Below are 60,948 nucleotides of genomic sequence, written 5' to 3'. Positions count from 1 at the left end.
CACTGCGAGGAGGTCCACCCGCCAGGCCACACCTCGTTGCATACGTGGACGGGGAGGGGGATGGCAGAGGCCCCAGCCCCAGGAGGGAGGGGAGCACTGGTCAGGGTCAGGATGCGCCTTCTCGCGTGCAGTCCAGCCAGCACAGCTTTCCCAAGCCAAGGGGCCCTGGGAGTGTATTCTGTCCGGTTCTGCTGAATGACTGAGGCCCAAAGAGGCTGGGCCACTTTCCTAAGGTCACACAGTTGAGGCTGGGAGTGGCCATGTCTCTGCTGCACCCCACCCCCACCCCAAGCTGAAGATTCTTGGCTTTTGCTTGGTGCCCCTGAGCTCCAGCCAGGGCATGAAGGGCTCTCCAGAGAGGGTGCAGAGGAGCAGGGTACAGGGAGGGGAAGGGAAGAGAAGGGGAGGCAGGCCCTTAGGGAGAGTGTGGGCAGGGGGCCCATACCTGCTCAGAGACTGCTCACCCCATGATTGCCCAGAGGGGCATGTCAGACTCAGAGGGGCCACGCAGCCACTGAGCAGCCACTGAGGGGGAAAAGAACAGGCCTCTTGACTCCTGATCTGGTTCGTTGAGTGGAAGAATGTTTTTTGGGCCTCCAGGGGACAGAGGTGGAGGAGAGTGCAGGTGGGAGTGGGTGCCCCATTTTCCTGAGCCCCCCCCCCCTTAAGAACTGGGTGGGAGCAAAGCAAAACCCCAGACTGACTGCATCCTGCCTGCCCGCCTCCATTCCAGGGGCCATACCCCAGACCACCAGGTGGAGGCCCCATGCCCTTCTCAAAACCAAAAGTGTTTCTGGTCTGTGGAAAACGAGGAAAACGATTTTAAGAGATGCTGGTGCTTCCAGATTTCAAGTGGGAAGACACTTCCTGGAACGGCCACTCTGGACACTGGCACCATTGGGAGGGAGAGAGGATGGCCCTTCTCGCCAGCCTCTCTCCTGTCTCCCTCTGTGCTTGTCCCTCCTTCCCCCGAGTCACACACTGGGAGTAGTGCGTCAGCTTACAGGTCGTGTCTTCCACGGCTTCCCATCTTCACTGCATGCCAGGTGAGTGGAGCCCAATTTTTGTCCCCAAATGACTCTCTCCACAAGGAGGAACCTGGGCTCAGAGGGGTGTATGCAAATGGGTCGGCTAATGCAGGTGCCGCAAAAGCAGCAGGAGGGGCTGCGGGCCCAAAGCCAGACACTGATGTCCAGTGGGTCCAGAACTGTCGTCTCAAATCTCAGAAGTTTCGGACCAGAGACGCCAAGATGAAACAATCGCTGACTTCACATCAAAGGGCTGGCACTTCCTGGATTCCAGATCCCCAGCTCAGAACCATCTAAGTGGGGACACTCGGAATCAGAGAATCTTGGAACCAGCAAGCCCCAAGCACCAGGATTCTGAAGGAGTTGGGCTCCTACCCCAAGCAGCATCCTTCCTGGCGATCAGCTCTCCAGCGGAAGTGACACCCAGGCTCACCCTGAATGCTCCCCCATCGGGAAACTAACCCTCTGGGCACGTGTGGATGCATCACTGGGATGCCTCACATCTCAAGTCAACAGCCTCACTTGGGCATCCAGCTCCCGCTTGCTCACCTCCTGTGACAGGAAGCTCACTCCTCCGTGGCAGCTCATTCCAGCTCCATAAGTGCTCCGTACCCTGAGCTAGGCTTTCCCCACACCAGACACCCTCCTGAGGAAGCTCAGTAGGAACTTGGGGCCACCTCCAGACCCTGCTTCTGAGCAGCCTGTCTGTTAGGCTGGGCACCTCTGGGCATCTTGGAGACCCAACGTGGAGAAAGACCTAGATGCCACTTCAGTTGAGGCAGGGACCTCACTGCCTGGCACCCCAGTTCCACAGAACTGGAGAACAGAGACAAGGTCCTGTCCATGGCTCAAAGCCTGCCAGATGGACAGGTAGGCGCGTGGGTGGCCACTTCTCCAGCCCAGCTATAGGGCTGGGAGCCAGGATCTGCCCAGTGGCCCCTTGGTGGATTACACCGACTTCAGAGCATCCGCGGGCTGCTGGGGCCTGGTGCCCGTGGGGTCCGGCTGCTCTGTGCCAGTGGGTTGCGGCTGATGACCAGCTCCAGCATGTTGCCCGCCTCAGCCAGGAGCGGCACCACCAGGCAGCAGTCGAAGTCCCGCGTGCGAATGTGGTTGACCTGCATGGTGCACAGCCAAGGGCACGGACTGGCATCAGCCCAGCCTGGGCTGAAGGGATAGGAATCGTGGGATTCTCTACATGTGGGCCCTGTCCCAGCCTAAACACACGGTAAATCTAGAACACTCACACAGAGGAAGTCATTCTTCATTGAACTCTTTCAACCCTTCTGGTGGGTTTAATCAAAGAGAAAGTCCTAGGGAGGTGCCAGGGACCCTTCACCCCCCGCACCCCCACACCTGCTTCTCTCCCCTTTGATCATGAAAGCACACACCCCGCCTCCTGCCTACAATTCTGTGACCTTCTGTTTAATTTGTAGTTTACATTGGCCCTCTATTTCAATCAAATATTGCCGGGTTTTTGCTCCTAATTGAGTAGAAAAGTTTCCTTTTAAAAGAAATTTAACTTGAAAAAAACACTTCATCAATTTAGAGAACACATATATTCATTAAATTCAGCACAAATGTGGTAGAAATCACGCCAAAGAAACGAAAGTCGCTGGGGCATGGGAAAGGCAGCCCAGGTGGCTGGGCCCAGATGGCCATAACTTCCCATCTGCTCCCCTACATTTCCCAGCCTCCCTTGCAGTTGGCGAGGTCACATGACTAATTCTGGCCAATAGACCATGAAGGGGAGTGACAACTGAAGGCAGAAAGAAACCTATAGGCAATTTTCCAGCCTGGTTTCCTTGTCTGTGGAGTCAGAGGCCGTGATAAGAGGGTGGAGCCTCCATCAGCCCCGGTGGAGGAAGGCTCATGCCAGCCACAGTGTACACATAGTAAAGAATAAATAAGTGTTCATGTGTGTTGAGCCGCTGAGATTCAGGGTTGTTTGTTACTGCAATATAACTGAGCCTAACCTGACTAATACTACTGGTATTGTCATTCCCTTGATGAAGAAGCGGGCGCTCAGAGGGGAGGTGACATGCCTAAGGCCACTCAGCCAGGGTAGAAGTGGGGGGCTCCTTCACCCCTGAGGTACCCCTGCTGCAGTATTACCTGGAGGACCCTGTCGAAGGGCTGGAGGCCCCCACGCTGGGCCGGCCCATCAGGGCGCACAGTGTGGACATAGACACCCTTCTCCAAGAGACCATCTGAGACGCTGAAACCAAAGTCATTCCTCATGGGGTCTTTGTGCAGGGTCACCTGGGGGCAGGAGGAGGGGGAGGTCCCTGGAGTGCTAAGCTTCGTCCCCAGCTTCCCACCCTGCCGGAATCCCGTGGTTTGTGGGCATTCAATTTCTCTGGGACCCAGCCGCCCCCTACCTTGCCCAGCTGCATCCCAGGCTTTACCGCCTATGCCCTTGTAGCTCCCCTCCCTCTGCACCTCAGGGAACCCTCCCCCAGCCCACAGCACTCAATCTCCTCAGAGGCCCTTAGGGAGGGAGTCCCTTTTCGGTCCTCTTGCCTCCACCAGGAGAAGGTCTCAGTGGGGTGCCTGTGAGTTTTTACCCACCCCACCCCCACCCTTAACACTTGCTCATCTCCTGATTTACCAAAGAGCTGGCTCCAGGCCCAGAGGTTTCTGAGGGCTGTTGAGTGAGATTTTTCCTTTGTGTGTGTGTGTTTTTTCTACATAGTAATCTATAGATGGCAAAAAAGCTAGCTTTTTTTTGGTATATATGTATATAAGCAATACATATATACACATACATATACACATATAATATATAGAGAAGCCTTTATATTTTATACATAACACAAACACACACACAATAACTTAACTTGGGAAAAGTGAGTCTACTTAAAGAAAAATCAATAGCCCAGTGTGTATCATAGGGGTGTGTGTGTGTGTGTGTGAGAGAGAGAGAGAGAGAGAGAGTAATAGGAGTTTTGAGAAACCAATACGAAATCCCCATTTTGTGATGGAGGAATGAAGCCCAGAGAGGGGAGGGCCCATCTGGAGCCCACATTGAGTCCTCATGGCATCAGGACACGTGCCCAGGCCGCGTGCACCCCCCGTCACCTGCGCCCACCCCCAGCACCCACCTTGTGCATCTCCAAGGGTGTCGGCAGCAGTAGCTCCTGCACCTCTTCAGGGGAAGAACGTACCTCCCGGCCCCTCTGCCAGGGCCGGTGGCCAGGCCTGCCCTCAAGGGCCATGGTCTGCACGGTGCCCGTCATGATGGATGCCTGTGAGGACACAACCCTTCACTCAGACATTCACTCTGTCAGCATCTTTGGACACTTGCTATGTGCCAGCCTCCAAGGTCACGGTGGTGAGGAGCACAGATGCAGCCCTGCCCTCCTGGGACTCGGGTTTGATCAGTCACACTAGCAATCAGAATCATCATCATTGGCGCTGAATTAGCTCCAACTCTGTGCTGGGCTCAGTTCTAAGCACTTTATACATAGAACTCATTTTATTCTGTATGATATTACGAGACCAGCAAATACTGTTCTTTTTCTCCACTTTACAGATGAGAAAACTGAGGCTTAGAGAGATTAAGATTTGAACTCAGAGTCTGGCTCCAAAGTCGAGGGTCTTAACTTCTCTGTTACCTTGTTCATTGCAAAAACAAATAAGATAAAATTACATGTGACAGTAAGTCACAGAGGCCAGGTACATGGAAGGTGAGGGCCTAGGACAATAAATCCAGCCCAGTGTGAGGGTCAGTGAAGCTTCCTGGGCTGAGATCTGAAAGATGAACAAGAAGGGGTGGAGAGGGGAGGAAGAGAGTCCCTGCAGGCAGATGCAGGGAGGTGAGCACTTGATCCTGCACGCCTTATGGACTACAGTGAGAAATGTTAACTTTATCCCAAAAGCAATGGGGACACTCAAGGATTTATGCAGGGGGTCAGGGGACAGGAGCAGATTTGTGGATTTAGTATCATCTTCCAGCTGCTGGGTAGAGACTGGATGACAGAGGTGGGCATGGAAGCCAAGAGAAAGACCTGCTAGGGATGATGTAGTTGTTCAAGCAAAAGATGACAGGGTCTGGACAGGAAGGCCATAGTGGAGGAGGGCAGAAGGAGCAGAAGTGGGGCATGTGTCCCGTGAGGCGCAGACATGGTCGGGGTGGGGCGAGCAGAGTCTCACATGCTGTGCTCTAAGCTGAGAGCAGCAAGTTCGTGGCCCTGAGAAAAAGTATTCATATTCAGACCAGGAAATCCATAGATGGGTGCAGGGGGCCGCTTTTGGGGTTGATGGGCTGGGAGGATGTACTTCTTACACGAGATATTATACAACCTTCTGGGCACAGAGGTGTCTCCCAGCCTAGAAACTTTCCTCCTGCCCATCATAGCATCTGAGCTTCCACTATCTATGCAAGGTTCTCTCTGACATTGGGGCTGGGAGTTTTGCTCTCAGAGGTCCCCTAAGGGAAGGCAGATTATGACAATTATCTTAGGGCCCAAGGGCAGGGTTGGGGTGGGGACGAAGAGAGGAGAATGGGAGAGGATATTGAACAAAAAGGCACTTTTCTCAACTTTCATAACTGGTCCTCAACTGCCTGGAGAGCCAGGGTCCAAAAAGGAAAGACCAGAGATTCAGAATCTTGGGACAACAGAATCAATACAAATAAAATCAGGGTATATCATAGGCTCTTGGACCCCTAGAATCGTAGAATTCTAGGACTTCCAATTAAGATGCAGACTGAGCCCTGGCCAGTGTGGCTCAGTTGGTTGGAGCGTTGTTCCATGCACCAAAAGGTCGCAGGTTCGATTGTCGGTCAGGGCACATGCCCAGGTTGCGGACTCGATCCCTGTCAGGGTTCATGCCAACTGATCCATGTTTCTCTCTCACATTGATGTTTTTCGCTCTCTTTCTGAAATCAATAAAAACATATTTTTAAAAAGATGCAGACTAAGCTGATACAGAAAGCTCACATCTCCTTCCAAATCTTGCGGTAAATTTAAAAACATTTTAAATAAACACTTTCATAGTAAGAAAGAAAAATTTAGAGACAGGCATGAGCAAGAGTAGAACCACTTGACCTATGGAAACAGGTATGCACGTTAGGAGCTGAGGTACCCATTCAGGGAAAAGCAGAGAGCTGGTGGAGAGCCATCCCCTGTTGAATGGGGACTAGAGATGTCTGCCTGCCAGCACAGGGGTTCAGAGGGGAACCCCCAGGACCGGAGTGGGCTGGGGAAACCATTGGTGAGAAACCAGGAACCTTCACGTGACCACTGTATAAGCATGGGGCCAGAATCTGCCTTCTAGAAAAAGTGTAATGGAAACACTGAGCTGAGAAGTTACTGTGAAAAACTGGTCTGGAACTGATGAAGTTCAAATGGCCCAGCAAAGACCTATGAGGCTCTGCCTCAGAGATGCTCCAACAACACAGAGCATGTGTGGGTGCCTCCAGGAGTAACCACTGCTGAAAGTAAGCACAACGATGAAATACCAAGTCCTCCTGCTCACAACACAACAGACAAATGGATTTGCACCCAAGGAACTAGGGGGGAAAAAGACATCTAAAGAAACTTTAAAATAAGTCTGCTTAAAATGTGCAGAAAAATAAAAAAATGAGATATTAAGAAAAAAAGACTGTGAAGAGTTGGGAAATAATGAGAAATAAAAGAAGTAGAAGATGTAGAAATTGAAATACAGTATTTAGGAAATGGGTTAAATAGACTAAACACAGTGGAGGAGAATATTAGTGAATTGGAAGACAGTATAGGGAAAATGTGAAAGAACAGCATGAATGTAAATGATTGCTCTCAGAGTAGGAAGGAGCTTCAGAAGTGACCCAGTCAGATCTCCCCTAAGTTCTCCTGGGTAGCCTGTTCCATCATGGGCAATGCTGACCTCATGCAAAGCTGCATTCGCCTCTCAACTCCTCTGACTCCTCATCTCCTGTGTTGTAAATGATGTTGACATCCACATGCTTCCACAGGGCATGCCCACAACCATGTCCACATGTGGCACACACACACACACACACACACATAAACACCAAAACGGCCCCTATGCATCCAAATGTGCACACTCAGACGCATGTGATCTGAAAAGACACTCAGCATTTGTGCATGCATGAGTGTGCTCATAGGCATGCATATATACATGGTCCCAGTGCACACATGGTGATCAGCCAGGCATGCTCACATGGGCACACACCCTGATGTGCCAACCACGATGCTCTCAGTCACACTTGCACACATGTCCATGCACAGTCTGCACATGTGTGAAGACACCTTTACAAAGAGGGTGCTGGGTGAGTGCACACATACACATTAAATGTGAGCACAACCCCATCAACATGCTTGCCTCCCATGGGCACACATACCAGTGTGCCCAGATGCAGGTGCCCCCATACAGGCCTGCAGGGCAGGTGGCCCTACCTCCAGTTCCCTCAGCAGCTCTGACTGACCACACGACTCCAGGTCTTCAAGAGCTTCCCCAAACACACGCCAGAAGCCCTCCTTGTGGGCAGGGCCGGGGGCCGGGCTGTAACGTAGGAACCAGAGAGTGTCAACTCCTGGTGGGCGGGTGGGCAGGCTGGGGCCTGAGGAGTCTTCTAAATGGCCATCAGCGTTGGGCTCGAGGGGCCACAGAGTGGGCAGGCGGGCGGGCGGGCATCCTCGTGGCAGTGCTGGGGCCCCGGGGCAGTGGGAGGTAACACGGAATGGAGGGAAGACGCAGTTAGGGGTGACCAAGACTGCCGGTCTTAGAACAGGGCAGATGAGGCGGGGTGGAGAGCAGTGACACAGGACGCCTGGGAAGAGAGACAGACGGAAGGACAGACAGACAAAGAGGAGATCCATGGTGTAGCCCCAGAGGACGGCTTCTGGCCCCTCCCAGACACATGGCATCATAGGACAGTGACAGGGACAGAGCTGGAGCAGCAAGGACACATGGATGGAGAGGAGAGTATTTGAGCTGGGGGAGGGGTTGAGACCACCCCACAACTCCCATCACAGGTTGTATCAAGTCTCATTAGAAAGGTAACAAGTCATATTTTCATATTTCAGAGTTCGCAAAGCCATGTACAAAGTCCTGGCTGTTTGTTGATAAACTGTGCTATGGTTTGCAAAGCGCTTTCTCTCTCCCAATGGCACATGGCTTTCCTCCAGGGAGCCTCAGGGACAGTGATGCAAAATAGTTGCCTCCTTCCCTTCCCATTTTAAAGAGGGGAAGACGGAGGCTGAGGGACATTGTTTCCATTTAAGTCAATTGTACAAACACTTGGGCTGTGGAGGTGAATAAGGTGTGGCCCCTGTTCTCAGGGAGCTGAGGATTCAGTCACAAAGTGTGTATGAGCACCCATTGAGTGCCAGGCACTGAAGAGATGTAGAAGAGCCAAGTAATTAACCAGGCAGACACCAGGTGGCTAGTGCCACCGGGAGGCTCACCCGAGCAGCTGTGAGTACCAGCAGGAGGAACGGCATCTGCCTGAGAAAGTCAAGCATTCCAGAGGCAGGGGAATTTGAGTTGGGTTTTGAAGGATGAGTAGGTGTTGGCTAGGAGAGGAGAGGGAAAGGTATTTTGGGCAGAAGGAACTGCCCAACCAAAAGCACAGACGTGGGAAGGGGTGGCGAGGGCAAGATGAGGAACAGCATTTCTCCACAGGCCCCGCTCTCTGCATGAGCCTCCTCCTTCAGGGGGAGAGGCTGAGACCTTCGAAGCCAACATTACACAACCCACCATATCCACAGTCGAGGGCTGGTGCCTATGACCCAAAGGGCCCTTGCAAGAAGCCTTGAAGCAATCTTCTGGGCTAAGTCAGGAGGGTCTGGGTTCGAGTTCTGCATCTGATGCTGCTCTTCTGAGAACAGGAGACTACCAGACTTGGGAAGGGCAAACCAGGTTGCTTCCCACCGCCCCACCTTTGCCCCTGCTGTGCCCTCCACCCGGCACGTTTTCCCACCGTCTCAGTCCGGCTGAGACAGTCTGCTCGATGTTTCCTCTCCTCTCCCAGGAGGTGCTCCTTCTTGGGGGCCAGACAAGACTCTTCCATGGCCTCTACCACCATGGCACAGGGACCACTACCCTCGCCCATCCTAGTCGAGAGACCATGACTGTCTCCTTCCTCATGGTATTCCTACCACAGACCTAGTTGGTTGCTCCCAATCCTCCTCCTCTTCCTCCTCCTCAGGGAAGCTCTTGTCAGTGGGGGTTGGGGTATAGCTCGTCCTCCGGGGCTCGGTGGGTGGGGGGCTGCTTCTCAGCCGGCTGGGCTGCCACTCCAGGGGGTTCACACCCCGGGCTGTCATCTGTGGAGTGTAGGAACCTGGCAGGTGGAGACAGGGGATGTCTGCATCCTCTCTGTGCTCTTAGCTTGCCCTCCTTCCTGATCCATTTCTGGCTGTGCTGGGTGACCCTGAATAGGTCGTTGCCCTCTCTGGGCCAGCATGACTACCCAGAGTGCCGTAAGGGGCCCCGCCACCCAGGTCCTTACCCCAGAAACCCCTGGATATCCTGATCATCTGGCAGAAGAGTTCATGACTGGGGCTCCAGGCCCCTGTCCCAGCTCCACTGGACTTGGTTTGGCTGCTCCCCTGCCTGAGAGGCAGGTTCAATATTTTGACCATCCTTTTCTCCCTGCTTTTGAGAGATATGAAGGTCCTGCCTGGGGCTGGGCTGAGAAATGCTGACCAAGTGCTCAAGATGGGAAAGCTGAGACCCGGAGAGTAAGGACCAGGGCTGAGAGACCCCAGAGGTCACCTGGAGGTCTCACGTCACTAGTTCCCTGCACTGGGCCTTGGGGAGTCCTGTGGCTCTGGCTCACAGTCATCAGAAGGCCAGCCACCAGACTCAAAGGCCCTCTGCCCCTCTAAGGCTACCCATGGGTCTCAACATGCATGGACAGGGGAATTTGGGTCCTAGGAGGGCACCCTGGAGGTTCCCACCCCTGGAGAATGGGGTGGGAGGGGTTCTCTGCCTTTTCATCTTCAATTGGATGCAATGAGCACCGGCCGAGCACCTGCCGCGTGCTGGGCACAGGCTGGCATGAGACAGGTGCGGAAGTGAGACGAGTGTGGCCTCTGACCTCATAGCGGGCGCCATGCACACCAACCAACAGATGTGTGGAGGCCTGTGGTCCAGGCTCTGAGGGGCCAGAGACCCGAGAAAGGCTGATGGGGTCCAATCAGATCTGCCTTCAGGGCAAGTGTCCCTGGAGGATGGCGCTAGGAGAGAACCAGGCAGAGGGCAAAGCCCTGCAAAGGCCTGGCAGTTGGGGAAACCCAGAGAGAGCATGTTGCCTGTCTAAGAGCTCTGAGGTGCTACCTGGGCCCCCAAAGCCACTCTCTGTGGCCGAGCTGTCCCAGGACTCCATGGCGCTGTCCACACTGGGCACGGCGGGCAAGAACCGGGCTGTCAGCTGTCCTCCTTTGAGCGCCTCTGCTGGGTCCTCATCCGCGTCGCTGGGCTCACTGAAGCTGCCTGACTTGTGGGGTGGGAGTGGGCCTAGGAGGAAAATGGGGTATCACTGCCAATGGCCTCTGACCTTGGAGATACAGAGATGCTCAGCGAGCCTCAGTTTCCCCCATTTGAGTCTGCTATAGGAATTCACAGGAGCTGAGCCCCCGAGCCTGCTTCTGGGTAGTCTGACATGAGGGAGATGCCACACTAATAGAAAAACCCATTTCACAGACGGGAACACTAAGGCTCGTGGAAGCTGAACAACATATCCAAGGTCACGTGGTAAACCAGAGTGGAGCCCAGATTAGAAGGAAGACCACTGCGCATGGTGACCTCCCTGCCAAGACACGAGGGGCAAATTCAGGGGGGGCTGAGGAATGCACAAGTCATGACCACAAGGCCAGGCAAGACAGCCTTAAGAGGCAGAAAGTGATGAAGAACAGGGTTCAGACCCACACTCTGCCCCACACCAGCTGTGTGACCATGGGCCCATCACTCTCCTCTCTGAGTCTTGTCCCTTCAGCTGTCTCAGGTATCCTCCCACCTCCGGAGGGGTTAGCGAGGGTTCTGTGAGATGGGTCACAGAGCCTGGCACAGAGGCACAGACAGACCTCCCTTCCTAAATGGGCTGAATGGCCCCAGGGTGTAAGGTGAGGCTCACGGTCTAGCTGCTTCTTGATCTTCAGTGTGACGGTCTCGCCAGCCACCTGCAGGAGGTGGATGGCCTCACTCAGTGGCCGGCCCTTGAGGCTAACGCTGTTGATGGCCAAGATACGGTCCCCAACGTGGATAGCGCCAGTCCTGGAGGGAAGGCACAGGGCAGAGGATGGGACTTAGACACTCGGGGTTTCAGAGCGGGGCTCTGGCCTCGGGAAACCAGGAACGCCAAGGCACAAGCCGGGCTGACCTCAGTTAAACCTAGCTGCAAAAAATAAGCAAGTGTGAATCTGAGTTGCATTTATAGAAGTATAAAGTCTAGAGTCTGGGAGGGGTCATCCTGCCTAACTCTAAAGTTAGGTTCAGGAACCAGTGTCAAGCATGAGTTTCCAGCATGGTTTGAATCCCACAAACTAGCCGCCAAATTCTAGGCACGTGGTCTTGGGCTAGTTTGTTAACTTCCTCCAGTTCCTTCACTATAAAATAGGGGTGAAAATACTTATTTCAGCAAATTATTATTGAAGGATGAATGAATAGAATGGGTTCATGTTTCCATCCAGCAAAAATGCATGGGTAGCTGTTCCCTCTCCCTGGGCCTCAGTTTCCCCACCTAAAGAATGAGCATAATCTAGGGCCCAGCAGTTTTCTACCTAGATACTATTAGAATGACCTGAGGAACTTTTTTAAAAACGCAGGTTCCTGGCCCCACCCCTGAACAATGAAATCTATGGCTCTGGGGCTCGGGAAGGTGATTCTGAGGAGCAGCCAGGACTGAGGGTGGGGAAGGAAGTTGCAGCATCTGCTGAGAATGCACTTGCCCCAGGTGGGGGAGAAAGAGGCAGAGGATTGGGGTAGGGGAGTCTTGAACCCCAAATCTAGATGTTGCCCTCCAGGTGGGAGCTCACAGAGGGTCCAGCCCCGAGTGCCCTTATCTCCAGCTCTGCCCGGCAAGCTCCCCTGGGGCCTGGGGGAGTGAGTGAGTCAGGGAGGGAGTCAGCGGGAGGGAGACACCGGCCACATGTGGCTACTTGGTCCCTGAAATGTGCTGGCCGGAACCGAGATGTGCTGGAAGTGTAAAATACACACCAGATTCTGAAGATGTGGTATGAAAAAAAGAATATAAAATATTTTGTTAATAATTTTTATGTTGATACATGTTGGAATATTTAAGATGCATTTTATTTGTCTTACTTTTCTAATGTGGCTACTAGAAAGTTTATAAATAAATTGGTGGCATTATATTATACTATGTTGCAGGTGGACTACCAAGCAAGATGAGAACAGGGAGGAATTGTGTGTTGTGTCACCGGGTGCCCAGAATAGGCTGGCACACAGTAGGTACCCAGCAAATGTGGGAGTGAAGACATTGGAGGTCAGAAAGGTCCACACTGGCCTCTGCCATCTGCTGGATGTCCAGCAGGGGGCGCTCAAGGGCCAGGGATGCCAACAGGGAGCTGTCCTGCGGAGCCTCAGCCCCAGGATCCCTCCCATCCTTCTGCAGCACCCTCCTGCACTGTGTCCCTCCCGCACTGTGTCCTCCTCCCGGGACCTATCCTGCCGCTCCAGCCTGGTCAAGCTCCCCCTTCACAGCCAGCTCCTTTCAGTGCTGGGAGCTCACTGCACAGCTGAGGGGAGAATGCTCCTTCTCACCCACACTGGGGTGGCCTCTCTACAAATCCTGCGAGACCCCTTCTACTTCTGGGCCCCAGAACTACCTGCTCCCTCAACCAACTGAAGAACTTGGGACACCCTCCTCTTCTCACAGCTCCCCCAGCTGCCACCGTTTTGGGGACACTTTCCAGAGGAGAGGACAGCAGGGGACAGGCCCCCAAGGTGCCAGGAAAAGTCCCAGGTTGTGCCGGGATCCAGGTGCTGGGAGCCAGGAACCGGACATGGCCCCTGGACTGTGAAGGCACACAGGTGCTCCAAATGGGCTCAGGGTGCTGATTTTCCAGGAAGGGTGGCCTCCCCAGGCAGTGAGGGGGAAGAGGGGTTCGCATACATTTATCCAGCCTGATCTGGAGCTGGGAGGTCTCAGGGCTCCAACCCGCCTCTGCGGAAATGAGGCTCAGAGAGGAAAGGGACAGGCCCAGCGTCCCCCAGAGCACAGATGTTGGAACAAAGGTCAGAATCCAGTTTGGCTAATCCCAAAGCACAGCTTCTGCTCCAGGAGGGTCCCTGGCCCACCGTGTGTGTCCCTACAGAGCCCTGGCTCACCTCTCAGCCAGACCACGCTTGGTGAGGCCTGAGATGACAATGGGATCAAAAGGCTCCTCCGTGCCCGAGATGGTGATGCCCAGGGGGCCCCCGTAGCGTTTCAGCTCCACTGTATAGCTGATGGCACCTGTCGTCTCCTGCTCATCTGCAAGGGGGACACCCATCAGGGGTGGGGTCCGGGAGGTCAGGGTCCAGGAGCTGGGCACTTACTCACTCATACTCATCCATTCACTAATTTACACATCCACTCATACTGTGACTTCAGATGGCTCCATCCGAGGACCCTGAGGCGACCTTCTGCCTCCAAAATGTTTTCTTCCACCCAAGTACCATTTAGAAAAAGAAAGAAAAGAACCATGGAGCGAACATTTTAAAATGAAGATTTCACACACCACACAAAATAACAACAATGATGGTGATAATACTAATCATGATAAAAAGAAACCATATTTCCAACTTTTCTTTTAAAAAATAAATCCGCCCACAAGGGAACCTCTTTCCCAGGGTAGGAGTTCCCTCTGAATAAAGGACGTGCCCTTCAGCGGCCCAAGTCCTCACCCCTCCCTTTTGCCTCCCAACTTGTATCATTTTTCTTACCTTCTTTCAATTCACTCACTTATGTCATCTGTCTGCCTCAGATGTGTCCGAGTTTGCAGCATTTGCTTATTCACTCACATACCCACCCACGTAGTGCTGCGTTCGTTCATGCCCCACCCACTCATCTGCTCACAGCTGCTCCCTGCCAGTCTCCTCTGCTAGGCTTTCTGCAGGGCATGGGGGATCCAGGCGGTGACTCAGACTCCCCACGGACCTCATAAGAGTCCCAGATCCCAGGGACAGGGAGAAGTCTGTGGTGCTGCCCCTCCCTGCATCTGTCCATTCAAAGGAATCTCCACCAGCCAGCCCTCAGGTGGCACCGACCATGATCCCTCCGGGGCCAGAGGGAACACCGAATTGCAAGCTGGGAACCTGCTGGTCCAGGGGACCTCGACCAGCAGGGCAGGGTGGGGCCGTACCAGAGTTGTCCTCGTCCTTTCGGATCTTCAGCTTCACCAGGTCCTCACACTGCCGCAGGATCTGCACGGCATCCTCCATGGCACAGTTGTCAAGGCGGATATTGTCGATGGCCAGCAGCTTGTCGCCTGGCTCGAGGGTACCAGTCCTGCATAATAAGCAGGGGTGGCGGACAGGATGGAGCCTGGCACATGCCAGTGCCCTACCCACCCCCACTGCCTACTCACCGGACCCGGGCCCAGCGCACCCCTACCTGTGTGCCACACTGCCTTTCTTGATGTCAGAGATGGTCAGGGGTTCCCCTCGCTTCCTGCTGGCCGCTGGAGGAAGAGAGGCCGTGACGCTGACCTTTGATGGTTTCAGCCTCGGGCAGGGGGTACCCAAGACTGGAGCATGGACTTGGAGCCACAAGCCCTGCTCCCACTGCTGCCTGGTTGGGTGGCTATGAGCAAATTAGTTCACCGCTCTGTGCTTCAGTTTCCCCTCTGCAAAACCGGGATGATGCCACAGACCTCATAGGGGTGTCGTGAGATTAAACTAGATAATGCAGGCTCCTGGCACATAGTAGAAGCTCAATCCACATCAGCCATTTTTTTCTCTTGCCCATCTCTCAGCAATCTGAGCTCCCTGAGGGTCTATCTGGCTGATGTCTGTGTCCCCAGCACCTGGCACAGGGCTGGGACCCAGAACTAGGTGATTCTTCCACAGCGGGGTTCTTTCTTCCCTCGGGCTGCAGGGAGTGTTGGCTGCTGACAGCTCACAGCAGGATCCCACTCTGAGAACCACCTTTGGCAGAGGGAGCAGCCTCACCCAAGGCAATAGCCTCCTGGTGCAGACTATATCCAATCACTGGTCCACGAGGTGATGCAAAGGCCTGGCTCCCAGCCTCAGCTCAGGACAATCTCCAAGGCCTCCCAGCTGAGAGCTCTCCAACGGGCTCGGCCGAGCCTCTGTGGCTACTGCATTGCAGCTCAACTTCTCCCTGTGCCCAGTCCTGTGTCCCTCACTGCTCACACGGGCTGACCCTAAGAGGCCTCCTTAGTAAACCCCCTGCACGGTAACTCCTCGTCTAAGCTGTTTCCTGGGGGATGTGACCTAAGGCAATGTGTGTTGCATGAGTGGCTAAGTTTTCTTGAAAAAAATCCATTTGTGCTAATGGGTTTTCCCATTAGTGACCAGGTGGTAGGATTGCCTCCTAGCTCGAATGGCATCTTTGCAGATGAGACAAAGGTGCCCCTTCCAACAAGTCTGTTGAGAAAATGTAAGAAAATTCTAAGTCTACCTTGAATGGGCTCCCTGGTGTCACTACAACCTGTGCAACTGCACCCAGCGGCCCTGCCCAGAGGTTCCTGGGCTGGAAGCGCCTTGTCCCTCTGGACAGTTGCCCCCCATCAAGCCCTGGGGAGAGCTGAGGTTTATTCCACATGGGGACTGCAGTGCGGGTCATCTGTTCCCAGGCAGTCCTTGGGGAGTGGTGCCCACATCCCTGGCCTGACCTGTAGTCCATCCACCAGTGTGTGTGCTGCCCTGGCCAGAGTGGGCACCTGCCAGGAGGCCACCTCAGCAGAGCAGTGATGCTGTGGCCATGTGGGTGGGGCCTCCACTCCCCTCATCCCAACTTCTTTCCCCTCAGGATCCCCAGGACTGAGCCAGGCTCCTGACTCTCAGGCCTTAGTCAGCCTCATTTTCTCTCCTCGTCAATTCATCCTATAATCATTCAGTCATTCATTCAACAAACATTTACTGAGTCCCTACTATGTGCCAGGAAGGAAAATAGCAGTGGACAGAACGGACAAAGCTCCCTGCTCTCCCGGAGCTACCCATCTGGTGGGGGTCATAGATCATCAACAAAATGTGAAAGTAGTGTCAGGTGATAAAGCGTGCTGTGGAGAAAAACAAAGGACAGGGACTGTGCAGAGGGTGACGCAATTTCAAATCAGCGGTGGGGAGGCCGTGCCAAGGGGACGAGTGAGCTAAGACCCGAAGGGGAGGGGAAGAGGCAGAGGGAACAGCCGTGCAGAGGCCCTCGGCCGGAAGGAACATAGCCTGTTCAGGGAACAGCCCAGAGGCCAGCCGTGGCTGGAGGAGTGTGACAGAGGGAGATAGCAGGAGGCAATGTCAGAGGTCATGGAGACCAGGTCACAAGGGGTGTCAGGGACCCTGAGGACTTCACCCCACCGGGAGACCCCAAGGGCCTACAGAACAGGAAACCACGGCTTTGAGAAGCAAGCTCCAGTTTGCCCGAGGACAGAGCTGGGCACTACAGGGCCTTTCCCCGGGGCCAGGAGGTATATTCTTTCTCCCAGGGACAGTACGGAGGGGACAGCATGGCGGGGAGGGGACTCACAGCTGATGGTGATGCCCAGTTCCACACCGCGCCTCTTAGGCAGCTTCACGTGGAAGGTGCCGCTACTCGGGATGACAGACTCTGGGTACAAACAGACGTGGACCCATGTGAGACCAAGCCCCACCTCCATTCCGGTCCACCTGGCAGGGACCCCAAAAGTCCCTGTCTCAACCCCATCCTGCTTCTTACACCTGTCAGATCAGCAAACGGAGGCACGGTGAGCTGACAGATTGGTCCAAGGCAACCAATCCACCTGGTCAGAGCGGCATCCGGGCTGGAACCCAGACCTCATGACAGCTGGCCGGGGGTCACAGCCGAACCCAACTCAGTTTGGATCCAGTGCTAATTTCCTGAGCACCGATTGCGTGTCAGGCCTTAGCTGGGTGTTTTCCTGTGATTTATCTCAACTAACACAGGCAACATCCCCTGTAGTGAAAGGATTCTATTCACTGTCTTACAGTTGAGAAAACTGTCCTGTCCGAGGTCACAGATTGTCTAAATCACAGGACCAGAATTCTAAACCAGAGCTGAGGAAACGGTGTCCTGTCCGAGGTCACAGATTGTCTAAATCACAGGACCAGAATTCTAAACCAGAGCTGAGGAAACGGTGTCCTGTCCGAGGTCACAGATTGTCTAAATCACAGGACCAGAATTCTAAACCAGAGCTGAGGAAACGGTGTCCTGTCCGAGGTTGCAGATTGTCCAAACCACAGGACCAGAATTCTAATCCGAGCTCCGGTGCTAAATCCCTCAGCAGCCCTGAAACGGGTGCGTGTGATTCCTTCCTCCCGGCCAGCGCCTTCCTCCCCACGTTAGTGCTCAGGCGTGCTCCTCGCTCCAGGCAAGAGCAGAACAGAGAGGAGGGAGTGCAAGGTTCCAAGGCGTGAGGAGGAGCGAGGGGCACTCACTCACCGGCCACGTCGAACTCGATCTCCAGCACGACCTTGTGAGCCAGCGCAGCATCCCGCAGCAGCTGGTTGGCCTCCTCCATTGTTCCATCCTCAGTGGCAATGCCGTTGATGGACAGAACACGGTCCCCCACCTGCAGCAGCCCACACCTGAACCCCAGGCAGCCCAGCAGAGAAAAGAAGCTCCATCACTGTCGCAACTCCATTGGGAGACAGTAACTCGGAGCAGGGTGTGACTTTCAGCCCTGCCCAGTACAGCTAGAGATCCTCAGGCAATTTACCATGTGACTGCAGCTAAGGGTGTCACTCCGCTGGGCCTCAGTGTCTCTGTCTGTCCAATGGGAAGGATGTCATGCCTTACATGATATATGTATAGAGGACTCTGACCTCAGACAGATAGGGGTTCAAGTCCTGGGGTTACTCATGAACTGTGTGACCCTGGGCAAGTGAATCAGCTTCTCTGAGCCTCGGTTTCCTTTCCTATAAATGGGGCTGGTGACGGAGTTGCTGCGATGGTTACGTGAGAGAACTTGTGAGACCAGGCTCGGTGTGTGACTCAGTTTTCCTGGCTGTCTGTGAGCTCCCATTGAAGAGGGGCTGGCCCAGTGGGGAGGGGGCAGCAGGCTCACCTCTCTGCCGGGCTGTCAGGCTCGATGAAGCGCACAAGGGGCGGGGAGGACAAGGTCTCAGTGGCGAAGATGCCGCCCTGGAGCTGGAGGCCGAAGCCGCTGAGGGGATCACCGCAGAGCACAACCTCCGTGGTCTCCATGTGCACGATCTGCCCACCTGGCCCCACTGTGCTGGAGGCCAGCGACACTGTGGGGCGGGGGGCATGGCACTCAGGGGGGCCGACCCAGCCAGGACTTCCTGTGGGAGCCAACCCACCCCCAGGACCAAGAACCTGGAGTCAGAGGGGCAAGGGATTGGGAGTTCTGACTCGCGCTGGTGCCAGCCAAGTCATGGCCCATTCTGAGCCTCAGTTTCCTCATCTGTACAATGGAGTCGTGATTCCCACTTGGCAGGGCTATGGCAAGGATTAAGGGACACAGCTCCTGGGATTGTCATGTTGGAAGACAGCGGTTCTGAGGGTCAGTGATATTGTTATGTCATATACTATGTAAGGTAAGCTATATTATAATGCTATTATATATTATAGTATGTATGTTATTTTTGGTAACAGCTTTTTTTGAGATACAGTTCACCTACCATAGTATTCACTGATTTGAAGTGTACAATTCAGTGCTTTTTAGTATGTTCACCAAGTTGTGCACCATCACCACAGTCAGATTCAGAACATTTTCATCACCTCGAAAAGAAACCCCATTCCTTTCAGCTATCACCCCAACCCTCCTTTCTCTCCCAGCCCTAAGCAACCGCCAGTCTATTTTCTTCTCTATACTTTTATCTGTTCTGGACATTTCATATCAACGGGATCATACAATACATGATCTTTCGTGTCCGGCTTCTTTCGCCTAACATGTTCCCGAGGTTCATCCACCCTGTAGCATGTATCAAAATTTTACTCCTTTTTAAGGCTGAATATCTCTTTGCATGAATACACCACATTGGTTTAGCCATTCACTTGTTAATGGACCTGTGGGGTGTTTCCACCTTTTGGCTAGAGTGACTAATTCTGCTCTGAATATTCATGCATAAGTTTTTGGGTGAACATGACATATGCCTTCACTTCTCTTGGGCAAATGCCTAGCTATAGAATTGCTGGGTCACAGGATAACTTTATATATAACTATTTGATATATTACTTAATTGTATATTTCATATATAAAATACAATTTTATTATTAATACAAATATTGGAAAGGAATTAAGTAGTACAAATTGGCAGTCACAAAATGGGGATGTAAAGTACAGGATGGGGCAGGGTACATAGTCAATAATACTGTAATAGCTATGTCTGAGGGATACTAGATTTATTGGGGGGATCACTTTGTAAGTTATACAAATGTCTAACCACCATGTTGTATACCTGAAACTAATATAATATTGAATGTCAACTGTAATTGAAAACTTTTTAAAAATTTTAAATATGGATACTAAATATAATGTATTAAATACAATTTAATTTTATACTTCATTATATTACTAATTATACTATAGTGTTATGTCCTTATGCACCATTTTGTTATAGTTCATATTACACATTATAATATGTGTGATATATTATATTGTTTGGGTATATTGTGCTATTATATTTATATTTATTATTATTATTTTACTATTACATCTTTAATGATAAGAATGGTGCCTGGTACATACACAGGTGTTCAAAAATGTCATTTAACTAAGTAATTAATGATCATCAGTAATAACAAGGATAACTTTATTAGTCACCCAATCTAGGAAGGGATAGGTAAGGGGTCCCAAAAGCCCCAGCTTCCACATTCTCCTGCCTGTAAACATCATTTCTCAGCTTTTCACCCACACTCCCCTAGCTTTGCTGGTTGACAAAGGCGGTTGGTAAGGGTGTGTTTTATTTCTCAGTTGACTTTGAAATGTTTCCTTTTTCACCTTGGCTGCCGGAAAGCTCATAACCATATTTAGCTCTTTTCAGGTGCCAGGTGGCTTGTATTCCTCTTTGCCCTCACCTAGTTCAATTCCAAACGGCCCAGGTGGACCCTCCAGCCCTCCTGGAGGCCTCTGCAGCTCACATGGCAGGTGGCTGGGTACACTTGCTACTTCAACAAAGGAACGACTCTTCCCAGGAAAGATTTAAAAATTCTGGGCATTCTTGTTAATTTTGCTATTTCCACATGGCTCCCACATTGTCATTCACTGCTATTTGTCTTTACATTTATTCACTCCTTAAAATATTTAAATGCCTTCATAAACAAAGAGAAAAGTCTATAATCAAAAGGTAAGTAGAAATATATATATATATAGTAAACATAAAAAAATATTACACTGTGGGTGGCTAGTCTCAGGCCTGTATGTCTTTGTCTTAGGGGGAGTTTTTTAAACATCGAGAGGTGATAAAGACAGTCACACCACACTCTGGAATGGATCGGAAAGGACTGAATGAAAGAAATATGAAATGGAGTTACTCTGAGACCTTCGTGCGAGTCGGAAAAGGCATCCTGTCCTCAAAACACTTTGCCACCACCTGCTAGGAATTTCCTATCATAAAAACACAAGTCTAAAATGTACAAAGTAACTGGCAGCTGTCAGATGCGTCCTTGTGCAGTACACAATCTGCCCAGCCATCCATGGTAGCCTGGTTGGACCACTCATGCTATTTAAAGACGCCCCTCACACACACCCCAGGGGACCTGCCAAAAATACCTCCACCTTTTGGCAAATCTCTCTCAAGCATACAGGCAGCCCAGAGGGGAGGGAAGAGACCATGGCTTACACGAACTCTTGTGTTCCCGTCTTCGCTGCCTCCTTCGCCCCATTGTGGTCCGGGGGCTCATGGGCTGGGATCCACGGGGAAGGGTGCTGGGGTTGGTGCAGGGAAAGGTGTGGTTCATGATTGGCGAGGAAAATGGAGTCGAGGATAAGGCTGGGGAGATGAAAGCACAGCCCCGTGAACCCCAGCAGGGCTCTTGACCTCACTGCACAGTGGGTACCAGGAAGCCACCCAATCACAGGGAGACACAGGGATGTCTTCCCCCATTCTCCTAACCACTCGCTATGTGACCTCAGGCAAGTCTCTGCCCCCTGGTGAAACCTAGCTGCCAGGACGGGGACCCACCTCATCACTAATGATGCTGGGCAAGCCCCCAATTTCTCTGAGTCTAGGTTTCCTCCCCTGTGAAACATGCACAAGCCACAGTGGGGTGGGTACATTACATCGGCTCTGGTCTTGGCCAGCAGGTGTAGCCCAGGCAGGTGTCCTATAGTGGCCTGGCCGGGGGCTGTGGCAGGAGGGCGCACAGGGGTCCCAGCGATGTGGTTGCTCACTTCTCTGCACCTTCACTGTGGCCAGAGGAGGGAAAGAAGAGAGGGGGCAGGCGTAAGGGGCTGACCGAGTCTGAACTCACCAAGCCTTCCCACCCAAGGCTGCGCTCCCATCTGCAGAGGAAGTGAGGGCAGAAGGGCCAGAAGATCCCGAGTTTCCCCGAAGCCAAGGGAGGCGGTCAGGGCTCTGCTCAGGTGTCCCAGATGCTCATGATCGCAGGGCACTATGCTCAGGGCTCAGCCATGGCAGCAGGGACGGGGAGGAAGAGCAGGCCCAGCCAAGGCCCATCAAGGGAGGCGGTGGAAGAAGATTTGAAACAGGCCGGCTGGCTCTGGAGCCCAGAACTGGTCCATCAGCTTCGAGGAGTGCAGCTGGCAGCTGGCATCTGGCCGCAGCGCCTTTGGAACCTGCTGCAGGCCTGTAGCTTGTGCCGCCTCAGCCAGAAGGCTCCCAGGGCCTGGCCGTTTATGCTCCATGCTGGGCTCTGAGGGCAACCCATGTGCCAGGGCTCCTGTGGAGTTGGTGAGTTTTGCTCAGACCTGCATCACCCTCTTCCACCTTTCACGGGCCTTTCGCTCAGTGAACTTTTACATTCCAACTCCATCTAAGCATCTGCTTCCCAGAGGACCCGAGAGATTCCGCCTCCCCACCTGCCCCACCTGATCATCCAAACTGGCTGCCATGTAACTTCCTCCCACACTGCCCCAGGCCCTGTCCTGCTCCTCTTCTGCTGCAGGGCTCTGAGGGGTCCAGCCCGGTACAACATGTCCTCGGAAGGAGGAGTGAGGACCCAACTACCTCAGCCCATTGATTCTGCCTCCCTGAGCGGCAACCCCACCCTCACCTGGGGCAGGGCCGGCTCTGGAGCCAGCTGCCAGGTCACCTGGACAAGTCACTTAGCCCCTCTGGGCCTCTGTACAGTGGGACTAAGAGAGTAGCCACCTCCTAGGATAGTGGGGAAGATAAGAATGAGTTAATATACATGATGTGCCCTGAGATCCTGCAAGGGGACCCACCTGCCTCTGAGGGCTTCAGGGGCCGCCGACTTCGGGGTGCAGGCAGGATCTCCAGTTGCACTTTCTCTGACACACTGGCCAAGAGCTTGGTGGCCTCAAGCAGCGAGCAGTGTTCTGTGCTGGTGCCGTCGATGGACAGGATGTGGTCTCCAGCATGCAATGCTCCACTCCTGGCCAGGTAGAGGGGTGAAGGGGGAGACTGGTCTGTCCAGACAGAACTCAGGGTGGCTTCTCCCCCGCCTACCCCTTCACTGTGGCAGTGCCCAGCTGTGCCCAGCTGTGCCTCACCTGTCCACCACGCTGGCGGGCTTGACTCGGTCAATGGTAATGACCGGCTTGTTCCGGTGGGAGCCGGTGGTGAGTGAGATCCCCAGGGCGGACCCTGGCGTCTTGGTTATTTCCACTATCAAGGGCCCCGAAGCACTGGCCACGGTATCTGGCACAGGGAAGCAAAGAAGAGTTTGAAATGCAAATTTCGAGCACTTTCATCCCTAGTCTTACTCTGTTGTCTCAATTTAATCCTCACTGCCAGTGAGGGATAACTGTACCCATTTTACAGACTAGAAAACTGAGGCGTGAGGAGATAAAGGCTTTCTTTGTCCAAGTTCACATAGTCACTGTGCAGCAAAGGAGGGGCAGGGATTCAGGTCTGAGGGGCTCTGACAGGCAGGACTTTGCTGGACAATACTACTGTGCTCACACTTATTAACAGCCTGCTGCATGCTGGCACTGAATTGTAGTGTCTACTGCAACCCTTCCCCACCTCAACAAATGGCACTCCCACTGACCTGCCCAGTGGCTCAAAAACAAAATCTAGCTCTTTCTGCTCTCGCCCCATCACCGTGTCCAAACGTCAGCAAACTGGGCCAGATGGACCTCCATCACATTTCCTGAATCCGACCCCTACTCTACTCTTCCTCAGCCACCGGGTCCAGCCGCCGTGGCTTTCCTCTCCCTTGATGGCTGCAAATTAGAGGGCACCCCTCAGCCTCTTCCTTCTCTCGCCCTAATTTCTTTACTGCACTGTCATCTGACACACTCTGTATTTGATTTATTCTGTTTACTGTCCATCCCTCCCCACCAGAATGTCAGCTCCACGAGAGCAGAGACCTCGTCTATGCTGTCCCCAGCAGAATCCCCAGTGCTTCAAACAATGCCCCGACATAGTATTTATTGCCCAGATAGGCTCAGAGAGGCTAAGTGTCTGGCCCAAGGGCACACAGCCTTTGCAATGGTGAAGATCTGCTCACCACCTCCTCCCCCCACCCTTGGGCCTCTTCCTGCCTAGCCCTAGCCCTCAGCCCTCCACCCCGCACTCACCTGGAATGGCCACATCATACTCCACCTGGAAGAGGGCCTCTAGGCTACACTGCCGCAGAGTGGCCAGGGCAGCAGCGTGGCTGGCCCCGTGCAGGGGGATCCCATCAACGCTGAGCAGCCTGTCACCCACCTTCAAAGAGCCCTCCCTGCAGGGAAGGGCCCAGTCAGCCAGCCTGGCCTGGCTGGAGTACTGGGCACAGCCCTGCTAAGAGGGCCTTGGGAAAGGTGGGCAGAGAGGACAGAGGAGGGGCAGGGAGTGGGTGAAGGAGAAAGGATGGAACAGATGAGTGAAGGAATGTGTGGCTATGAATGTGCAGCTGACCACATGGGCGCGTGAAGACGAGGTCGGGTCAGCTCCGACATCTCCCACCCCACTTGGTGCTTAAGACATTCAGCCTTAGCACAACCCTAGAATGTCTGAGCTGGGGATGGCCCTTGAGGTCACCACCTCCCTCCAGTCCTGGGGATAGCAGAGAGCGCCATGGTCCAGAGAGGACAGCAACCCTGCCAGGGCCACACGTCAGTGGTGGGGTGATCTGGATGCTTCATGCCGCCCATCATAGAGATTCCCTTCCATTGTCCCCACTCTGGTTTCAGCAATGATTCTGTCCTGGTGACAAATGTGTCTGGGAACCAATTCATCAGGGACCCCAGGGTGGGGCCCGAGCTGGGGTTCATCTCAGTTTGGGTCAAACCCCACCCTGGAATGCCTACCCCAACAGGTGACCAAAGCTATTCTGGGAGGTTCTATGAATAGCTTGTCACAGGGCCCTGTTCCAGGACAGATTTAGATTTCTGACAAGGCCATTCCAAGCTTCTCTTAAAATGGGCAGGAATCTCCCACTGGGGACGCCAGTGGCTGGGAACCGGACACATTCCTTTTCCACATTCTCTCCTCCTGGCGAGTCTGGGCAGCACAGCCAGGACCGGGGCAGCTGAATTACAGAGGGCCAGAGCGATGCCCATCTCTGTCCCCTGAACCTCTTACAGCAACTCTTAGGAGCTAAAATGTCAGACCCATCCCACGAAGGGGGAAACAGGCCAGGGAAGGGACGAGCAATGTGACACCAAGGCTCGCTATCCCGCGGCCCCGAGACAGCAGGATGTGGGGGAAGAGCGAGCTCGGGGTCTCTCTCATTTGGGGTTTAGTCCTGCCTCCACCACCAACTCCCCGAGTGACTATGGGCAAAGGGTGTCCCCTCTCTGGACCTGTTTGCTCCTCTGGGGAATAAGACAATGGCCCCTGCTCTGCCTCCTTCACAAGGAGCTGGGGTTGGTCAGTGCAGTGCGCGGCTGTAAGCTTGCCTCTGGCGCAGGCTCACCTGTCGGCGGGGCCCCCGGGCCGCACATAGGTCAGGACAAGCGGGCGACACTTGTGGCTGTCTTCATGGGCACCTCCTGGACAGAGTTCAACAAGAGGCAAAAAACCGTCTGTCCGTGGCTTCCCCGAAGCCCAGAGGCCCTGACCCAGCCCCTAAGCAGGCTCTCTTAATTAAATCTGTTTGAGGACCATGTCCTTGCTATTTAAAGACCTTTTTATGGGATACCCACTGTAAATCCCACCTCCCGCCAGCCAGAGGTGGGGCAAAACGACCCAAGTCCTGTCCCTGCTGAGTGGCTTGCTTCCCTTCCTCTGATCTCATCCTATTTCCCTTCCTGCCCTGATTGCTAGGCAGCTGCAGACTTTGTTCTCGGTCTCCGCGGCAGCTTCGTCACGTTTGCTCGTACGACTTTCCCTCACACTCCCCGCAGCCATGCACACTTCACTGCTGGGCAGAACTTCCCATTTAACACTTGGCTTAATGGTCCTGTGTTCTTTAAAGTCAGAAGCAAGATATATATGATATATCAGACGTATACACAGGTTCATTAAAGCAAAATGGAACATACACAGAATCAGAATTAGCCACTTCCCTGCTCCCTGCCCGAGGGTGACTGTTACACTGACCTCTGAGGACAAAGCCAAAGCTGTTGCCCTCCTTGTAGAGGGAGACATCCACTGTCTTTGAAATGATCCCTGGGTTGTTCTCGGGGGCTAGAGAAAAACGGAGGGCTCCTTTGAGTCTCTCAGTCATATCACTGAGCTGGCAGATGTCCCCAAAGCTCATTCCAGGAGAGTTGGGTAACTAGTCATAGAGATTACGGAGGGTTAATTCCTCCCCATTTAATGGGTAGGACAAGTGAGGCCTAGAAGGACCCTCTTCCTAATACCCACTTAGTCTATCACCTGGAGAGAGCAAAGGGTCTGCCCACGTTCACACAGAGATGAGCAGAACTCAGGCTTAAATTCATGGCTGGTGGGCTCAGACCAGGGTTGAATTCCAGTTACCCAATTTCAAGACTTTAGACCAACTTTGAAAATTCAGAGCTAGGCCACTGTGCTCAGTGCAGAATGGTAGGGTGGGGAGAGCGTGGGGCAGGGAATAATTTATTCATCCAATGTTCCCCAGACTTGCCAACTTAAAGACAAAAAATCTGCCAACTAAATATGCAAAATGGCTGGGTTATAAACAGGGCCCTGCTACCTCCGGGTGACAGTGTACTGCAGTTGTAGGTAAAGTCCCTAGGCGAGGTGTGGATGTTTGTGGCCAGTCTCCAGGTCCCACCTACCCCATCTGGCATGATCCCCACCACCCAGGCCCTGGTGGAGAGGCAGCTGTGTCCACCCACAACCAAGGCAGTGGAGAAAGTTCCCTGTCCAAGGGCACCCACCGGGCGGGGGCAGCTCATACTCCACCTCCAGCACCACGCGCTCGCCCACATTCTTGAGTAGGGTGATGATCTCATCGTGGCGGAGCCTGGTCAGGTGGATGCCATTCACTGACCGAATGTAGTCGCCCACGTTGAGCAGGTCACTCCTGGGAGCAAGGAGGCCACAGCACATACATGGTGACAGGTGCCAACGTGCATACCCACCCTCTGGATCCTCATTTTACAGATGGGAAATTTAGGCTCAGAGAGGTCGGACAATGTCCAGGTCACTCAGTGAGCGAAGGAGAGCGTGGATTCTAACCTAGACCTGTCTGACACCCAGGATGCTGCCTGCCTGCTTTTTCTCCCACGGGAGCGTCACCCTCAGAGCTGTAACCAGCCCCAGACCAGCCTACAGAGTGGTCAGATCATCACCTCCTTTGCTCCCCCCAACACTCTTCCTGGCTTTTCACCACTAATCTGGTCTGGTCAACTGAACACTCATCAGTGCCTGCCCAGGTTTCATGGAACTCACGGTCCAAGGCAGCCGCAGAGCTAAAGCCATGGACAACCCAGGGCAATGCGTGCAGACGAGGCACAGAGGGCTGTGTGAGCACAGCGGCTGTCCCGGCCTGGGCTTGAGCGGCTTCCCAGAGGCAATGTGGAGGGATGACTAGACTAGCAGGAGGATGTCATGGGGAATGAGACTTCCAGGCAGAGGGAACTGTATAGGCAAAAACCTGGAGGGCCTGGCCAGATGAGGTACTGTGGCCAAGTTAGCCCCTGATGTAAAGAGAAAAGAAGAAGCTGGGGCCTAGAATTATAGCCCCCACTGGAGGGCTTCCTTCTGCAGACACCAAACTCTTGGGTTCTTCTGGAAATAACTGCCTGATTGCTTTATCCAAAGCCCTCGTAAATTTCCACTGGTCCCTAACCCCTCCTGCTGCCCCGACCCAGCCCCACTTCTCACCTGGCCGCAAGCCCCCCTGGTCTCAGGTTGGAGACCCTGGGCTTCCCGTCCTTGTCGGTGCCACCTGAGATGGTCAGGCCCAGCGTGCTGCCTTCTTTCTTGATCAGCTCCACCACGGTGACCCCTCGGAACTCCTCTGCTGACATATAAGGGGTAAGAGGGCAGCATGGGGCAATTTTGGGCCCCCAACTCCAAGACAAGTGAGGCTAACACTTGGTAAGCAGGGCACTTGCATTATGCTAGATGAGATAGTTCCTTTTAACAGAGCAGGATCAGAGAAGTTATGTGGTTGTTCTAAGGTCACAGAACAAGTTGGCATCAGAGCCAATGCTGTCTGACCCCCCCACCCAGAGCTCTCTGTGCCTCCAGGACAGAGAAAGAGGAAGGAGAGGCGATTCATTACCTGGAATGCTCTGTCTCCGGCAAGCCAGGGCCCCGTCGGCTCCTCCTGCGTCCTTGCCTCCTTTGGAGTAAGGCCCATCGTCTGCAAGCAAGACAGAAAAGGCCCCAAGTTCTATTTTCATTTCCATTCAGGCAAACCCTTCTGCTTTGGGAATCTTCCACTTCATGGATGTGACCTGTAAGAGGGGTTCTTTCCTGCCACCAACTCCCCCCATGTCTCTGCTGGGGATCCTTGTGGCTTCTCCCAAGGGAGGCTCCATCTCTGCTCTTGGAGCTGAATAATATTCTTTTGAACACTCACCATAAACTGGAAATTTCACAGCTGTTCTGCGTTTAATGATCTGCACAGCTCTATGGGTGGCATTATTATTAGAGGTAATATTATTCCTGTACCCATAAGAAAGCTGAGGCCCAGAGAGGGACAACGCAATCTGGAGTGAACTTGATTAATGTTTCTCCATCAGGACTGTACTTTACAGTGTGCAAGCCATACTCTCAGACACCCTAGGCAGCCCAAGGTAGCTTCAATTCTAGAAAACGTTCTCCCATTATTTCTTCTGGTATTGTTTCCTTCATCTCTCTCTCTCTTTTTTTTATCCTCACCCGAGGACATTTTTCCATTTTTTGTTCAGATAGAGTGGGAAGGAGAGAGAGAGAGAAACATCGACGTGAAAGGGACACATCAAGTGGCTGCCACCCGCACAACCAACCAGGGCCGGGGACTAACTGCAACCGAGGTATGTGCCCTTAGCGGGAACCGAACCCGGGTCTCTCTGGACCACAGGCCGACACTAACCACTGAGCCAAATCGGCCAGGGCCATCTCTCTCTTTTGAGATGCTTAATAGATGTACTTTGGGATTTCTTACTTTATGCCCCATCACCCACCTATTATAAGTCTTGTCTCTTTTTTTGGAATGTGTCTAATATGCAATGAAATTTATCATTTTGGTTTTTTAAAAACTTATTATGAAAATGTTCATACATTTCAAACATAAGTGAGGTACTAGAATTGCACAACACAGAGGTTCTCAAAGTGTGGTCCCCAGACTAGCAGTACTAGAATCACCTGGGAACTGGTCAGAAATGTAAATTCTTGGACCCGACCTGGGACCTAGTAAATTGTAAACTTTGAGGATGAAGTCTAGCAGCCTGTATGTGTGTGTGTTTTAGTATATTAACCTAACATTTTTCTCCACTTAAAAAAAATTTAAATACATTAAAATTAATTCTTTCTGGTGTGTATTTCTATGGGGTTTGGGAAATGCACCCTGCAATCAAGTTTTAGAACTTCCATTGCCCCCCCCAAATTCTCCCTTGCTCCCTCTTTGTAGCTAGTGCCTCCACCACCCTCAGCCTCAGAAACCCTGATCTGTGTTCCGCCTATAGAATTTTGCCTTCCCTAGAATGTTATATAAATGCAATCACATGGTATGTAGACTTTTGAGTCTAGTTTCTTTCATTTGGTACAATATTTTGAGACCCATCCATGATGTTGAGTGTATCAGCAGTTTGTCTCTTCATTGCTGAGTGATGGTCCATTGCATGCACGCACCGGTTTTTTTCTGTTTGTCTGTTTTTGGTACGTGCCCCTAGCGGGAACCAAACCCGAGACTCTCTGGTCTGCAGGCTGATGCTCCAACCGCTAAGCCAAACTGGCCAGGGCTGCACAGGTTTGTTTAGCCATTCACCTGTTGAAAGACATTTCCCTGGCTTCCAGTTTGGGTGATTTTAAACAAAACTATAAGAAATGTTTGTATATGGGTTTTTGTATAAATATAAGTTTCCATTTCATTTGGGTAAATACCCATGAATGGGGTCCGGGCCACACGGTAAGGGTGAGGTTAATTTTGTAAGAAACTGCCAAGCTATTTTTCAAAGTGGCTGCACTATTTTGCTCGCCCACCAATAATGTGAGGGTTCCAGCTGCTTCACATTCTCATCAGCACTTGGCAATGCCAGTTAGGATTTTATTTTCTTAATTTTAGTCATTTTAATAGATGTGCAGAGATATCTTATTGTGGTTTTAATTCACATTTGCCTAATTACTAATAATGAACACTGTCCCTTATTTGTCATCCATATATCTTCTTTGGTGAAGTTTCTGTGCAAAGCTTTTGCCCATGTTTAATTGGGTTGTTGCCTGGCCGGTATGGCTCAGTGGACTGAGAGTCATCCCATGGACTGCGAGGTCCCGGTTTGATTTACAGTCAGGGCACATGCCTGGGTTGTGGGCTCGATCCCCAGTAAGGGGCGTACAGGAGGCAGCCGATTGATTTAGCTCTCTCACATGGATATTTCTCTCCTTTACTCTCTTCTTAAAAAACAACAACAACAACAACAAAACAATAAAACAAACCATAATTGGATTATTTATTTTCTTATTATTGGATTTTTATGTGTTCGGATACAAAACTTTTATCAGGTGATAATTTGTTTTGAAAAGCCCAGGTGATTTTTTATCACACTGAAGCTTGACAACCACTGGTACAATCAATCATATTTGCCCAACACCTAGTTTTAATAATTATTAACACTTTGTCATGTTTACTCCATTTATTTTTATCTATGCAGAAATATTTTAAAACAAACCCTAGACATAATGGAATTACACCTCTAAATATTCCAGCATGCATTATAAAATAGGAACATATTTCTTATATAGCAAAAATAACATTATCACACTTTACCAAATTAAAATAATTCCTTAATTATTAATTTATTCCATATTCACATTTTCCCAATTCCAGTGAATTCTTAATTTTAACAAGTACATTTTGGTTTTTGAATGGTCTGGTTCGTTTGGTTATCTCCTTGTTTTCCTTTCATAATTTGTTCTTTTGTTTTCTATTGTTCCTTATGTGTCTCAAATAATTTTAAATTTTTTCAACATTCATTTATTATTCTATTTTTCTATTATCTCAAACTCTTGAGAGGTAGTTCTGCTGTCTGATGACACTCCCTCATGGTGGATTGTTTCCTCGTGTGTTTGATAATTGTTGAATCATGAGTTCATCTTTATTGGAGCTTTAGCTGTGGGAATTTTATTCAGCCTGGTTAAGGGCAGGTCCCTCCAGGATCCAGAGACTTTGTAATTCCTTCCCCTGGGTGTTTGCCAAGGCATCATTACCCCGACACGAATGTTTTCATTAAGTTGTTGGCTCCAAGATTCTAGAACCACAGGGGTAGTGTAAATTATAACCTCTAACAGAAACAAGGGGGTAAACCTCAGATCATAAATTCTCAAAGGAGTCCACCTGGGGCCTAGCCAAGACAGAGAAGCTTTTGTTTTATCTCCCTGATAGATAGGTGGATATTTTCCAAGTCCCCCTTTCCACTGAGGGTATATCTTTTTTAAAATCCAAGCTTTATGCTAGGGTGTCAATTCCAACTAAGGAAGGTATCGGGCATTCTTTCCTGTTCTTCTAAACTGTTAAAACCCAGGCCCTTGGTTACTAGACCAGCAAACACCCCCATTTATGCTGCCACCCTAATAGGAAAACACCAGCATCAGCTGACACTCATTCTGCTGGTTTTCAGTTTTCTTTTCATTTTTTTTTTTTATTGGCAATGCATTTAATTCGTACATCAATTTGTGGAAAATGAACATCTTTAAATATTGAGTCTTCTAATCAATATATCTTCCATTTATTTTTGTCTTAATTTCCCCCCAAAATATTGTACATTTTCATAGGTAAAGGTCTTATATCTTTTTTCATTAAATGCATTCCTAGATATTTGTAGTGTTTAATGTCATCATAAATGAATTTTTTTTTATTTTCTTCCCCATCACCATTTATCCCCACTATATCCTCTTGCACCTCCACTCATCGTGCCCCCCACAGTCACCACACAGTCACAACAGTCCATGTGAAATTGTTTTTCAAATTATTTATTGCTGGTATATGGTGATAGTAGTTGATTTTATGATCTGACCTTTAAAATCTACATATTAATTGTAATAGTTTATCTGTAGATTCTTTTGGATTTCCTATCATCTATGAATAATAACAGTTTTATCTGTTACTTTGTTAATGTTATGGTCTTTATTTCTTTTACTCGCCTTATTGCACTGGCCCGACCTCCAGTGCAAATTTGATAGAAGTGGTACAGACCATCCTTATCTCCTTTGCAGCTCACCCTCTTCATTTCCTGTGAGCTCATCTGTGCATCTCAAAGGGGTCTGTCTGGAGCTAGTTTTTAGGCTGCCTGCTCTGTGGCAATGCCAGAGCCCTGCCTCCCTGCAGCAGCCCCTTGCTTACGCACCGTGCACGTTCTTCTGAACTCTCCTTTATGTCCTGATAGGAGTGGGGAAGGGGACTCACATGCTATGTACCAGCCACACCCTGTGCACACCACCCACACCATCTTCTCCTTCACTTCTCACAATGACCCTTGACAGAGGAGGAAAATGAGGCTCAGAGCAACAAAGCCTTTGGCCGAGGCAGCCTCTGCAAAGCCTCTGCCAGGGCCAGACCCAGGCCCCCTTGCCCACCCCAGCCCATGCTCCAGGCTTCCTTGGCCAGCTTATTTTTTCATATTCCTTTCTCAGCATTGGATTGAGATGGGCAAGGACAACTGACAAACCGTCCAGCTGGGGGGCCTTCGTGCTGCCTCAGCGGCCACCCCTCCCAGGCAGGATACACACCATGGGCTTCAGCTGCCTCAGGCCTCCCCTGAGCCTGCGTGTGCCCCCAGCCCGCGTGCCCGCCCTTGAAGAATAACCCTCCTGCCACCTCCACCCCGGCAGCTGTAGCTTGACCGGTGTTAAGAGGGGCTCAAGGTTCAGCCTGGCCGAGTGCACATCCTGGCTCAGCCATTACTATCTGTGGGAAGATCACTCTCTCCTTCCCTTCCCCAGCCTCCTGGCCACAGGACTCATTTCCCCTCCTCACTTCTCAGAGGAGGCATGAAAAAGAAGGGCTGGAGAGGAATCAGCTCTGGCAAGGGGCAGAAGCCTTTCATTCCATCCCAGCCAGGTCCTTTCCTGAAGGAAAAGATCAGATGAGGATTCAGTCAGGAGTGGAGTCAGTCCGGGTAGAGGTCAGGACTCCGCCTGGGCCAGGGTTGGGGCCTCGTCAGCACCAGGAACAGGGCTCAGTCTACAGCAGGTCTCCACACCATTGACACTGCTGCTGACATTCCAGGTGGGGGGGGCTTTCTTCCGCACTGTAGGCTGTTTAGCAGTATCCTTGTCCTCTAACCACTAGATGCCAGCAGTACCCCACACCAGTAGTGACAACCCAAAATTACTCCAAACATTGCCAATGTCCACTAGGGGAGCAATATTGGCCCCCACTGAGAATCACTGCTCTGGAGTGAGGGTTCGAGCTCAGGCAGCGGTGAAGGTTGCAGCTTCACCTGGGTCTAACAGCCTAAGCACCTTCACCACCTGCAGCTCTAACCACTGAGACACCCCCCCCTGCCCCCGCACTCCACTCAGCTAGCCCAGGGCTAGGCTCCCTCTGCTTGCCAGAAGGTGGTCAACAACAAATCAAACAGCAGTTAAACCCAGTCATTTCTAGGGCCCCTAGAGTTGGGCCCCCAGCAGCTCTGCTCACCCCTCTTCCCGCAGGCTCCCTGTTCGCGTCAGCCCACGACGAATTAGGCGACACCCCATTAAGTATAATGCCTCCCATTACGGTTCTCTAACTCGCACTTCATTTAGATTCAACAAGATGTTTCTGAACTAATAAAATTAATAAGACTGGGTTATATCAACTGTGTGACAGCGAACTTCTCTGGGATTTCACGAGGGCAATTCAGGCATTAAAATCTGTCTTATCCTGTGCAAATGAGATTCTGCCACTGGACAATCCTTCTGTCCTAGAAAGACCAAAAATAGGTTTGCTGGCTCCAGGTTTATGAGTCTGGGGATGGTGGAGAGGGGATTATCTCTCAAGGAGAGGAGGAGGAAGCTGAGGATCAAGTTCGCCAAGTTCAGAGAAGCAGGATTCCAAAGAAGAGAGAGGAACAACAGTGGGTTAAAGGTGGAGTTTTGAACCCTGATATAAAAAAACAAAAGATTCAGACTTAGACTGAGGAACAACGGGATCTCCAAACGCAGGATTCTGAGGCAGGGGATGCAGGATGCTGGCTGCTGAAGGCCAGGCCCCATCTCCCGAGGTGTCTCTGTGGAATCCTCCCAGTGTATCCTCTCTTCTCTTTCCACAGCCCAGTGTTCAGATCTTGCTCTAGTGAACCACTCGGTGCTGGATTGAGCTGCAGGGACACCCTTGGGACAGCTGAGGTGCGCGGGTCTGCCTGTCTCAGCACTGGGTGGCCCCAACTCCCTCCTAACCCTAACCCTAACCCTAACCCTAACCCTAACCCTAACCCTAACCCTAACCCTAACCCTAACCCTAACCCTAACCCTAACCCTAACCCTAACCCTAACCCTAACCCTGGCTGTGGGCCATCTCTTTTCCCAGCAGCCAGGAGGGCCTGACAGTGTGCTGCAAAGCAGGGTTCATACAACTGTGTGCAGACAGAGTCCTGGGCAATATGTGAGGAACTGACTCTTCTCTAGGGAGGGCATATGCATTTTAGGATGTGGCCTTGATGACCTCTCTTGGAGGTCAAGGCCACTCTGGAGAGGTGAATTGTCAGATAAGGCTTCTGGATATCTAAGACCCACTGCCGTATTCAGAAAGGCACCCATGAGGAATGCTGCAATGTTTGCTGATTCCTGTTCAGGGGGGACACAGCATCCCACTGTCATAAGCATCCTCGGGTGGGGGGGGGAGTCTGAGGCAGCATATAAATAAATTAAGAATCAAAGCAGGACCAGAATTCCCCTTTGGCTGTGTGACTTAAGTCTATTCCCTCACCTGTAAAGTGGGGGGTTTGTCCCCACCTCACCATCGCTGGCTCTAGCTAGTCCTGGCTTGAGAATTTGAAATTATTTTATTTATAGAACTCCCCATGAGAGTTCAGGCCCCAGTCCCCCTCCCTCAGAGAACATGCTCACTCTTTCCTGCTCTCTTTTTTGTTCTGGGACCTGGTAATTATATGCTTAGAGATGAAGGCTTTTCAAAAACATCTTTCCCACCAATTTACAGCTGGAAACGTGCATAAAAACCAGAGATATTTTTATCCGCGTGTTTCTTTTTTCCTGTCTCCTCCTTCCAGCAACGGGCAATTACGAGCGTTAGCCTTCAGTCCATCCATCCTGTAAGAACTCGCTTCAGAGGGAAATTCATTTCCGCAGTGATGCCAGCCATCCGGGCACATGTGGGCTGGGCGAGTGGGGGGAGCAGGAGGGAGAGATGCTGTACCCAGCACAACCCAGTACACCTGGTCCCCAGCCCCACACTGTGCTCAGGATGGGTGGGTGGGTTTCTTTTCTATTTCATTTCTCTTGAAAGCATTGCTAATTTGCCTAATTATCTCCTTCTCTCTAGAGCCCTAGGGAGCTACTGAGCTTTGACAAAGGAAAAAGGAAGTTAGCCCCTGGCCAGGCCGCCTTTGCCAGGACCCGCCTAAGCAGGAGAGAGCAAGAAGAGGGAGTTGCTGGGAGGGGTTGTAGACTCAGCCTGGCCTGATGCCTGGCTGGATGATGGGGGAGAATTCATCATCTGAGGGGGGCCCCTGAATGCCCAGAGGCTCAACTTGGGACGAACAGGAAATGACAGCTCGACAGCGAGCCACCTGCAGGGCCAGCCCACCCCTGTGTGCTGATGGGGAGCAGGGCCCCACTCGCCCCTTGGTCCAAGCATCGCAATTGCACGTGGTGGCCCCTTGCGGACTCTCCTCGGAGCCTGCTGCATGGTCTGTGCCTGCCGCTCCTGGGGGGGGAGGGGCACCTTTGAAGGCACTGCTGTTTCGGTGGAAAAGAAAGGATGGACTTTGGACTTAGGCCAACTTCAGATTCTGATTTGAAATCTGCTGCAGACTAAGGGCTCAGGGTCAAGTCAGTCCTCTCTGACCCTCGGGCTTCTCCTCTGCACAATGGGTTGGTGGGCGGAATCAGTGAGACGATGTGGTACCTCGAAACCATGAAACAGGACATTTCTCTCCTTGCCCCCTTTACTCCCTCATTGAAAGGGTTTCCTAGATTAATAATGGTAACAACTGTTGATGAAATGCTGGGTACTGTGCTTTGTGCTTCATAAGCATCACCCCATTGAATTCTCACCGCTTTCTGAGGTGGGACAATTGTTACTCCCATTCGAAAGATGGGGAAATTGAGGCACAGAGAGGTTAAGTAACTTCCCACCATAAGGAGCAGGACCAATATTTGAACCGAGGCTGTGTTCTAAGAACTTTAAAATTATTACTATTTTACGGTCATGATAACCTTATGTGGTAGGTGCCATTATCATCCCAGTGTTACAGATGAGGAAGCTGTGGCACAGAGTTTACATGCTCAGGGGCACACAGCTCCTAAATTCTTACGTGGCCAAGCCAGGGGGCCCCTTCCTACCTCTTCCTGCCACCTCATGATAGAAGTGGGCAGACTCGGGGACAATGCCTATGGCCCAGCCCCAGCTCCGTTGGGAACTCCTCATGAATGATGTCCCTCTGGCCGGCACAGCTGGACCAGGGCAGACGGCTGGATGGAGATGCATGGGAACTGGTTCTGCCCGAAGTGTCAGCCTTACCCCCCAGCTGACAAGCCTCCCTGGGAGCCAGCCGCCCGTGAGGGAGGGCAGCATGGAAAGATCAACACTGCACAGGGTGACCCTTCATTCTGTTCAGTGCATGTTTTTAAGGGAAACAAGAAGAATTATCAATCAATTTAAAAAGCAGACTCCTGATTCACTCGGTGCCGAGAATTGCAAAAGAACATAGGGAAGGAGCACGGGGTGTGGGGCCCTACCCTGTGCCAGGTCTGCTCTAAGCACTTTCCATGCCCTGAGAGTCTAACTCCCCTGGGAATTATCTGATGCTCCCCTTTTTACAGAGAGGAGACTGAGGCCCAGGGGGTCACTCAGCTGGTGAGCTGTAAAGGAAGGACAGGAATTTGGGCCTTTTTGGCCCCTCAACAGACCACGTTCTTAATCCTCGGCTCTGCTCTCTCCTTCTCACAATGGGGTAGTGGACCCCAAATGCAGGGCATCTTGGAAGGCAGAGCTGGCCTCCAGGAGCCCCCCCAAGCCCCTGTCAGAGATCAGGCACCCATAGGTTAGGCACCTCAGGGCTACCGGGAGCCATGAGCATGACCGGAGAGCTTGCTAGCCCTGCGATCCCCTTTCCACAAAGTGTGTGAGTCCTGGGACTGAGCCTGGAGCCCCACTTATGCTGACACCCCCCACCCCATGGGGCTATGGTAGCCCAAACATCACGTGGGATGGGGTGCAGCCTCAAGTCAGGCCTCAGCCTTCTGCCTTCTGAGTCTGTGCTCTCCTACCTCACTCTGAAACCAGCGATATCAAGGAGCACGACCTCAAAACTGAGTCACCACAGAACCATTTTCTTTCCCAGCAGTGGTTGTCTGGAGCTGTAAAGGGATTCAATTCACCCTATTGAGAGTAAAAACAAAATTCTCATCGCAGTCCCTCAGTCTTCCCGACCTCACCTCCTAATAGTCTCCCCTTTGTCAGCTCCACTCCAGTGCACTGGTCTCCTTGCTGTTCTAGATACCAGATGCATGCCCACCCCAGGGCCTTTGCACTAGCTATCCCCTCTGCCCAGAATGTTCTTTCTCAGCCATCCACAAAGCTGCCTCCTTCACCTCCTTCAGGAACTTGTGGAAACGTCGCCTTCTTGGGGAGTCTTCCCCAATCAGACTGTCTGTTTGAACTTACACCTGCACCCCCTACAACCCCAATCCCTCCCATCACCTTCCTCCCCTGCTTTATTTTTCCTCATAGCACTCAACACCATCTAACAGACCTCACTTTTTAAAAAAACGTAGTGGAATATCAGCTCTGAGGGGCGGGGATGCTGTCTGCCTGTTCACCGCTATGTCCAGCAGACAGCCTGGCCCACAGGAAGTGTTCAGTAAGTAATTTTGAATTCAATTTCACTTATAGGAGAATGGGAATCAAAGAGATAGAATGAGTTGTTCAAGGCTGTAGAATCAAGAGGCAGAGCCAGGATGCAAACCCAGGCCTCCCTGACTCTAGGCCATGGGTGCTGTGCCTCCGGGGTCTCCAGCCCGGGGTTTCCATAGCCCATGCTGTGGAGCAGGAGGCTGGGCCTGTGCAAAGGTCCAGGTAGTTTTAGTGAGAGTCCCCTCAGAAGAGTGGGAAGCCCAGGTCACAGCAGAGGAACTCCCTGTGCGCTTGCACACACACACACACGCACACACACACACACACTGCCCGAGCCTTCCTGGCTGGGCGACAAGTACTCACTCAGGCCGAGCAGGCCATGGGAACAAGGACCACTTTGTGGCCTGGAGTCAGAAAAAAGTGAATACTGAGAACAGGGTTGGGGGGGGAGTTAGGGGGGAAATTACTGCCAAAGTCTGTGCTCATGCCTACTGTGGGCCCAGCCCTGGTTATATCCTTTCCTGCAAGGGCTCAGGGTTAATGTGGGATAAACAAGACTCCCAGGAGCAAGACTGAATATGGCCATAGCACAGGCCTGAGAGAGGACGCATGCAGGCAAGGGTCCTTCGGGGCAGAGAAAGGGCACTGGCAGCACTGTGAGCGGCCTGACTTCTCAGGGCCTCAGTCTTCTCTGCAAACGTGGAGGGTATATGGAGTAGCCACCTGTTGGCTGCCTTGTCCCCCTGCTTTGGGGGGGGGGGGGGAGGACACATGACCAGGCCCGGCCAATCAGAAATTCAGTAATTGGTCAGGAGAGGGCATGTGACTCAAGCTGGGCGGACAAGAGCGGGCTCTGGGATGGTTGCTGAAACTATTGGAAATGGTCCTTCCTTAGGGAGAACTGGGCTAGTTAACCTTAAACTTGGAAGTACTAGGGGAACTCTGGAGAAGAGTTTGCCTGGAAATAAAACTCACCTAAAGAGAAGCAGAAACTTAAGAGTCCTAACGATGTTGAATGAACACCTGGATCTGGCTATGCCTGAAGCTCCTTCTTCGGATTTTTCTTAAAAAGAGCCTTGGCACTGACACCAGCTGAGGCAGCTGTGACCATGAGGTTCTGTGACCAGGGTAGGGAAGTAGGTGGGGGCTGCAGTAGTGAGAGTGGGAGTCAAGTAAGTCATAAAAGAGAGAAAAAGTCAGAGAGATCATGAAAGGCCTTGAATGCCAGGAAAAGGAGCTATAATCAGATTTGAGTTTTACCAGGCTCCCTCCCAAGGCAGCATGGGGAGAAGGGAGGCCAGGGAGGAGCCTGGGCAAAGGACCAGGCAGGTGATGCGGAGGCCTGAGCCTGGGTGGAGGCAGAGTCCCATGAGGAGGGGGAGGACACTTCTTTGCAATGCCCAGGTGAGGTCTCTGGGGCACCACTGTCCTTGTGGCTCCGACCACTGCAGGATGAGGTGACCCACTCACCTAGGCCTTACTTAGGTCAAGAGGAGAGAGGTGCCAAGGCCAGAAAAGCAGTGCAGTCGCCAGGAGGAGGCAAGAGCAGACCACACAAGGTCAAATCCCAGCTTTGCCACTTCTGGCTGTGTAGCCTTGGACAAATCACTCAGCACCTCTATGCTTCAGTTTCCCCAACTGTAAAATGGGAAGAATAGATAGTGTTGTGACAAATAAGAAAATGCAGAGAGAGCTCAGAACAAAGTAGGATCTGGCCCAGATCAGACCTCAACAGCTGTCAGCTATTACTGTTTGCGTTATTATTATGTGGGGGTCTGGGGGTAACCCTGCCTCTGCCCCTTGCCATGGAGGGGAGGTGGGAGCCTAAGCTCACTGGGCCCTCGGAAGCAGGGTGGGGAGCCCTGCTGTACTCGTGTGGGTGCCAATCCCAAGTCAGTCACTGTGTCGTAACTGTAGGGCCTTGGGAAGACCACTGGGTCTGTGCCTCGGTTTCCTCACCTGTCCATTGGGACCACAGTCCTCTCTTTGGAGCTGCTGCAAGGCGGTAAAGTCAAGAGCATATCAGTGTAGGAAGGGACTGACAGGGTGGCCCCAGGGCAGAGTGAAGGATGACTTGGTCTGGCTCCTGGCGAGCTCTATGGGGGAAGAAGGCAAGCCCAGCGGCTAGAGAGATGGAGAAACTGTGCCTGCCTCAGAGCCCTTCCCTGAGTCCCAGTCCTGGCCCACCCAGGAATGTGGCAGCTGGGTGACACTCACCCACGGCAATGCCAGAGCCCCAGGACTCACCAACTAGACCCCAGCCAGGGCTTCTTCCTTCTGCTGCAAGGTCCAGGAGCTCCCTCCTCACCACACCTTTGCCCTCACACCGCTGGGCAGGGAGCTCACTCCTACCAGCTCATGCCGGGTGGATGCCACCCCTGAGGCACCCCTGAGGGGCTGAGCACTGCCCTCTGGAACTCCAGACCTGCCTGCTGTCCTCGTGCTGGACAGCCCAAGGGACTCAGCGCCTCGCTGCAGGACAGACAGCCCTGTCACCTGCTCACCCTGGCCAGGTGTCCCGCCCCGTGCCCTCTCTCCAAGCCCTGGGTCTCTGGGGAGTGGCAGTCCCAGTCTTGGACATTCCAGTCCCTTTCTTGGGCAGCAGTTCGAGGGACCAGCCCCACCATTCTGCCTACAGGTCCCCCATTACTTACCAGCCTCTCCAGGGGTCTCCCGGTTGAGCCCACACAGCATGTCTGCTATTGTCCCTGCTGCCCACTGACTCCCTTGGGAGCCACGCTGCTCGGCCCCTCCCACACCCTCACCAGGGAGGGGCTGTGGGAGGGACGCTCACAGCTCCCACTGGCTGGGCACTGAGTCCACCCACTGCAGCAGGCGGCTCTCTGCTTAAAGGGGACATGCTGCTGTCATGTCTGGCTCCTGGATGGGGTTCGACACCCTCATCCCCATAGCCTGGGCAGGATATTTCTGAAGATGGCACAAACGGGGTCTCCCCAAGGGCCTCACGCAGACAGACCCCAGGTCCAGTTCAGCTCCTAACTTGCCCCAGGACTCTGGCAAGTGATTCCCTTCCCCAGGCCTCAGTTTTTCCATCCAGAGAAGGGGAACATGCCTTTCAAACTTTTTTTCTTTAAATAGCAGATTCCAACAGAATTTTGCTCCCAAGACATAAAGCAGTGCTGTCACTGGAGGATGCCAGGGCACGTCTGTAGATCTCAGGTCAGAAACCCTGGGCCCTTCCACTGACTTCTGGGCAGAAGTAATGACCTCACCCAAGCCTCAGTTTCCTCTTCTGTAAGGTGGAGCTTGGGGAAGATGAGCCCAGCGGCCTGCCACATGGAGCATCCTCCCAGCTTTCCGGCAGAACTGAGCGAGCTGGGCTGAGGATCTGCCTGCCTCTGGCCTTGACAGGCAGGAGCAGCTGGTCACAATTCCAGCCCCAGCTGGGACGCAGCCCTGCACACTCCTAGATTCCTCCATGCCAGCTCAGGACTGACTCTGATGGACTCCCTCCTCCAGATCTCTACCTGCATCCCACCCATCTGTGCTGGCACCAGCTGAGAGCCAGACACCACACAGGTGCTGCTGAGAAGGGTGGGTGATGGTGACATGGGTGTCAAGCCTGTGACTACATGGTGCATCCAGCTGAATGCAGGAAGAACGAGGCAGATGAGCTCCTGGTTCCCATGGAGTTCCTGGATGCATGGGAACAAGCAGGTCTCACACGGGTTCCGTGTCTTGCAGCAAGTGGAGAGAGCTTCCCAGTGCGTAGGGACCAGAGGTTTCTTCTGGGCTCTCTCCTGAGCAGGGATGCCCAGCCCAAAATCTAACCCTGGGCCACCCACTCTGGCTCCTACCAACCCAACACTGATGGCACCTTCAGAACACTCCAGACTCTAAATCTGGGGTGGGGCCACTTTGTACCCTCGTACCCATAGGTTCATGTTCCTCCACTGCTATCTTCTTCCTAGGGTCACTTCCCTCTTTGGGTGACTTCAGGCAGGTCCCAGGGGGCAGGGTCCAGGTTCCAGGTGAGGTTCCCTTGCTCTATCAGTGAGGCCAAAGGTCAAAGAGAAAGAAATGTCAAGATCTCAGCCATGGGAGGTGTAGTAAGGTGGTCAGAGAGGGGGGACCTGTAATTGGGCCAGGCAGAGAAAGGGATGCAGGCTCTCGATATGGTTCACGGTGCCAAGCGATGGTCAGGACAAGCTCTGGGTGAAGACCCTGACCATCTCTAGGGTACCAAGGGCCACTTTGGGGCAGCCCTAACTCCACACAAGGCAGGAAGGAACAAAGCCTTCTCAGCAAGTAAATTGCTCAAACAGACCCTTGCCCTCTTCCCCCTATTCACAGCCCCTTCAGGGAGGAGGGTTTTATGGCACACAAGATTGTAGAGTTACATCCGCCCCCTCTCATAAGAAAATATTTGCTTGCCATACAGATGCATTTAAATGAGCTATTAAGATGAGCAGTCGGAAACCTCACCGTGCTTATCTCTCTCAGGTTCCTTTGGAATTTACTTTTGTGGATGAAAAGCTCCAGGAAAGGTCATGCTGTGGGTATGGGAGAGCGTCTCTGAGTGCCTGCTGTGACAGGCCCGGGACTGAAACGCCAGGGTATGGGCGGGAAGCAGTGTCTTCCCTCTGCCCTCTGTCCCCGGCAGCCCACCAAGCACATTTGCATTTGATTTTATGCAAATGTATGTTTGGAAGCAACTGTTAGTTCATTTTGGAACAAGGCAGGGTTTAAATAAATAATAAACCCAGAGAGGTTAAGTAATTTACCCAAGGTCACCCAGCGGTAAGGGTGGAACCAGGTTCATATCTAAGAGGTCTGTTTTTGTTTTTGTTTTTTTTTTATCTGTACCCGAGGACATTTTTCCATTTTTTGTACAGATAGAGTGGGAGGGAGAGAGAGGAAGAGAGAGAGAGAGAAACATTGACGTGAAAGGGACACATCGAGTGGCTGCCACCTGCACAACCAACCAGGGCCGGGGACAAACTGCAACCGAAGTATGTGCTCTTAGCGGGAACCGAACCCGGGTCTCTCCGGACCGCAGGCCGATGCTCTAACCGCTGAGCCAAACCGGCCAGGGCTTGTTTTGTTTTGAATCTTCACTCAAATATATGTTTATTGATTTTTAGAGAGAGGGACAGAAGAAAAGAGGCAGTGACTGAGAGAAACCTAGGTATGTGCCCTGAGAGGGAATCGAACGTGCAACCTTTTGGTGTATGGGATGACACTTTAACCAACTGAGCCACCTGGCCAGGGCAAGAGGTCTGTTCTGATATGGGCTGACATGGCCTCAAAGAATTTCAGGGGCTGGTAAAGGGGTCTAGGAGGGCAGATGAGGAGCGGCTAGCTCTGCTGGTGGTCCACTGAGGAGTGCTTTTGAGCCTGACATTGAAGGACAGGAAGGAACATGTCACAAAAGGGAAAAGCCATTGCAGATGTGAGTCCATGAACGAAATCCCATGTAACTAGTGAGGAGACCAGGTGGGCAGTGGAGATGGAGCCAGGTCATGAAGGGTCTACTGAGGTCTCATTCCTGCAAGTAAGGTCCGAGGACCAGCAGCCCGGGCAGCACCAGAGCTAGCCAGTAATGCCCAGGCCCCACCCAGGCCTGCTAAATCTGAACAAATTTAAACAAGGTCCCAGGGGATGCAGATGAAGTTTCAAAGCACAATATCAGTTTGGCTTTCCTCCTGCAGGCAGTGGGAGCCACAGATGGTGGTAGAGTAAGGGGGTGGGAGAGAGAAAGCTCTGTAAGGACCTCAGACATCGAGCTCAACCAAGGGAGAAGGGGGAAGATCTGCCCTGGGATGTGGCCTAAGAGCAGGAGGAGCTGCTGCCTGGCTCCAAAGATGATGCCTTTCCTGCAAGGCTGCCAAACCTCGAGGAAGCAGAGGAAAAGGGGGGCTGATGGCTGGGCATGTGCGGTGGCTGGAAGCCAGGCCTGCTAGGTGCCCAGTGGCCAGCAGCTCTGGGTCACAACATTTGCCCCACATTTCCAATGCAGTGGATGGCCCATGAGGAGGATTAGGGACCCTAGGGGAACTGGCAGGGTCACTGAGCTAGCTGGTGGGCAGCCCCTCCACGGTCAGGAAAGGCTCTGCCGCCTCTGCATCCTCAGGTTTTGTGAGACATTTGCTGTGTGACCTGGGGCACATGTCTAAACCTTTCTGGACCTCAGTCAGCATCCTCGCTTGTAGAGTGGGAATAATCAAAGCACCCATCCCCTCGGGTTGGGGAGACCACACATTAATGAGTCAGAAAGCATTCATCCACTACTTCCCTGCCCTGAGTGGCACACCAACACTGAGAAAGAGACCAGAGAGGCAGAACTACCTGAAGGTCAGATGCACCCAGGTTCAAATCTCAGCCCTGCTGGTCACGTGATTCTGGGCACGTCACTCTGTCTGAGTTTCTACTTCCCCATCCGGAGGACTAAGGGACAGAGACCTTGGAAGGGCTCTGCAGCCTGTGACCGTCCAACGCACACTCATGACCTCTTCCCTACATGGGGCCAGGCCTGCAGGCCCTTCTTGGTGTCTCTCAATGGGGCACCACTGGCACCACTGCTGGGACATTCTCTGGTGTTCTGCTGTCTCCCACACTGAAGGACCCTCGGTGTCCCTGACCTTCGCCCACCCAGAGGCAGTGACCACTGCAATTAGGAACCACTGATCCCACACTGCACAGATGGAAAACCCAAGGCCCAGAGAGGGCACCCTCCAGTGCAGAGCAGAGGCCTGGACCCCGGCCTCCTTCCTTCCTCTCCAGCCCTGGGGCTGAGTCCATAACCACAGGCAAGCTGTGTGCTGAGCCCAACAGGGGCCCTGAGTGACAACCGGAAATGAAGTCTGGGTGTGGAGAGGGCGATTTAAGGATGAGATAAACCCTTCATTGCTGTTCAGTTGCTTCTTTCTCCCTCTCTCCTTACATCACCCAGGAGGTCAGGCCAGGACAATCGCTCCCCCGACTGGTGGTTAAACTTTTCTATACCCATTAGTTTTACCAATGGGGAAGCTAAGACCCAGTCTGTGATTCCACCAGCCGCAGGGAAGAGGCACTAGGTGACCCCTCGTAAGGGGTGCCGTTTGGCTGTGGCCCCCACTTTGGCCAAGTTGCCCGACATCTCCCCCCACCTCTACTGACCCTCGCCTGACCAGGCAGGCTGAGTTGTACTTCAGGGGTACTGCCGCACCCACGGGCCACCCCTAGGCTGTGGTCCCCGGAGCCTTCCTCCAGCCCTGGAGGGCAGGCAAGCGGACATGCAAGACCAAAGGGTCCCAGGTGACTGCCAGAGCACGGCCTGTGTGACAGACGGGGAGAGGGAGGCTCTGGGACGAGGGAGGGACCTAGCCGATGGTTCTTCAGGACCAGGTGGAGCAGAAACTCTGTGTGCTGAGCCCTGTTTTCAGCATTTTACATCTATTTCCTCATTTCATCCAAACAACATCCTCACTTCAGAGATGAGAAAATGGTGCCCACAGAGGTATAACCACTTGCTCTTAGTCACACACAGAGACAGAGGGGTGAGCGGGGATTGAACCCGGGCCCTCCTGATGCCATCCACACAAGCACCTCATCCAGAGTCTCCTGAGAAAGGCACACACAGAAGTGCTCTCGCCAGCTCACTCCAGTGCACACGGATACAGGAAGGACAGAGGGACTGTGGGGTGGGGGTTCCCAAGCTGCTGTTCACACAGGACCTACTCTGCACCGAGAACGTTACACATGATGTCAGAACACCAGTGTCTCTTGCAGAAGGGACTATACCCAAAGAGAATCTGCTAGGAGCCCAAAGGGGCCAAGAGTCAAGGTGGCTCAGAGGAGAAGTCCGGACAAGCTGCCTGGTAGAGGCAGCATCTGAACTAAGCCTTGAGGAACAAAAGAACCAAACATCAAAGCTGAAATGGGAAGGAAATTCTAGGCAGAAGGGACAGCCTGGGCAAAGGATGGGAGGTGGGAAAGTGCACAGTATGTGTAGGGAAAGGCACCAACCAGCATGGCAGGTCAGAGGGCTTCGAAATAGCAGGTGGGCTGGACAGGCAAGTGGGCTGGGTCCTGAAGATACAGAGACCTGCTTCAGAGGAGGGAATGTACTGAATGGGACATTCCTGGCACCGTGGCTGCCTTGTGGATGGCATTTAAGGAGCAGGCTCTCCTGAGTCCCCTCCAATGAGATGGGAGGGTGGGACACACAGAGGGTCATCGCAGCCGCAGGGGAACGAAGTAATCAGGGATAGTGCTGGAGCCTCAGCACACTGGAGTTTGGTTACAGCAACGCCCTCTTGTGGCTGATGATCATCGAGGCTTTGGGAGGGCCAGGCACAGCCCCTTTCCTGTGCCCTCATGCCCATAGGACTGGGAGACTGGCCTCAGGCCAAGGTTCAGCCTGGTGGCTAAGACTGTGCCTGGAAACCTACCCTCTAGATCAACAAGTGCAAATGCCCCAGGTTAAAAGGGAAGAAGCTAACATTTATAGAGCGTTTACTGGGTATCCAGCACTTTATGTGCTGGTTCTCCTGGAATCTTTCAAAAGCCCTGCTGATCCCATTTTACAGAAGAGAAACTGAAGCCCAGAGAGGGAAGGAACTCGGCCAAGGCCTCCAGCTAGGATGGGCTGAGGGTTGAACCATTAGAATCAGGTGCTCCCTCCTTGGGTCCTTTCCATGGGCTCTTCCCTCTGCCTGGAGCCCTCTTCCTCTCTTTCACCCTTTGAACCCAATCTAAAAACTGCGTCGCCTTGGCCAGCGTGGCTCAGTTGGTTGGGTGTCATCTCATGCACCGAAGGTTGCCGGCTTGATTCCCGGTCAGGGCACATGCCTGGGTTGCAGGTTTAATCCCTGGTGAGGGGCATACAGGAGGCAGCTGATCAATGTTTCACTCTTACATTAATGTTTCTCTCTCTCTCTTTCCCTTCCTCTCTCTCTAAAAGTCAATAAAAATATTTTTTTAAACATTAATAAAACTACCTGTACCAAGAAGCCCATCCTGACTATACCAAGTGGGCTTTTTTCCACGAGGTGGGAGACCCTTACTGTCCTGCTCATTGATTATGCCCCTATGCCCAGGCCTGGGCCTCACACACAGTAATTGCTAAGTGTTTGCTGTATGAGTGAGTGAGAAATCAATGATGAACGCACATAATCTCCGGAAAGAAAGCAATAATGTATCTCCTCTAACTCTTCAATCTGATGCAGAAAATCCTTTCTGCTGTCTGGTACAGCTCGTACAACTCCACAGATGGGAAGCTCACCAGCTCATGAGCAGCCCACTTTATTCCTCAACAGTTGTGAGGGGTGAGAGCCACGTTGATATCCTGAGCTGGAGCCTGCCTTCCTGTGGCTCCCCCGCACCCCAGGCCAAGGCCCACTTCGGCCCTGCACAGTCCCAGGGGCTGTGTCTGGTCCCAGGTCATGGCCTCTGAGCTCTGGCAGGAGAGGTCACAGCTCAGTCTGGATGTAGCTTCAGTGGGGACCCGCAAAGCTCCCCTCATAGTCTATGGGCCTCTCCCCAGTGTGTGGCTGGAAAGAGTGGGAGGCCATTCACTCCATTGATCTGGGGAGAAGCTCATATGTGTGTCTTTAATCCCCCATAGATTTCAGTGTGCTTTTCACCTCTGGTGGTGTTTGTTCAGGCTGGAATAATCCCTTTGTACAGATGAGGAAACTGGAGTTCAGAGGACAGGGGACTGAGGAACTCGGGTGTCTGTCTCCAAAGTCTTAATCACAGCTCAACTGACACATGTCCTCAAAAGGGCTTTGTGTGACAGCTTTATCTGATTTTGTGCCCTCCTGGTGGACTTGACTATTGAAAGAGAACCCTGGGGTAGTAGACTAATGATGGAAGCTCAGGCAGGGTGCTAACTTGGGAGGGACCTGCACAGCCCCGTTCAGAATACACCAGTGAGATCCAGGCAGCAGGTCCTCTCTGCTCCAAGTGTGGGATGCGGGCTCTGCAGGGTTAGAGGTGGGCCCTGGCAGAGGCTACTTGTCTGAGGACAAGGCCTGATCCTGAGATTTCTGGGCCAGTGCCTGCTGCCTGATACCTGGGGCACCCACATCCCACTGCACCCTCCATGCTGTTCAGGAAGAATCCTTGGATGGTTGCCAGCTGGTGTCCAAACCAACCTGCCTTCCTCTCCAGCCTCGCCTCCCCAGCACCAAGCACCCTGAGTCCATTTGTAACCCGTACTTTACACTCATGGCCCCCAGACATGCGCTCTCTCCACTCCCTCGCCTGCAAGTCCCCTAAGATTGCCCCGCTGGCCTCTCCCAGGAAGCCCCTGGTCCTCCAGCTGGTTGATGCCTCACCTGAGTCTCCAAAGCCCTCAGTCCCGCTTTTGTCAACTCATCAGATGTCTCCTCCTCCTAAGGTGGTGATGAACATTCTAATTGCCCCAGCCAGCCTGCTAGGACCCTCTCCTCCAGCAGCAGCACCACAGGGGCCCTGAGTTCAAGTCCTGACTCCACCTTGAGCAAAACTGGCCTTGACTTTCCCATGTATAAAATGGGAGTACATGTGTGGGCTGCCGTAAGACTAGGACCTGTGGTCTCTGGGAGCTGCTTTAGCTCCTCCCTCAGCCAGCCTGGGACCCCCTAACCTCAGTCTCCAGTTTGGGCTCCAAATGATCCCTGGCTGTTTCCAAACTTCAAACCAACCTTCCTTGATAGACCCATTCTGAAAATGGGGCACCAAGACTCATAGAGGGGCCATGATCTTCCCTAAGGCAGCCAGCAAGGACTCCAGCTGTCCCAGTTGTGTGGCTGTATTTGTCGGGTATGTGCCCTCCCCCCTCACCTGCCCACACATCTGCTTATGAGTCACCACAACCTTGGCTAAGACAGCAAAATGCAGGGGCTGGAGAGACAAGGTCAGCTCAAGGAGAGCAAGTAGGCAGACACGGAGAGGCTAAGAGGAGGCTTCCAGCATGGGAGAGCAGAGTGAGAGGTACAGAAGGGAAACTGAGGCCAGGAGGAGCAGGGACCTGTTCAAAGACCACAGAGAGTGGGGTAAGCCTTGGTCTCCTGTGTGATGGACGTTCCTTCCGCTCCATCACCATCTCCCCAGAGAGGGAGACAGGGCCAGCGACCTTCACAATTATCTGGGCAATTAAGACAGGCAGATGGTCCCGCCACACTGAACATTCAAGCCAACTAACGGAAACGATGCTGGGACGTAAGCTGACAAGATCATTGCTGGTTGTGGTGGGTGACACCGGCAAGGCGAATGTGCTATCAGGACATGCACCCACAATGTGTGCTGGAGTCTGGGAGGAAACGAGCTCGTCGGCCTGCTCTGTCCTGTCAGACTTCCCCAGACCCGGGCTCAACTCTAGGCTCTGCCCTGGGAGAAGGGCTGACAGGCTAGGGCATGGACAGAGGTGGTGACCAAGTGGGGAGGGTGAGAGACCTGAGAAGTGGGGCTGCTCAGCCTGGAGGGGGACCTTGGGGGACCCTATCACTCTCTCTGCAGGGATTTTCTGGGGCAGAGAGAGCAGAGTGAGGGCAGAGAACCTCAGCGAACCCCGGAGAAGACAGACCAGTAGCCACACACTGGGAATGCAGGGGTCCCCTGTTCCTGGTGGGGGAGATGGGATACCTGGCTACTGAAAATGCCCATGGTGAGCCATTTGGGCTTTGAAGTCAGCTGGCTTGGCTCGGAGGCCCAGACTCTGCCATTTCCTTCCTAGCTGTGTGACCTTGGACAGGCCCTTCCTCTGAGTTTCCTCACATGCAAAATGGGGCGATTGAGCTCACAGCTCACAGGGCTTTATGAGCTTGAGAAAGTCCACGTGACGTACTTAGCACGGTGCCTAGCATACAGTAAGTACTCAATAATGCTTGAGGAACAAAGAACAGGTCCAGAGGTTCCAGGCTGCCTAATTCCAGGAGCAATTCCTAGGAGGAGAGTTTATCCCTGGCTCCTTGATAAAGAAAGAAACCCCACGGCCTGAGACACCATGGCTGATCTGAACTTCGGGGGCGCACTCATTGAGGGCACAGAGGCCTGGGAGCAGGGTTCTGCTCTGGCCCTGGGGGAGGCAGCTGGGTTCCACCTGGGGAGTCAGATCTGAGACCCCACTGCAGCTGCAGCAGTGTGAAAAATGCCAGGAGCGGATAGGAGGCGAGTTGGAGACAGAGGAGAGTCTCGTTACAGAGGGAAGGAAGGCGTGAATAGTTCATCACAGACCAGTGCCATCGAGGGGGTGGATAAACAAAACTGGGGGAGGGGGCACAGCACAGCCCTTCCCTGTGCCCAGGAGGCCCCATGAAGCCAGAAGAAGAGAGTACTATCCTTAATATCCTTGTTATCCCTAAAACTGCCCATTACACCTCCAATACATCACTCTGCCCACCCTGGCCAGGGATAGGCCCCTGCCCAGAGCCCCCCTGAGCTCATCTCCCCCAACCTTCCCTTGACCCTTCTCTGCTCTAGCCTTGCCAGCCTGGGAACACCCAACATATTCATACCCCAGGACCTTTGCACTGGCTATGGCCTCTGCCAGCCACATTATTCCCTTGGATAGCTGCATGATTCCTTCCTTATCTCTGTCAGGGTTTTGTTCTAATGTCCCCTGCTCAAAGTGGCCTTCTTAAAACCACATCCCACTACCCACACACCCATCACCTCTCTTGGCTTTATCTTTCTCTACAGCATGCACCACCACCATGATGATGTCTTGCTCCCTTACTGTCACTCCTAGAATGTCAGCTCGAGGAGGGCAGAGATCGAGGTTGTCTTGTTCCCTGTTGTACTCCCAGGGCCTAGAACAGTGCCTGGCACATAATAGATACTCAATAGATAGCTATTGAATGAGCAAATGACACAGGGTATTCTACCACCTCAACATCCATCGATTCTGCCCACCCAACAGCCCTAGCTACTCACCTCTCACCTAGCACTTTAAAAACTCAATTGTCTTTGCAGCCACCCAATGAGGAAGGTTCTAATATTAACCCCAATGTACAGATCAGAAAACTGAGGCCCAGAGAGGTAAAGCTACTTGCCCTAGTTGCACAGGTGGGTTTTATACCCAGTGGTTGGTATCCTGCTCTCCTCACATGAACACACATGAAATGAAATCCCTCACTCTTTGAATTGAACATGACCATTTTATGCCCCCAGAGGCAAAAGTACAGCCCCTTGGAAAATCTCACTGTTCTGATCTCCCAGAATCATTAATTCCACCCTTTGGGGAGACGCTGTCATCACACGTACGCCATGGAGGAAGACACAGTGACCCGGAAATGCCTGTGTCCTCTGTAGGCACTGGGGTCCAGCACATGGCTGTTAGAGTCAGGCCCTCCCCTCCTCAGGCCTCCATTTCCTCACTGTCCAGATGCAGACAATGAATGACATTGTCAGAACTATCTGAGATCAGCTGGTGGTGGACACTGGGTGTCCAGCACAGCAGAGGTGCCCTCATCTCTGTGTGCACACAGAGGTGCTCCCCTTGGGTCTTAGACCTGGGATTGAAATTGGAGAAGCTGAGTCAGAACTGTACACCTCCTTTCCCCAGTCCTGGCCAGGCAGGGGGTGCTGCTTTAAGCAAAGCCTCAAATCCCAGTCAGGAGGGGGCTCAGCAGGCCATGTGGCCCAGGGACCCCATCTCAAGCAATCACAGGGTGAGGAACTTTGGGGTCCTAGCAGATAAGATGGGAAACAGAAAGCCCTCTTTAAAATATGGGCTGGGTCATGGTGGGTGTGGCTCAGTTGGCTGGGCATTGTCTTGTGCACTGAGGGGTTGATGGTTTGATTCCCAGTCAGGGCACATGCCCGGGTGGAGGGCCTGATCACCAGCTAGGGCATGTATGGGAGGCAGCCAGCCGATCAATGTTTTTCTCTCTCTCCCTCTTCCTTCCTCTCTCTCTAAATATATCAAGTGTCTCCTCTAGAGCCCCCGTAAAGGAATGGAGAGAACCAGTACACAGTGTGCCCTCAGTCAATCAGGGCATGCTCCCTTCTGTTTTCTTATGCCTTGTTAGGGGTTTGCTGGTACCAGACATGACCACCTTGGGGTCAGTGGTGTGTGTATGGGGCAGGGTTGGGGGCAGGTGGAGAGGAAGAAGAGGAAGAAAATGCCTGGGCCTCTGATGGGAAGATTGAATTCAAAATTACCAGGTGTCTATTGTGTGCCAGGCCCTGCCCTAATCTTCCCAAATCATCTCTGCTATCTTGGGAGGGTGGCTTTTCTCGGGTCCATTTTACCAATGAGGAAACTGAGGTTCTGAGTGGGCCATACAGGAAGTAAGAGCCAGGGGTAGGGCTGGCTCCAGGTCTGCTGGGAACCATGAGCACTTCCTGCATCTCCACTGGGGGCAGAACCTGATCTATCCCTCCAGCCTAGGAAGATCCCACTGGGTTCTCAGGGTCTGTGGATCTGAATAGGACAACAGCCTTGATGGGGGAGGGGTCTTCTCCCTTGGGGTAGGTCTCAACATAGAAGTTCTTGGAACGCCCCAAGGGAAACCGTTCCTGATGCTGGCCAAGGTTTGGTTGTTCTGTCCCTGTGGAAGGGGCTTAGGAATCTAGGATATCAGACCACAAGCTGCCATGGGCCAGTGTAGAGCCTAGAGTCCTCTGTCTCCCCATGGTCCCTGCTACACCTTAATGACTTTTGAGGCAGCCTCTCCCTATGTAGGACCTTCGGAATCTAGAAAATGTTCGTGGCAATAATGAGAGCTGGCTTGAGATAACCTCTGTATGTCAGCTGTGTGGCCCTGGGCAAGTTATTTAACCTCTCTGTGCCTCAGTTTCTCCCTCTGCACAGTCAGAGTAAGGATGGAACAAACTTCCCCGGGCTGTTGTGAGGTGTTAATGAGTTAATGCATTGCCTGGCACACAGTAGCACTGAATTGAGGTCAGTTACTGTTCTTACTAACAGTATGATGATTCTTAGTTCTGAGGCCTGAAGCAGAGACTGGAATCCCATCACCTCTCCCCTCCCCTCCATGCTGTAGATGGAGAGAGAGCAGCACAGGGAGGCCATATAGGTGAAACCTAGGGTCACACAGCGTGTGGGGAGGGGGATAACTTCCAGCTCCAGACACTTCTCCTCAGCCCCACTCCCACCCCAGCCTATCCTCCACCCTGGGCCCCCTCCTAGGACTCCCTGAGCTCCCTAAGGCACTGGACATGTGTCCAGGGATGGGACCCTGCACATGTTGGGACTCTGCATAGACTCAATCTCACCCAGGGCCAAGTCCTGCCTTCGCCCTCGCCACCCCCAGCTCCCCACACAGAGCCCCTACCGCTCCCACTCCCGCGTGCAAACACCCAGGAGCACACACAAAGCCCCTGCCAGCCCAGATGACCTGGAAAGCCCATGCCGGGAACAAAGAGGAAAGAAAAGGCCATCAGGACATGCATTTGAGGGGGCGATGAAGGAGACGGTGGCACAGAACAGTAGAGAGGGGGGTAGACAGATACACACAGAGAGAGACCAAGGGATAGATGGGAGTGGGGGTGGGGTTTGGGAGTGGGGTGGGGGTGGGGGTGGACGGACAAGAGACAGTAAGAGAGGGAGAGAGAGGCAGAGTGGAAGATGGAGAGATGGGGTTATAGAGACTCAGACAGACAAAGAGTGCGGAATAGAAACCCAAAAAGCGCCAGAAGACATGGGGTCAAGGTGCAGCAGGGAGAGGCAGGGCAGGGAGGGGAGGCCTGGGCGGGAGGTCCCCTGGCCCCTTAGCCTCGCACTCCATCCAGCCCCGTCCCGCCGCCCAGCCCCTGCAGCCCAGCCCCTGCCGCCCAGCCCCTGCGCAGGCACCAGGAGCTGCCCCGCCTTTCATTCCGCTCCGCTCGGTACCTTTGGGCCGCCGCCTCACCACACCCAGCCGCCACTTGAGTGACACAGCCAGCATCGCCCCTCCTGCCCCCGGGCCCAGGACCGGGGCACGACCTGCCCGAGGTCCCAGCGTTCCTGGACCCAGCGGGCCTCGGTGCTCCTCCGCGCTCCGGAGCTGCCTGGCTAACCGGCAAAGGCTGGGAGCTCCCTGCTCCCGCCCTCCCCGAGTTGCTAAAATAGATAATCCTCCCCGGAGCCAGCGCTGGTGGAGTGGTGGCGGCGAGTTCCTTCCTCCACTACAGCCCCGGCTTGAAAGTACAGCTCTGGGGTGTTCGGGACAACTTCCATGCCTCACCCCCACAAGTCCTCTTCCCCCCGAAGTGCTCACCTTGCCCACCCCTTCTTTTGCCCCCATCTACCAATCCCCCTCCCTCCTTCCTTGGCTGGACTGCTTGAAGCCCCCAGGTCTTTGCACTTGCAGGTTCCTCCACCTGGAATGCCCTTCCTCTCCGGCTCCAAGGAACTTCTCTGCCTGGGAATGTGTGCTCAGCGTTCTGAGATCCCTGTTTGCTGGAATTCCATGCCTGCAGGGTCTCAATTAAGCTTTTTCATACTAGGTTGAGATTGTCTACTCACTCCAAGATCAGATGCTCCCAAAGACAAGGACAGGGTCCACTTGTCCTGTGTCCCCTACAGTCAGCACAGGCATTTGATGGGATCATCAGTGTAATGATGAGACCTAGGCCCTGACTGTCATTCCTAACCTCTACAGTTACCCTCATTGTAAGATGGGATAGCCAGAGAATCCACTCAACTGGCTGGTGGTAGAGTGGATGGGACTACATGCAAGTGCTCCAGGCATTCAGCAAGAGCTCAATAGATACATCTGGCATCTCTTCCTCTTGCTGAATAGAAAAGCTCCAACGTAGCAACCAGAGAGTGAGGGGAGAAATCAGAGAACACAACTCTTTGGAGATGGGAAGACCTAAGTGAATCCTGACTCAGCGTGCTCAACTAAGACTCAGTTTCCTCTTCTGACTAATGGGGCTAATAGTTCCTGTCTCTGATACAGCGAGGGCTCTGTAAGATCATGTGCCTAGAGTACTTAGTTGAGTCTAGCACACAGTACATAAAAAGCAACAGCTATTAATATTCTGATTATTCTGCATGAGCCCAACCCCTGTGTGTGAGTGGAGATGGGAGGTCCCCCGAGGTGACAGCCTGGCTAAGGTCAAACAGGAAAGTCAGGAATCCAGTGCTTTCTGCGAATATTTCTTTTAAGCTTCACAGTGCACCAGGATAGTCCTAAGGTCCTCCTCATTTTCCAAATGAGGAAACTAGGGCTCAGAGATGCTCCCAGGCTCACACAGCATGCAATTGGCAAAGCAGGGTCTCAGATACCAGTCACCAGACTACTCTATGGCCTCATCTAGGCCACAGAGAGGCCCTTGTAAAACACCTACTGTGTGCCAGGCTTTAGGCTCAGCACCCTGCCAGCTTAGCCCAGGGAGGTGAAGCTGCCTGCCTCCGGTCATGCAGACTGCTAAGAACAGTGCTGAGAAGGGAGCCCAGATAGTCTGAATCCAAGAGGGAGGTGGTTCCCCGGCTCGTTCACTGCCTTTGGTGAGAAGACAAAGGGCCCAGGTGGATATGTGGAAAGTATGGCAATAAATAAGGCTGCACAGGAAGGTGGGTGCTGAGGCACCCAAGATGGGGGAGATCCAGAGGCCTGGCCTAGGAGGGTTTTCTGTCACCAGTTAACCCTGGAGGCTGTCCTGCATGTCCCAAGCCCCACAAGTGAAAACACCTCCCCCCTCCCTGGGCTGGATTCATACTTGGATAGTGGTGGGTGGGCCCACAAAGGATCCAGGCCAGCTGACACCCCTCCATCTGCTTTTTCCGTTCATGCCTCAGCCTCACAAAGCCCCAGAGACCCCAGCTGCTGCCTCCCCCACCAGCTTCCAGAAAACAAATTAGCATCTCATCAGACATGCCTTTAATCTTCTCCAGGCCCTTTCTTCCCATGACCCAAGTGGTGACATTTCTCCCAGCTCTTCTGATGTAAATGAGTCTGAAGCCTCTAGGCTTTAGAAAAGGAGAGTGAAGGGTTGACCCCTCTTAACCACTTCTTCAGGCTTGGGGAGAGAGAGAATGAGGGCCTTTCACTTACTCAACAAATATTTATTAAGCACCTTATGTGTGCCCGGCCCAGAGGCACAGTCATTAACAAAATCAAGCCCTCACGGTGCTGATAGTCTAGTGGGGAAGACAGAGAAGAAATGGCAAATGTAATAACTGGACAGACGTTATAGTGTGTTAGAGGTGAAACACGCTAGAAATAAACGGAGCAGGGAGAGGGGTATCGGAATACAGAGGAAGATGTTGCCATTTGTAAAGGAGGTGATCTCCCCGGGACCTAGACTATGGTTTCTAAATATCTCTTCCCACTATAAGGGCTCCCAGCACTCCTCAGAGAAATGGCTGATTCCAGGACTGGGGCAGGGAAAGTATAAGATGAGCCTGGGACATTTTATGGCACCAGAAAGTCGAAAGGACACAGAAACCAGCTTGAGGGGGCTCCTGAGACAAGCCAGTAAGCCAGGACAAGTGGAATAGGGAAACTGAACATACTGACAGAGCAGTTTACAGCAGATACAGAAGGTCACCTTCCTAGAGATGACATCTAGGCCTCAGTTGAATTTCAGCTCCAGACCCAGAAAAGCAACAAAACCAGGAAGGTGACACCAGGACCAGCTGCAGTGACTAAGAAACCCTCTGACCTGACACTGACCAATCAGTGGAAAGACCAGGACCCTGAAGGAGCTCACCTAGAAAACTGATAAATATTCTGCTGAAACCCTCCCCTGAAACCTCCCCTAAGATTCCTGCCTGCAAGAGAGAGATAAAAGCCTCAAGACAAAGGATGTTCTCCCTCTGGGAGCAGCCCCCACCATTCCCTCCCCCTCTTCTCCCCCATAGGCATGCATCTCCTAAACTCTAAGGGACACCATGAGGCTTGCAACCAGGGGAGCAATGGGCAGCAGCAGCTCATCCCAGGTTCGTCCCCTGAACCTGTCCCCAAGGCCTCCTTTTCTCTGACTTTCCAGAGAGCTAAGGCAGCCCAGGCTCGAATCTCCTGCTGCCTCTTCTCTCTTAAGCTGTTCCTTGTTTTCCTGTCCCTAGCTTTAATAAATGCTCCCTCATAATCACCTGAACTCACATTGTGAAATCTTTCCTGCACGAAGTCAAGAACCTACCTACTACCGGCTAGCCCTAAGCAGACCCACCAAGGCCAGGCCCCCTTGCCAGTAACACTCCCACTGGTCAAATCTGGGACAATTTGGACGTCAAAAAGAATAATGACTGCAAAACTGTAAAAATCCATGTGTTCATGATTCTCAAAAGAAAATAAATCTCACAGGTCCCTTTGGAGGTAGTTAGGGCACCGCTTTATTATTCTGTAAACAGAAAATGAGGGTAAAGAATGTAGCATTTATCTTGTCTTCCTGAATGAATAGTATTTTAGAAGAACCTACTAAGAGAAAATCATTCTTTACAGAAGAACCATAGCAAATAGGTGCAAAAAACAGAATTGAAAAACCACCTTTTTGCTCTAGCCAGTTTTGCTCGGCAGTTAGAGCGTTCGCCCATGGACTGAAGGGTCAGGGGTTCCATTCCGGTCAAGGGCACGTACCTGGGTCGTAGGTTTGATCCTGGCCCCGATTGGGGTCATGCAGGAGACAACCAATCCATGTGTCTCTCTCATGTTCATGTTTCTCTCTCCCTCTCTCTCTCTTTCCCTCCCTCCTGTCCACTCTCTCTAAAAGTCAATGAAATAATATCCTAGTGTGAGGATTAACAACAACAAAAAAAGAAAAACCACGTTTTTGCAGTTCTAATGAAATTAAGGATCCGGCATTGACTATCAGTGAAAGGCAGAAAGGGACTGAGTGACGGGGGGACCGGGCAGGTAGCACTTGAATCCCTAGATCCATCTGAACATCACCAAAAGGGGAACATCCTGGCAATATGTGCCTCTGATAGGACGTGGAAGGAAGACCATAGCACTATCCATGATGTATGCTTGCCTACAAAATTAAACCTGAATCAAATCCAGCTTTAGACTCAAATAACCACTGGACAGAAAGTACAAGGGACAGAAGAATGTCTTAAATGACACCACAAGACACTCCGCAGGACAAATGACCCAGTTTTGCCAACAAACAATTAGAGTTGGGGGGAAAAAGGAGGGAGAAGAGACGGCTATAGATTAAAAGAGACTCAAGAGACCCATCAACCAAATGCAATACAAGAACCTTAGCCGGATCCTGATTTGAATAAAGTGTGAAGACATTTAGGAGACAAGAGGGGAAAACTGCGCAAGGACTGGGTATGAGCTGATATTAAGGAATTACAGTTAATTCTATTGGGTTGATGCTATTATTGTAATTATATTTTTAAAAAGGTCTTTATCTGTTGGAGATACAGATGAAACAGAAAAGTCCGAGATTTACCCTTAAAATGCCTCAGGGACATCCCTGTGACATAAGTGCTATTTAGAAGTAAATAAAAATTTGAAATATAATATAAAAATAAGTACAGGGGTCATAAAAGGCCTCACTGAGAAGGTGACATTTGAAGAAAGGCTGAAAATAGGGAGGGAGCAAAGGGAGGGGCAGAGCAGGCCTGGGGGTCCGAGGAGGGGGAAGTGGGGGGGTGCAGGCCCTCCTAAGGACTCTGGCTTTTCCCCTGAGTGAGATGGGAGCCAGTGCAGCATTTGAGCAGAGAAGGAACGTGGTGTGACCTGTGATCTAACACCATCCTCTGGCTGCTGGAGAGAGAAGGGACTGCAGGGGCTGAGGACAAAGGCAGGGAGACCAGGAAGGAGGCCTCTGCACAAGGCTGGGAGCCCAAGGTCACTGGGGGTGTGTGTGAAGGGAATCTGGTTTCTTTAAGGTGGAGATGCCTTCCTCTGCCAGAGTTAAACATTTGCAAAATGGCTGATGTTTCTTTCTCTGGGGTAAGGGTAGGAGCTCTGGGTCAAAAAGGCCTAGTGGCCTCTGTGTGGCCACTTCCCCGCTCTGGGCCTCAGTTTCCCTGTCAGTGAAATGAAGATGATAATTAAGAACTCGGACAATCATTAGGCTGCCCTATGGAGACAACAGAGGTGGAAATGTCCTACCAACTGATAAGGGCTGGGCATGTGTCACCAAAAGAGAAACAGTCTTTTATTGGGCAACTACTATGTACTAGGCATGGAGTCTAGTCGAGTCTCTACAGGCATCAAGCCTCACCTTATCACAGGTGACATCACCTGGGGAGCTTAAAACAACCAATGCTGAATCAGAATCTTGCTGGATTCCATTCATCTCGCTAGTTGAGCAGAATCACTGCCTCATTGTTGCTCTGTAACGAATTCAAGGCACTGATGTTCAAAGAGCGAAAGTGATTTTCCAGCATCACACAGCTTCCAAGTGGTCAAGGAGGGGCTTCCGACACAACCCTGCCCCTTTACCTTCTCCAGACCCCCTCACCCTCACCAGACCCCCTCCCAGGCCAAGGAAACAGCCCCACAGGGAAGCGAAAACACTGCCAAGGAAAACAACTCATCAGTCCAAAGGTTCCAAAGTGTTTCTGAGACAAAAAAGAGAGCGCCACCAAGCATTTTCGGCATGGGCCAGGGTGGCTGTCAGACAGGTGCACCAACAGGGCCATCTGCCAGGAAACAGGTGGCACTCCTGTTAGTATTCCTGGCACTGCCTTCATAGTGTAATAATTAGGTGCAAATGCTTGGGCAGGCACCATTAATGAATATGCCGAATAAATCATGGGGCACTTGGTGGAGGTGACAGAAATGCTACAATTATGGCCCCCATGTCCCACAGTGGCAGAGGCTTGGCCAGGGCCCCTCCTGTGCCAGGCCTTGCCAGGCAGAGCCAAGGTACTTTCCTTGTCCATAAAGCGTGTAAATGTCACCCAGGCACTGGGTGATTGTGACGGCTTCATGAAGCAACACAAGTCTGGGGCCTGTGAGGGCTCTGTGGACAGGATCTATCTTCTAATTATGTGCCAGGCATTGGCTTTCGAATTGCAGTTTCACCTCTGCAAAGTGAGGATCAAAATAACTGACTTTTACTAAGCATGACTCTGCAATAGACACTGTTCCCAGGCTTTGTACACATTAACCTCCTGTCACCTCATGAGGTGATGACTAAGATTAGCCCCATGTGGAGACCAAGGTACCTGGAGCATAAGCAAAGGTCACAGGGCTCAGCCTGAACCCCGGCAGGCTGGCTCCGAGCTCACATTTGCACCCACTCTGCTGTTCTTCCTAAACACAGATGCCTCTGTTGTGGGCTCCATGGGAGCATGTGGGTGGATGTGATTAAATACAGCAAACATGGCATGACGAGCAGCAGAGACACAGCCCGGCTTCGGCACCGCTGGCCTCTGCCCTGCCACCTTGTTTCTGCTGCATGGCCGTCCCCACAGGCTGGACAGCCAAAGTGTCTGCATGAGAGGCAGACCAGAGTGGGGCCCTCCTGGGTTCTAACCAGCTGTGTGACCACAGGGTCACCACCTCCCCCTCGGCACCATGGGGGCATCCACCTGGTATTTCGGGTGGTTGGGAAGGTTCACCCAGGTCAGATGTGGACGTTGGTATCATGCCCACCATTTCCCTTAGCACCAGCCAGTGAGACCCCATCTGGGAACTGGATGGCAGCCCACAGGGCACACAAGATTAAAACCATGCAGCTCCAGAATGTTAGTCTCACCTGCCCCAGGATGGTGGATCCAGACCACAGAGCATTCCTCAAGTATCCACACCACATTGGCTTCCGACCACAGGCCATGAGAATCGAGCAGAGTGCCAGAGTTCCGAGCATAGAAGCCACATGGTGAATGGACCCAAGCCACAAGTCATCAGATTCAGGGTGGAGGCAGGGCAGAGGGATTGGCATCGTGGGACCCAAGACCATGTCCAAAGGGCCAGTATAAGTCATTGGTTCCTGCCGAGCAGATTATGATCTCCCAAAGCTCCTTTCCATAGCCCCTGACTCCTCCAACCTTGCCCTCAATCCCACCCAAGTCCTCTTCCCAAAGCTTTGGGTGAGAGAGGCAGTCACTTGGCCACAGTATGACCTGGGACAAGTCCCTGACTTCTCTGGACCTCAATTTCCCCACTGTAAAATTAGGGGTTAACTCACCTCCAATAATCTGTGAAATGATCACATCACCCTTCTCTCCCTCTCTACAACCTTCTGTGGCCTCCAAAGGACCTCACTCAAGTGAGTGAGTGAGTGAGTGAGTGAGTGAATGAATGAATGAATGAATGAGGA

At 52.4% G+C, this 60,948-nt stretch overlaps 1 protein-coding gene across 1 annotated transcript; it reads right to left on the bottom strand.

Annotated features, from left to right (window-relative positions):
- Positions 1 to 1,987: 1,987 nt before the first annotated feature.
- Positions 1,988 to 40,567, bottom strand: GRIP2 (glutamate receptor interacting protein 2). Its single transcript, XM_036266751.1, has 24 exons — positions 40,503 to 40,567; positions 27,913 to 27,993; positions 27,510 to 27,645; positions 26,561 to 26,706; positions 25,797 to 25,883; positions 25,171 to 25,246; positions 23,849 to 23,994; positions 22,817 to 22,964; positions 22,529 to 22,698; positions 21,404 to 21,529; positions 20,964 to 21,113; positions 18,224 to 18,410; positions 17,599 to 17,744; positions 16,687 to 16,767; positions 14,593 to 14,659; positions 14,342 to 14,487; positions 13,326 to 13,470; positions 11,113 to 11,252; positions 10,317 to 10,496; positions 9,141 to 9,318; positions 7,430 to 7,535; positions 4,133 to 4,276; positions 3,144 to 3,290; positions 1,988 to 2,146 (listed from the first exon to the last, which is right to left on the bottom strand). The coding sequence occupies exons 1-24, from the start codon at positions 40,540 to 40,542 to the stop codon at positions 1,988 to 1,990; spliced, it is 3,132 nt and encodes a 1,043-aa protein (XP_036122644.1). The 5' UTR covers positions 40,543 to 40,567.
- Between the last annotated feature and the right edge of the window lie 20,381 nt (positions 40,568 to 60,948).

Source organism: Molossus molossus, unplaced genomic scaffold (assembly GCF_014108415.1).
Source record: "Molossus molossus isolate mMolMol1 unplaced genomic scaffold, mMolMol1.p scaffold_m16_p_18, whole genome shotgun sequence".
NCBI lineage: Eukaryota > Metazoa > Chordata > Mammalia > Chiroptera > Molossidae > Molossus > Molossus molossus.
The sequence above is the reverse complement of the archived record's forward strand: the minus strand, read 5'-3'. Positions and strand labels throughout refer to the sequence as shown.

What these genes read in the sequence shown, in the direction of transcription:
- GRIP2 (XM_036266751.1), bottom strand. Translation starts at nt 40,542, where the DNA reads ATGCTGTGTGGGCTCAACCGGGAGACCCCTGGAGAGGCTG. An exon ending in CCTGACAGCCCGGCAGAGAG is followed by an intron (nt 17,745 to 18,223) that starts GTGAGCCTGCTG and finishes CCTGGGGTTCAG; the next exon opens with GTGTGGGCTGCTGCAGGTGG. An exon ending in GATCGAGTTCGACGTGGCCG is followed by an intron (nt 16,768 to 17,598) that starts GTGAGTGAGTGC and finishes GTTTGTACCCAG; the next exon opens with AGTCTGTCATCCCGAGTAGC.